This window comes from Nymphaea colorata, chromosome 12 (assembly GCF_008831285.2).
Source record: "Nymphaea colorata isolate Beijing-Zhang1983 chromosome 12, ASM883128v2, whole genome shotgun sequence".
Taxonomy (NCBI): Eukaryota; Viridiplantae; Streptophyta; class Magnoliopsida; order Nymphaeales; family Nymphaeaceae; genus Nymphaea; species Nymphaea colorata.
Genome location: NC_045149.1, coordinates 1774771 through 1846859, shown reverse-complemented (window position 1 = coordinate 1846859; position 72089 = coordinate 1774771). Strand labels below are relative to the sequence as shown.

The 72089-nt window shown below is 39.9% G+C and overlaps 2 protein-coding genes across 3 annotated transcripts; both read right to left on the bottom strand.

Annotated features, from left to right (window-relative positions):
* Positions 1 to 26734: 26734 nt before the first annotated feature.
* LOC116265620 (deoxyhypusine hydroxylase-B-like) lies at positions 26735 to 59786 on the bottom strand. 2 transcript variants are annotated; one of them, XM_031646355.2, is made up of 8 exons: positions 59452 to 59786; positions 58559 to 58692; positions 58207 to 58430; positions 57961 to 58099; positions 52234 to 52323; positions 28239 to 28365; positions 27183 to 27301; positions 26735 to 27105 (listed from the first exon to the last, which is right to left on the bottom strand). In XM_031646355.2, the coding sequence occupies exons 1-8, from the start codon at positions 59606 to 59608 to the stop codon at positions 27073 to 27075; spliced, it is 1023 nt and encodes a 340-aa protein (XP_031502215.1). In that variant the 5' UTR covers positions 59609 to 59786; the 3' UTR covers positions 26735 to 27072. The 2 variants fall into 2 exon arrangements, with proteins under 2 accessions (XP_031502215.1, XP_031502216.1); XM_031646356.2 differs by lacking the exon at positions 52234 to 52323 and having other exon boundaries at positions 59452 to 59785.
* LOC126410602 (uncharacterized) lies at positions 48242 to 50365 on the bottom strand. The gene is made up of 2 exons (XM_050080774.1): positions 48646 to 50365; positions 48242 to 48349 (listed from the first exon to the last, which is right to left on the bottom strand). The coding sequence occupies exons 1-2, from the start codon at positions 49649 to 49651 to the stop codon at positions 48312 to 48314; spliced, it is 1044 nt and encodes a 347-aa protein (XP_049936731.1). The 5' UTR covers positions 49652 to 50365; the 3' UTR covers positions 48242 to 48311.
* Positions 59787 to 72089: the final 12303 nt, after the last annotated feature.

Here is a 72089-nt window from a genome sequence, read left to right as displayed (position 1 = left end):
CACATCCCCCTATTTCGGCACCCAAAAGGTGAGTCCTTACCTCTCCTCGCGCCACTTGTCCCACTCACCCTCTTCCCTTCCATTTCGGACGACCAAGTTCCCCTCTCACCACCTCGCCACTCTCCACCTATTCCGAAACCCTAGCCTCCACACGCCACACCTCCTAACTTTTAAGACAAGCCGTCTGCCACCTGACCTTACACTATTTTGTAGGAAAGGAAACCCTAACTGCCACTCGCACCAAGCTTAGTCCGAGCTCACCTAGCCAAGTCAATCCCAGCCGACCTAGTCAACCCGAGCTCACCTCCATCGGTCCGAAGTGAACCTTGACCGAACTCATCTAACCTAGCCTAGGTCAAACCAACCCGAACCAAGCGTTGACCCACTTACCTAACCCAACCGAGCCTACCTCTTGATCCTTCGTACTGTGAAGAGATTGAGAACAAGAAGGCCAATAGGAACCCCATAGGCTGATTAATCCCCCTTGATTCTCATCCTACCCCGTAGCCGCTACCGAGCCCAACATCCGCATCTTCATCGCCGGCCGCAGTCCCGGCCAGCTCGCATCCTTCATTTGTCGTCTAAATTGGCTGTGGCCAGGAGGGCTGCATCAGCGGCAGTCGCCCGTCGCCATCATGTTCGGCCAGGAGGGCCGCGCGCATGCATCACCATCAACAGTCTTCCGCTCTCACCTCCAAAGTCCCATGCCTGCGGAGTCCGGCGTCGACGTCCCCAGCGGCCAGGGGGGCTGCAAGTGTCTTCTGCAGTCGTCTTCCACAAGCATCGTCGTTAGTCCTTGTCGTTCGGCTAGGAGGGCCGAGCCGCCTCATCCAGCGTCCACAGCATCCATTGCGGCCAAAAAGGCTGCTGTCGTCTGTCTCCTTCCGTCCGTGTCTGCTTGGCTAGGAGGGCCAAGCCGTCTTCAGTCTTCTGCCTAGACCACCACGGCCAGGAGGGCCGCACCTTCATCCTCACGCCCTTAGTTGCTGTAATACACCAAGGTCAGCTTAGCCGAAGGTCTTTCCCCCTGTGTTACCTTGCTGTCTAGGCCGAGTGTCCCTCGACTGGTAACACTCTCCTTCCCCCTTGTAGTCCCATGGGTGGTAGTTTATTGCATGTTTGCTTTTGTTATTTTCTTTTAAGCCTGGCTTAGGCCATTGCTACCCCACGTGGTCCCTCTAAGGCTCTCGGCCAAGGACACGATCACAGGACAGCCATACTTCCTAGGGTGGGCGTGGTTTGTCTGTTAGATGTGGTTTGCGTGTGATTATGTGGTTTGTTGAGTGAGTTGAGTATTTTATTGTAATCGTTGCGTGTTTGTAAGACCTTAACCCATTCTTTTGTAGTAGAGGTTGAGACCTCACGGGCGGGTATCTCCTAACTTGTATCTCTGTCCTAGGGCTTTTAAGCTGGGGTGTCTGTTCGCAGGATAGATAGATTGTAATTAATTTGTTTAGGTTTGGAAATTTTTGGGCCTCCTCGAGGAGATTCTGGTTTAGGACGGACTTGCGGCTGAGATTTGGTCTTAGTCAGGTGAGTGCCTAACAGAGACACCGAGAGAAACAGCAGAGCCGGTTAGGCAGATGAAGAATCTACAGAGCGACATATAGTAAGGATGCCGTCAAATAGAAGCAACGGGAGAAAGACACTTGCATTAGGCCACCGAGAGAGCACTAGCTAGAAAGGCAAGGACGATGGAGCAAGAACGATGGTGGAGTAGGCAGGGGACACCACAGAAGTTCAGAAACGAAGAATGAAAAAGGGAAGGGGGCCGTGAGCGGAAGCAGATAGGCGGAGCGTGGGATGCCGCCGCTGGAGAGAGGCAGGAACATAAGTCACCGCCAGGCATCTCTCATAAGTGACGGCTATCGGCAACAAAGAAAAAAGAGGGAGAGAGAGAGAGAGAGAGAGACGATAAAATGGAAATATATAACAAAATTTGGGGACAAGAGGTCCCCCAGGTACAAAAAAACAATCCGCAAAAAACAAACCGCAAAAACAGATACAGGAAGAAGAAATATACAATACAATGCACAGAAAAATAAGAGAGTCGGGGTGAGAGAGGAAAAATGGAGCGGCACAATCACCCAGCTGCAGACGGGCTGCGGCGCTTCAACCGAATGGCAAACTGGACATCCCCTTGCACAAGACGAGCCACAGAATCTGGCGAAGAGAAAGTGCCCCTGAAGACCCTGTTGTTGCGCTCCTCCCAAATGCGCCACCAAGTTGAAATGAGCCACGGCCTCCAGACATGACCCCAGGAAGCAGACAGGTGGGAGGAAGGACAAAAGAGGAAAAGAAGACGAATGGATGGTAGGTTTGGAAGACTACTAACAAGGGAAGGACAAGTAGAAGCAAAGACACTATAGAAGAAATAACAAGAAGTAAAAAGGTGGACCCGAGACTTAGTCGCGACAAGACATAGGGGACACTGGTTAGCCAAACTGATGCCAAGGCGCTGTAGGTGGTCAAAAGTATTTATATGGCCAGTAAAGAGAAGCCAGACAAAAGCAATGGCACGAGGAGAAGGGCTAGGAGACCAAAGGGAATGAGGTGGGAGCGACGCGACAGAAGGACCAAAGGAAGCCAGGTAGCAAGAAGAAAAAGTGAACTCACGGGTAGGTGAAAGAGGCCAGGATGGGGACGCGGATGATTGGAGGTCAACAAGGCGGAGGAAAAGAGGAAGGACAAAAAGTATGTCGCACCAAAAGTGATAGGGGGAGGTGTGAGAGATAGAACTATTCCAGACGCTAGGGGAACACATGTCAAATTTGGAACTAATGAATTGGCTGATGGGAGAATGCTCAGTTGCTAACCGCCACGACCAAGAACACAGAGAAGACTCGCAAGCCCGACTAAGGTTGGTAACCCCAGCACCCCCAAGAAGACGCGGAAAGACAACCACATCCCAATGCGCTAGGCGATCCGAAGGTCGATCACCATTCCAAATAAACTTATGAATGAGCTTATTAAACCTACTCAAAACAGCCACAGGAGGCCGAAAGATAGCCAGAGCATGGAGGGGGACAGACGCAAGGCAGTGCTTAGCTAGAGTAATACGACCTGGGAGAGAAAGTAGCTTTCCCTGCCAACACTGAAGGCGATCATTAAGCTTCTGCTCCATTCCATTTCAAAAGGAGGGTGCAGGAGGCGACAACGTAATCTGAAGCCCCAAGTATTCCATGGGCAGACTAGTAGCCTTACACCCAAAGCAAGCTTCCGCGAAAAGTACCATGGTCGGATCCGTGTGAATGAGGGAAAGATGACATTTGACGGAATCGATAGAAAGACCCGAGATGAGCTTAAAAACCCGAAGGATGAGCCACGTTCTCACAATCTGTTGGCGGGAAGCATTGCCGAACAGGAGAAAGTCGTTAGCATACTGAAGGGTGGAGAAGGTCTGTAAGTGGGAGAGCGAATGAGGTGTGAGGAAGCCAATGACCGTTGCGTGATGAAAAAGCGCAGAAAAGCTCTCAGCAACCAAGTTGAAAAGCAAGGGTGATAACGGGCAACATTGACGGAGGCCACGCCCGAGACAGAAGAAATCGCCACACTTCCCATTAAAGGAAACCACAAGCTGGGCCCCAGTGACAAGCGATAGGATCCACTGCCTAAACGATGGACCAAAAGCAAGACAGGTGAGGAGGTCAGAAAGAAACTCCCAACTAACTGAGTCAAAGGCTTTAGAGATGTCCAACTTAAGGATGAATGAAGGAAGCCGTAGACAGTAAAAGGAGTGAACAACCTCATTGGCCAGGATAACCGCGTCTTGCAGATGCCGACCCTTGACGAAAGCAACCTGGAAGGTGTTAATGATAGAAGGCATGATAGGCGCAAGCCGCAAAGAGAGCAACTTAGCAATAATCTTGTAAAGTGTCCCTAGGATGGAGATCAGGCGAAAGTGGGTGACATCCGTAGGGTTAGGGCGCTTAGGCACCAAGACGCAGGTAGCTTGATTGAATTCCTTCAGAAAAATGGAATTGGAGGCGAACTCATCACAAAACGCAAACACATCAGTGCTACAAACCTCTCAAAAGGTACGAAAAAATTCAACAGGAAAACCATCAATGCCAGGCGCCTTACCAGAGCCAAGGGCCCAGACTGCGTTCTTGATCTCTTGGTACAGGAAGGGCCGCTCAAGAGAGATTGCACGAGAGACAGAGAGAGAGGAGAGGTGAAAATCCGGTAGCGGGGCACGAAAGCCAAGAGGTTTAGAGTAGAAATCCCGGAAATGAGTGCTCAGAGTCGGGATGATGTCATCGCCAAGAAAAACCCTACCCCCGATAACCATGGACTGGAGCAACATCTGACGATGCCTTTGAGAGGCAGCCAAGTGGAAGAATCTAGAGTTCTGGTCCCCATGCGCAAGCCAACCCAGCCTAGAACGATGCTGCTAGTGGATGGACTCCCTAATCCGCCACTCCTGGGCAAGACACTGTAGACAAAGGAGACGAGAGAGAGAGAGAAAAGTTAACAAAATTTTGAGACAATAAATCCCCTAGATACAACGAGAGAGAGAGAGAGAGAGAGGCGCTTAGGTCGTTCTCTCTTGTTGTATAATGTAGCTTATGTGGTTTTTAATTTATTGACATTTAGTTTATTGCTTTAATCTCTATCGTTTATTCATTTTATTTTAGAATGTTTATTTTGTTTTTTTAATTTATTTCATCTTTAATGATTCAATGTACAAGTTTTGTTGAGTCAGAAATTTTTAATTAAGGGGCATTAACAATGTAACTTTTTAATCTTTTTTAATGTTAATTTAGGGCAGAGCTATACTCTTATGTCTTGAAGGTTCTGTTTTTCTTGAAGTTTAAGTGGACTTAGGATAGATTTTTTAATTTGAGTATCGCAATTACAAATTCAAATCTTGAATTCCTTGAGTAATTGTTGTTTTCCCACCCAATTTTTCCATACTCCTTAAAGCAATTTAAGAGGCACGCGTATGAAAACAAAAAAAAAAAAGAAAAAGAAAAAAAGGAAGATACAAATGTAGAAACAAAGCAACTATTATGAACTGGTGTGGGCTCCTACACGGTCCTTTTCACCTTAGACGCCAATTCATTTACTTTCAATTTAAATTTTAAATATTTAATTTTACCTCAGACGTGAGGAACCATTACAAGTTGATGGACTACCAAATTTTGTTCGGACTTGTCCAACTTGATGTAATCAGTAGAACCCCAGTGTCCATGCAAGGCCAGGATATTCTTTGAACAGTGTTCTGAAAAATATATTTCTTCCGCTTATCTCCCTATCGTTCTCAACCACTGTCAATAAATAGAGCTCAAAACATTGCTCCTCATCAGATACACGTAAACTCAATTCTAAAGGAAGGTGAGCAATATCTGTGTGTTTATAGCACTGCCATCAAAGTAAGGACGAATCAAAACCTGCTTTACCAATCCAGATCAATATTGATAGGATGTTGTTTTTTCAATTATTTTTTATTTGTTTTCTTTTTTATTTGTTATAAAAAATCTTAATTACATTGAATTTGTTACTCATTAAAAGACTATGGGCTTTCATTTTGACTTAGCCAAGCATCTTTCTGAAGCTGAATTTGATTGGGAAGTTCATCGAACAACATTGGCTTGTTTATTAATTTGGCAACATGGTGTGTTGTAAACAGAAATTTGATTCAAATTAGGGACCATGGAAAAAATCTAAAATAAAAAACCATGAAAAGGACATTTAAAAATAACAAAAAGAAAAAGAATGGCATGTGATGGTGTATTTTTGCCTCAAAAAATCTATTAAACTCTATTTTATTTTTAAGTGAGCAAGAAGAGTATTTCATCATGTCGCCCTTGAAAGTTGAAGCTTCCATTAGAGTTGGGCATGAGCCTGATAAAGAGTTGGGTTTAAACCAAGCCCGAAGGCACACCTATTTCCAAAGCAGAAGCCCAAGTAGAACTTGTAGAATCAAAGAAACAATTGTAGGAATTGATAGATAAAGGCTTCATTTGCCCTAGTGTTTCACTTGAAGGTATGGCGACGCTCTTGGCATGTCAATGGTTTTTATGAAAAAGGAATACATATATTGCGGTTATGTGTAGGTTATCAGATGCTCAGTCAAAGATTGGTGAAGAATAAATACCTCCTTCTCATAACTGAAGACCCACTTGACCAATTGAATGATGCTCAAATATCCAACAAAATTGAGAGATCAAGGTGTAACCAATTATGTATTGAAGAAAGATATATCTAAAGTGAAATTTCGTACATGATAAGACCATCTTGAATTCATGTATTGTCCTTAATGCCCCTGTTACATTTATGGATCCTATGAATAGGGCATAAGGAGTGGCTCCATTGGTTTGCAATTGTATTTGTCACACCTCGAATTTTGACTTATATGTTTTTTTTTTCCAACATAACACGTCGAGGTGCAACGACGCAACATTCAAAATGGAGCTATGCAAATCAAATAGCAGTGGGGCAACTAATTCATTTATGCATCAAAATTAGTTCATACAAAATGGCTTAATATTTATCAGTGACACCCATGACAAAATGCACCAAAAACAAAACATCGATGTCTAAACAAAATTCAGACATCGATAAAACAAGACATGCCCGTCAACATGACAATACACCCAAAATCTCTCTAGTAGGATGTGAGCTGAGTCATCCGATCAACCTGTTACCTTGAGTCCTTCAAAACATGAAAAAGATAAACAATAGAAGGCTGAGCCATCGCAGTATGACAACAACAACTGAAGACTGAGCAATCGCAGTATGACGACAAGCCAGATAAATCCATAACCCTCTAAGGTAAAAGCTCAAATCATAGTCCAACATACAAAGAAACATAATCACTATTATATCATGATGCATGTGTGCACTCACATAAACAGGCATTGTAGTCCCTTACATAATCTACAATATGTAGGGATGACTCAATAGCCAAAATCAATATATTTATTAGCAATACACAATTCATTCACATTTGTTTCATTCATATTCATTTTATTTATATTTGATTTAGTGAATTGACAACTCCTGTGGGTACAAAATACAGACACATGCACACTACGGGCTACCTATAGTTGTGGTTCAAAACAATACAGATATGTACACGATGCAGTGGTAGAGCAATCCACTAAGGATGTGTGAATTCCACAGGGAGTTACTCAACCTTCCATGAGATACTCAGGTTGGGAAGGCAGGAGCCCGACACTCCATGCACATCAGACATCATGATAAGATGTTCAGAAATGCACAATTGCGTACTTGACTCGATACCCCGCCTCATATGTCATAATTTTTAGCATGCATATTCCATCACATAATATTTTTAAGATGATTAATCAATACAATCAATCCATTTCATACATACATTCATATGTTAAGAAGCATGCAGATACACTCATCATTCAAACATAAACACATTTATGGAGCCAACGATCATAAAAACATGCACTTGTGCATGCTACACGTAATCCATATTTGGCCCCAGGTAAAGATTTGCCTAGAATGCCACATACCTGTCACGTGTCTCCATGAAACCCAAAATGGCCTTGAGTTTCGGATCCTGTTGCTTAGGGTCTGCTCGATGTACCGGTCTACCTACAAAAATTCACAACAATAAGTTTGCTATCACACTTTGCTCTAAATCTATTTAGGTAAGAAGTAAGACCATTGACTGGTTTGAACCGTAGAACCTTTGTTCAAGTTTTTCCCTTATTTATGAGGTCGTGACCAATCTATTTGAACTCCAAGACCTCACTTCAATGCATCAGTATGATGCTTCTAAACTTCCTTCTTATAGAGGCTTCATCTCAAAAATCATGTTTTTGCTTCATCAATTCGATGACAATAACACTAGCTCACTAGTAAGAGCATAAAATTAATCGAATCCACATAAAGTTATTATCACACTATAGTGTATGTCTGATCCCGAATAACTTACATGTTTCGTCATCCCATTCCAATCGTAATTTTGCATGCAAACCAACATATGTGCTCTCTTCCCACATGCATAACAAAAATTCAACAAAATATAACATAGATCAATGCACTTCCAAAACAGTTCTAAACATTCTCGAATGTAATAAAATCTCTATTGTTCACCCTAAGTCATTCAATATTGAATCTATCATGCTTAAATAATAATTATTCATGCACTTAAGGAAAATATTAAAAAAAAAAGCTCGATTATGCTTCGCTCACCCTTCTAATGGCACTCCAACTGATGAAGTCGTCCCCGATAATCACCTGAAATGCTATACCAGCCACCAATCGTTAGTAACACTTTGTCGTTGTCCCCATTTTCTCCTATTTACTGGAAAAGGGAAAATGTATTGCCCCAGCTACTAAATCCACAACAATCTCCAATGAATGTGAAAACAAATGAACGAGAGAAGGAGGGAGTGGAAGAGACTGGCACTTCAAATGAGAGAGAGAAAGTTCAGTAGAGGAGAAGAGCAAGCGAACAAATGCGTTTAGTCTGGAGAGAGAGTGGCAAGCGGGAGAGACTAGAGAGAGTGCATTTAGTTGAGAGGGAGAGGCCAAAACAGAGAGAGGGCTCGGCTAAGCACAGATAGAGTGTTCGAGAGTGAGGGACCAGGTGCCTGAGACCGAAAGAAACTGAGATAGAGAAAGGTGCATGTGTCTAAGAGAGGGAGATTGAGGACAAAAGAGAACAGAGATGAGACAGAGGGCGAGAATGATAGAGCAGATGGGAGAAACAGAGAGAAATGGGGAGAGAGGTTGGGTTACCTCAGGGCCACCGTCCTCTTCAGCCACCACCTCAACCTTAGTCTTTGCTTCTTGTTCCATAGCTTCGTCTGCCAATTGTTTTTGTCAAAGTCTGAACAACAAGAGAAGGAGAAAGACCCCCAGCATTAGGCTTTTCTCAGCCTGCGGGTGGGCCACACGGGTTTGGGTCCTTTACTCTAATACAGACCCACTGCTCACAAAAATGTTGAACATTACATCATATCCTGTTTAAATAAAATTTCGTCCTCACAATTTTAGAACATACCACAAATGTGACAACAAGTGCAGGTACTCCTTTCAGATGTCGGCCTCAAGCTCTCAGGTGCACTCCTTCAAACTATGGTGCAGACAACAGATTTACAAAGATACCACAAATTCAGTTGATAAAAATAGATTTATACCCTCAAGCCATGCCCACTATGATGATAACAGCGACAGTTACTGGACCCACTTGGCAACTTTGGATCACTTTCTTACTTTAACATGCGTAATCCATGTACGTGCATAGATGTGGAAAGTAAAAGGTTTGGTATTTTCAGCTTTTCTTACTAGTAAAAAAAAAAGGAATGATGTTTTTAGTGCTAGAGAGAATTGTAAAACACCGATCTGGACCCAATAGGCCTGATAAATATGCTGGATATTATGTAAGGTTTTAGTCGCACCATGCTTAACTGGCATTCGACTATATATCATTGTGCTTAGCGAAAGAGCATGACAGAGTTCATGGTCCCATAAACTTGGAGAACCTCTCTCTCTCTCTCTCTCTCACATAGTGTGTTTTGTGTGTGTGTGAGGTTTCAACATCATATAAAGGGTGATGATGCCTAGGACAACACCTGTGGTGGTGATTCAAGCTTTTCATGTCAATGCCCTTGTCAGGCGACTATCAAGGAACACAATCCACCTTAATTGGATGCTCTGAATTCTTATTGTGTACATTCCTTGTAAGAGAATTAGAAATTCTCACTTTCCTTATATATTCTAACATTCCCCTTTAACTTTACAACCTCTATATTGTAAAGTCTATAAATTTGTAATTCTTTCCCACTTGTTAATATAGAAAAGAGAAAAGGAAGTTATTTGTAGCTTTGTTATTCACCATTCTTGTTTTCATATGGGTTGCAAAGTTCACATGGTATCAAAACATTCGTGACAATTTGCATCCCTTTCTTCATGGCTAGCAATAGAGATAATGCCAAAGATGCTGGTGACGATTCCAGTGCAAATGGAATCGACTTGTCGCTGACTTCGCCATTTTGTTTACATCACTCGGATAATCCAGGTGCTATCTTAGTCACTACCCCTATTAATGGTGACAATTACTCTACTGGTGTTGTGCTATGAGAATGGCTTTGAATGCAAAAAAATAACTTCGGTTTCATTGATGGAACTATTGCCAAGCCACCACTCTCTTCCCCAGATTGCAAAGCTTGCCATTGTTGCAATGACATGATTTTATCATGGCTTCTGAATTCTATCACAAAGCCTATTGCTAACAGTGTTATCTATGCTGAAACTGCTCGTGAAGTATGGTTAGATTTAGAAGATCCTTTCTCACAAGAAAATTTTGCTCGTATTTTTCAATTGAAAAAGTTGATACCTAATTGTCGATAGGAACAAAGTTCCCTTTCTACATACTATACTGGTTTAACATCATTATGGTTTGAGTTTAATTCATACATAAATTCTGAGCTGTACTTGTGGGGCCTTAAAAGAACTAAATGCTTATCACCAACATGAAAAGATCTTTCAATTCCTCATTGGCTTGAATGATTCATATTCTACTGTAAGAAGTCAGATACTTGCTAATGAACCGGTGCCCACCATTAGCAAAGTTTATGCCCTGATTCAGCAAGAAGAAAATTGGCGAACACTACAAGTTATTGGGCCACCTCAAGGTGAGTCGGCAGCCATGGCAACTCGTTCAACTAATACCAATGGGCATGGACGTGGGCGCGGGCATGGGCGTCCTCAGTGTGAGCACTATGGTAAACTTGGACATGTTAAGGCCCGTTGTTATGCTCTGCATGGCCACCCACCACAAAACCAAGCCAATTGTACTGCTCAATGTCCACCGGACAACTCTAAGACTGCTGCTGTCCATCATTCTCAAACTCCAAAGGATGGCAAGAACTCAAGCTTTGTCAACTCAGCCTTATCATCTCTCACTGAGAAGCAAGTGAAGCAGCTCATATCATTGACCTCTTTGATCCTAAACCAGCTTCTGTTAACATGGCCGGTAACTCATTTACGCCATGGGTCATTGACACAGGGGCTTCGATCACATGACATCACAACACTCATTACTTAGGCAGGTTTATCTATTGCAATATCCTAAGTCTGTGCGCTTTAAATGGACAAAGTGTTACTGTTACACATGCTGACACCTACTGTTTTTCCAAAAATCTAACCATCTATGACGTCCTATATGTTCTCCATTTCCACTATAATCTTTTGTCAGCCACCAAGCTCTCTAATGCTTTCAATTGTGTTGCAATATTTTTTTTTTCATCCTTTTGTGTTTTTCGAGAGATTTCCTCGAAGAAGTTGATTGGAGTGAGTAAGATGCATGATGGCTTGTACTACTTTCATCATCCATCCTCTCATCCTATGCTTACTACGCTATATGACAACTTGCTTTGGCATAATCTCTTGGACACCTTTCTAATGAAAGATTTTCTCAATTATCTAAAGACCATAATTTCATATTTTATAATACCAATTGTGTTTGTGATGCATGTTATTTTGCCAAAATGACTCATTTACCCTTTTCAGACAATTCTGTTAAGAGTTTATTTCCTTTTGAATTTATTCATGTAGACATTTGGGGTGGTTATGTCACACCATCACTCACCAGTGCACATTATTTCCTTACCATTGTTGATGACTATTCACGATGCACATGGATTTATTTGATGATATTCAAATCTGAAACTTGTTATTTTCTTGTCAAATTTTGTAATTTTGACAAAAATCAGTTTCCAACCACCGTTTAGAAAGTTCACATAGACAATGATAGTGAATTCTTCTCTAACGCCACACAGCAATATTTTCATGATTGTGGATAGAGCTCCAACGCACTTGTTTGGGACCCCTCAACAAAATGGGAAGGTTGAGCATAAACATAGACACCTCCTAGAAGTTGCTCGAGCATTGCATTTCCAAGCGAATCTGCCCATCATTTTTTGGGGAGAATGTATTCTTACTGCTGTTCACCTCATCAATAAAATGCCAACCCCACTCCTTGATGATAGGAGTCCTTATGAGATGCTTTTCAACCACATACTAAGATACAAACATCTTAGAAGCTTCAGTTGTCTTTGTTATGCTCAGTTATGTTGGTCCACCTTATGACAAATTTATGCCTAGAGCTAGCTGCATGTTTGTTGGCTTATCCTTATGGTCAACATGGATATAAAGTCCATAATCTTGACACTAAGGAAACTTTCACTAGCCAAGATGTCAGGTTTCATGAAGATATTTTGTCATTTCAAAGTAACACTATGCCTATCTCAAAACCTCAACCAGTATTACCACATCCCATCATTTACGAGGCTACTCTACTATATAGTTCTCCAATTACCAATACCAACGTACCCAACAACCAAGAGTCTACAGAAGAAACACCATCAAATAGTCATGAAACCACCATCCACTAAACCCAAGACAACACTACAGTGCCCAGCCCCCACCTCTTCTTCGTTCCACCAGACCTCACCATCGCCCTAATTACCTATTGGATTTCTTGTGCAATGCTTCTAGCACTTAACTGACATCTCATGATACGACTCTATATCCTATTGATGAATATCTTCCATTGTCTAAGTTTTCTCACACTCACCATGCTTTTCTTAGTTCCCTATTAGGTGAAAAGGAACCTACAAGTTTCAATGATGCTTCTATAAATCCACATTGACAATCGGCCTGGCTGAAGAAATTCAGGCCCTAAAAGACAATGTGTAACGCTCATCTTTTGCAGGTGGGCCGGATCGGGTCCAGACCTGGACCGAAATCACCGGCATGAGAGTCTGACGCGAGGGCTCTTCTCCCTCACCTTCCTTAGTCACTCTCTCTTCCTCTTCATCTCTTCTTCTGCTACGACCGCAACTCAGAGAAGCAGGTGGAGGTGAAGGGCAGTGATGGAGGTGAAGGGCGGCGGTGACGGCGCTCAGGTGAGCCTCTCGACCTCTCTCTATCTCTTTCTTCTTCCCCTCCTCCCTCTCTCACTGTTTCTGCCCACTCCCCTCTCAATCTCTTCTGTCTTCTTCTTCTCCCTCTCACGTCTGTCCTCTCCCTCGCCATTCCCTACCCATCTCCCCGTCCGTTTCAAGCACACTCGATCCCCCTTTCCCGTAGGCTCTCACTCCATCTGCCCACGCTCTTTATGCTCAAACTCTCTACCCACTTCCCCCACTCGATTTCCTCTCTCTGTCCGTCTCCCCTCTCTATTGCCTTCTCTCTTTTCTGTGCGCTCTTCTCTCGCTCTCATCGTCCCTTTGTTGGCGCTCTCTCTCTCTTGCGCCAATCCCTTTCTCCCTTACCTGAACCCTTGGTTTCCCCTCTCTCACTGTCTCCCTCACGTGCGCTGTCTCTCTCCCACTCCCATCCTCTCGTGTCCTCTCTCTCTCACTTGACTTTAGCCTCCCTCATATCTGCCGAAGGCCCTATTCTAACGGCAGACCCTCCTCTTGAATTCTTTTTTTTTTTTGCTCTTTTTCACTATTTTTGGACCTGTTGGATTGGATTACAGCTTAGGGACACAGCGTTACCCTCATACCGACATGTTGAAAGCTTGAGAGGTGACAACAACAATTAATTTATGCCATTTGGGGATCAATCGAACATTTGAGGTGGCTGTCGGGAGCACTACAAGAGTTTAGACTCTAATATTGGGGTAAGCAAGGCCTAATCGAGCCTAAATTGTCGAATATTTTCTGTTAGCGCACGTATAATTATTGATTGAGCATGCTAGACTTAAGATTTGATGAATTAGAATACATGTTAGCGACGTTGCTATTTTGGGGAAGGTATAGGACTATTTAGGAGGGATGATGATCCACGTCTACAGTGAGCTTTTTAGCATGATAAGTTGAATTTCAAAGCGAGTTGGAAACATGATAGAGATTTTGATGATGTTGGGAAGGTTTAGAACTATTTTTAACAAGCTCGGGAAATATGCTTCTATTGATGTGCATTTACATCATATGTTGTGAATCTTAATCACAAGGTAGACGCCTCAACTAAGGAAGCAAGTGAGAAAGCGGATTAGTGATTGGTTCAAATCGAAAGCGCGGAGCTTAAACCATTTTGTGACAACCTTAAAGAGTTGGGAAGAGGCCTATTGGAGGGCTTTGTGGGTCGACACTACCCATCGACACCCTCTTGAGGCGATGACATGTCTCAATGATTATGTTTCATACTTGTATAAATTGTAAAGAGAAGCGAGTAGAGAACTTATCGTTTGATTGTGCACGCAGGTACACCGGGCACGTCCAGTAGACCTTGAATGACCAGATTCGAAGCTCGAGGCATTTTGGGGTATTTTGGTGACGTGTAACAGGCATTTTTGGGTATTTTGGTGACGTGCGACAGGTATAGCGGCATTTCAGGCAAATCCCTTCTTGGAGCCAACTTTTGGGATGTGTGTTTTTAGGATCGTTGGATCCTATGATTGTGATGTGATTGAATGGTTGTGATGTGAAGAAGTAAATGTATGCATGTGATTGATTTGTTGTGAGATAAGTTTTGTTGAAAATTTCTATAAGTCTTGTTTTGAAAATCACTACGCAATTGCATGTGCATGCTATAAATGGTAATTTCTTAAGACAGATGAGGTGGGGTTTCGAGTCGAGTATCTCCTCGACCTTAATTGTGCATTAGAAAACATCCTAGAATGATAACTGCATAGGACAGCTACGAGCCAATCATGGATCGAGACTACTCTCCATGGTTTGGTTGAAAGATGTGATTGATGTGTGTGATGAATGTGAATGTTGTGATATGTTGCACATGCATAGTCATGAGCATGAATGCAAATGAATAAAGTTGAAGGATAGTTGTACCCGTAATGTTATGATGACTAGCTAAGAATGTTAAAAATATGTGTAGCCCTCGTGTAGAGGCTTTTGGAGGTATGGGTGCACTCGTGGAGTGAACGAACTTTATAAGCTAGCTGGTCATTTTGTGAATGGGTTTCCATAATGATAAGTAAGAAAGAATAAGAGATGAGAGGCCAGTGGGTTGTGGCAATGTGTTATGTTGAATCAAATCACCATCAAGAATAAGTATCAACTTCCTAGAGTTGAAGACTTGTTTGATCAACTCAAGAATGCAAAGGTATTCTCCAATGGACCTCATGAATCAGGTTTTTTAAAACTACTTGGATCGGTTTGTTATTGTGTTTGTTAATGATAATTTGTTGTACTCAGATAGGGAGACAGAGCACAGAGATCACTTAAGGAGTGTGTTGGATGTTTTGCGCAAGCATAAGTTATATGCCAAGTACTCTAAATTTGAATTTTAGCTAGAGAATGTAAACTTTCTTGGGTATGTGATCTCAAAGGATAGAGTTTCTGTCGATCTGGCTAAGGTGTCGGCTGTACAGGACTGGAGGACGCCTTGCAGCATAACTGAGCTTAGAAGCTTTTTGGGATTGATAGAATACTATCGCAAGTTTATACAAGACTTTTTGAAAATAGCTACGCCCATGACTAAGCTATTGAGAAAATGAGTGAAGTTTGTTTGGAATGAAGAGTGCAAAAATAGTTTCCAAACCTTGAAGGACAAGCTTACTACCGCCCCTATTTTGACGCTTCCATCAGGTCATTCTAGATTTATGGTGTACACCGATGCATCGGGAATCGGGTATGGTTGTGTATTGATGCAACATGGTCGTGTAGTGACTTATGCATGAAGATAGTTGAAGACACATGAGAAACACTCTCCCACTCATGATTTCGAATTGGGAGCAGTAGTGTTCGCACTGAAGATATGGAGACACTATCTCTATGTAGCAATATTTGAGGTGTTTACAGACTACAAGTCATTGAAGTATATATTCTCCCAAAAGGATCTCAATCTGAGGCAAAGAAAATGGATTGAATACTTAAAAGATTATGATTTCACAATATCATATCATCCAGGCAAAGCGAATGTGGTGGTTGATGTTTTGAGCAGACATGCTTAAGGCAATGATATGCAATATGATAAATCACTCTTGGATGTTGTTGCAAAATGTGGTAGCATGGCAGCCTCACCTACGTGATGAGAACAAAGCAACAATGACTGCCTTGATACAACATCCTTTATTGGATGAGCTTATATTGAAGCAAAAGGAGGACCCTGATTTTGCTAAAATATGAAAGAAAGTAAGTAGACAGATTCTCTTTGGTATCAAGATGAAGATCCATCATTGTGGTTTTGACAAAGATTGTAAGTCTCTAAAGATGAAGGGGTAAAGGGTCAGTTACTTGATGAAGGTCACAAATCTAAGTTCTCCATACACCCTGGCAGTATAAAGATGTTTCAAGATATGAAATAAAATTTTGGTGGCCTGGAATGAAGCATGAAATTGCAGAATGTGTGGCAAAATGCTTAGTTTGTTAGCGGGTCAAAGCAGAGCATCAACGACCAGGAGGCTTGCTGCAACAGATAGATATTCCAGTGTGAAAATGGGAGGACATTACAATGAATTTTATGGTTGGTTTGCCTCACACCAGAAGATAGCATGATGCCATATAGGTGATTGTTGATCGACTTACGAAGTCCGTGCATTTTCTACCAATCAAAATCAGTCAATCATTGGAAAGTCTCGCAGAGTTATATATTGGCAAGATAGTGAGATTGCATGGAGTGCCAAAGTCTATTATTGCATATCGAGATTCACGTTTTACCTCTAGGTTTTTGGGGCAATTGCAAAAGACATTGGGTACCAAGTTTAAGCTGAGAGAACCATTCAAACCTTAGAGGACATGTTGTGTGCTTGTGTTTTGTACTGAAAAGGAGAATGAGATAAACATGTAAAATTAGTAGAATTCGCTTATCATAATAGTTACCACTCCAATATTGGGATGGCACCTTTTGAGGCATTGTATGGGAGGCCATGCAAATCGCCAACTTATTGGACTGAAATGGGTGATGGCAAGATCGAGAACCTTTTGGCATTGCAACAATACACCGACCAAATACAATTGATAAAGAAAAAGTTGTTGACTGCTCAGAGTAGACAGAAAAGTTATGTCGACAATCGACGCAGAGAGTTGACTTTTAAGGTTGGTGATCATGTATTCTAGAAAATTTATCCTACTGAAGGCGTTTTTCGATTTGGTATTAAGAAAAAGTTGAGTCAGAGGTTCATTGGTCCTTTTGAGATATTAGAGAAGATCAGAGAGGTGGCGTACATATTAACACTATACTACATAACTTGAGTCATATTCATGGCATTTTCCATGTTTCCATGCTTCGAAAGTATGTGCCTGATCCTACACACGTGATTGATTTTCAAGGTACTCAAATGCTTCGAAAGTATGTGTCTTATCCTACACACGTGATTGATTTTCAAGGTATTCAAGTGCAAGATGATTTGATAATAGAAGAAAAACCTATTAGAATTGTGGATCAAAGAGAGCAAGTACTTCGCACCAAGAGAATTCCTCTAGTAAGAGCGGAATGGCAACACCATGGGTTGAAGGAGAGCACATGAAAACTCGAGGAGGACATGCGAAAAAGTACCCACACCTATTCTTGCATTGACGTATGATCTCAATTTTCAGAACGAAATTTTATTTAAGGAGGATAGGATGTAACACTCGTCATTTGCAGGTGGGCTGGATCGGGTCCAAACCTGGACCCGAATCCATCAACATGAGAGCCCGACGTGACGGCTTTTCTCACTCGCCTTCCTCAGCGACTCTCTCTTCCTCTTCGTCTCTTCTTCTGCTGTGACCGCAACTAAGAGAAGGAAGTGGAGGTGAAGGGCGGCGATGGGCGCTCAGGTGAGCCTCTCAACCTCTCTTTGTCTATTTCTCCTTCCCCTTCTCCCTCTCCCATTGTTTCTGTCGTCTCCCCTCTCAGTCTCTTCTGTCTTTTAGCTGTTTGGGGATCAATCAAACATTTGATGTCTACAATGATCTTCTTAGCATCATAAGTTGATTTTCGAAACGATTTGGGAACATGATAGAGATTTTGACAATATTGAGAATGTTTAGAGTCGTTTTTAGCAGGTTTGGAAATATGCTTCCATTGATGTGCATATACGTCATATGTTGAGAATCTTAATTGTGAGGTAGATGCCTCAACTAAGGAAGCAAGTGAGAAAGCGGATTAGTGATTGGTTCAAATCGAAAGCGCAGAGCTTAAACCATTTGGTGACAACTCAAAGAGTTGGGAAGAGGCCTATTGGAGGGCTTTGTGGGTCGACACTACCCGTTGACACTCTCTTGAGACGATGACATGCCTCAATGACTATGTTTCATATTTGTATAAATTATAAAGCGAAGCGAGTGGAGAACTTATCGTTTGATTGTGTTTGCAGGTACACTGGGTGCATCCAGTAGACCTTGAGCTACCAGATTCGAAGCTCGAGCCACTTTTGGGTATTTTGGTGACGTGCAACAGGTATGGTGGCATTCCAAGCAAATCCCTGCCTAGGGCCAACTTTTGAGATGTGTGTTTTTAGGATCATTGTATCATGATTGTGATGTGATTGAATGGTTGTGATGTAATAGAGTGAATGTATGCTGCGATTGATTTGTTGTGAGATAAGTTTGGTTCAAAATTTTTATAAGTCTTGTTTTGAAAATTACTAGCAATTGCATGTGCATGTTAGAAATGATAATTGCTTGGGACAGATGAGGTGGAGTATCTAGTCGAGTATCTCATCGACCTCAGTTGTGCATTAGAAAATATCCTAGTATGACAACTGCATAAGATAGCTACGAGCTAATCACTGATCGAGACTACTCTCCATGGTTTGGCTAAGCTTTGAAAGATGTGATTGATGTGTGTGATGAATGTGAATGTTGTGATATTTTCGCATGCATAGTCATGGGCATGGATGCAAATGAATGAAGTTGAATAGTAGTTGTACCGGTAATGTTATGGCATCTAGCTAAGAATGTTAATGATATGTGTAGCTCTCGTATGGAGGCTTTTAGAGTTATGGGTGCACTCATGGAGTGAACCAACCTCATGAGTTAACCGGTCATTTTGTGAACGAGTTTCCATAATGATAAGTAAAAAAGAATAAGAAATTGAGAAGCCAGTGGGCAATGTGTTTGGGAGATGTCACACCTTTGCCACTGGTCTCTCCTCCTCGAAGTGAAGGCAGTGCAAGGCTCCATGGTGCAGTTGTGTGATGTGCTGGGAGCGTTGGGCTCCCGTTTTCCTAAACTGGGTGTCCTACGGAAGGCTAAGTATCTTTCCTTGAAATTCACACATCCATGGACGAGTATTCTTCTGCTGTTTGTACCTAGAGGAACTGTCAATTCACTAAAACTAATGAAAATGAAAAGAATGTGAATGAAGTGTATGTGAATAAAGTGAATATGCATGAAGTGAATGTGATTAGGAAATATGTTAATTGTGGCCAAGGAGTGGTCTTTACATGTCGTGGTATATGTGAGGGGCCTTCTTGACAAGTCATGTGACTATATGTCTTATCACGACATGATAGTGATTTGCTTTCATAATTGTTTTATCCTAGATTTGAGCTCATACCTAAGAGGGTTAGGCATTCATCTGGGGTGTTGCCATACTGCAAAGGCTAAGCCTTCTGTTGTTTTATTTTTCAGGTTTTGGTGGACCCGGGGCAGTAGGTTGATCAGATGGTTGAAGTAACATCCTACTGAGGAGGTTTTGGGTTTATTGTAATGTCGGCATGTCATGTTTTGGTCTTATTGATGTCTTGTTTTTGTTAGACATCAATGTTGTGGTTTGGGGCATTTTTGACATATGTATTATTGAGAAAATATGATGTGATTTCTATGGACTGAATTTATCATATAACGAAAAGTTACCCCATTGTCTTTGATGTGCATAGCTCATTTCCTTTTAAATCGTTGTGTCGGTGCACCTCAACTTTTTATGTTTTAACAAAAAAAAGGGTTATTTTAGGGTCAATGGGTTGGGGTGTGACACAATGGCACTTGGGAAATCATTGACTTGCCTCCCAACAAACATGCCATTGGTTGCAAATGAGTCTATAAAATCAAGTGATATCCTGACGGGAACCAATACAAAGCTCGACTCGTTGCAAAAAGATATACACAAATTGAGGGTTTGAATTATCATGGTACATTTGCCCCCATTGCCAAACTCATCACTATGCATAGTCTTCTTTCCTTGATACCACCTCTGGTTGAGAATTATATCAATTAGATGTTAGCAATGTCTTTATTCATGGTGAACTTGGCGAAGAAATTTAGATGGAATTTCCACCTGGAGTTCTTTGCAAAGGGGAGCATCACGTTTGTTTGTTAAAGAAATCACTATATGGGCTTAAACAATCATCAAGGAATTGGTTCAGTAAGTTGGCACAAGCTTTACAAACTGCAAGATATACCCTTTTGTTTAGTTATCGTGCTAAGTCAATTATTACAATTGTGTTAGTATATGTTGACGACATTATCTTGCAGGAAGTCATGGTGCACATATAGCATCAATAAAACAATTTTTAGAAACTCATTCCACATCAAAGATTTGGGCCGATTAAAATATTTTCTTGGAATTGAAGTTGCAAGGTTGCCCCAAGGGATATTTCTAATCCAAAGAAAACATACATTAGACATTCTCACAGATGTAGGTCTTCTTGGAGTTAGCCATGTGAATTTCCAGTGGGACCAAAAACTTTGCTTGACTACGGACAAAGGTGAACCTCTTAAAGATCCCTCAAAATATGGGAGATTAGTAGAGTGTATCATATACTTTATCGTTACTCGCCCTGACATTGTATACTCTGCAAAAACTTTAGGCCAGTTCATGCAAATGCCACAAAAAACTCATCATGATGCAGCAGTTCGTGTCTTAAGATATCTAAAGACCACAACAGTGTATCGTCAAAAAGTGAAATCCAACTTGAAGCTTATTGCGATTCAGATTGGGCAAGTTGCCCAAGGACACACAAGTCCACCTCTGGTTACCTTGTCATTATAGGGCAAAGTCCGGTTTCATGGAAAATAAAATGCAAAATGCAATGACACGTTCATCCGTAGAAGCTGAGTATAGATCTATGGCATCTATTACAGGCGAACTCATTTGGTTGAAGGCATTACTAGAAGAGCTTGGCTTTAAACATGGAAAGCCCATGCAATTACTGTGACAATCAAGCTGCACTTCACATCGCCTGAAATCTAATAATTTCATAAACGGCCCAAGCATATCAAGCTTTATTGTCATCTAATTTGAGAAAAAATACAAGCTAGGATCATCAAGACTGCACACGTTCCTACAAAGATGCAAATTGCCGACATATTTACAAAAGCATTAGGAAGGAACCAGTTCAAGTTTTTAGTGTCCAAGTTGGGTTTTATGGATCTCCACACGCATCAACTTGAATGGGAGTGTCAGGTGACTATTAAGGAGCATGATTCACCTCAATTGGATCCTCTCAATTCTTATTGTGTACATTCCTTTGTAAAAGAATTAGATATTCCCACTTTGCTTATATATTCTAACTTCCCCTTTAACTTTACAACGTCTATATTGTAAAGTCTATAAATTGTATTTCTTTTCCCACTTGTTAATATAGAAAAAAGAAAAGGAAGTTATTTGTAGCTTTCTTTTTCACCATTCTCCTTTTCATATGGGTTGCAAAGTTCACAGCCCATGACAACTCTACGCATGCCACCAGCTCTCCTACCTGACAAACATCAAAGAAAAATCAAAAGAACATTCGACAGCACCTCTGAACTGTACTCAAACCAGTAGTTGAATCTTGAGATATGAGGCAAGAAATCTTTAATGTTGTTGAGAATTCACATCTTGGACATTTAAGAGATCTAGCTAGTCACCTGCCACTTAATAATGTGATTTTCTATTATTGGATATCTAATGCCCTCACTATTAGTTGGTCAGACCAACTATTTGTGAAATTTCAACCAGAGTCATGGGTTGCCCGATCGGCTGTAGGTGTGGAGCTGCAACACCAAGTTGCTAAAATGAAGCGACAAGGAGATTTTATAGGCAAAGAGCTGAAGAATGTAACGTGTAGGGATGGAAGAAGATGGAAAAGGTCAATGCTCAGAATCGGACCAAAATAGACGATGGAGATTCTAGTTCCCTTTGAAAATGTGATTTGGCAGATTTTCTCGGTACCTACATGTGCGCGGGTAATCCTTTCGCTCATGCATGCACAGTTCACTGCATACTCTAGCGTCCTTATGTCATATCGAAGCTTCTAAACACACAGCAGACATTGTACGTAAGGCCGAGCATCAACTGCCTAAACTCAGCCAATGGGCTGAACATGAGGCCGCCTCATTAGGACTAAGAGAGCCGTATGTCCCGTTGTTTTCATAACTGAAACTTAGCTCCATTAACCCAGATGAGCTACATATTAATGAGCTATATTTATATATTCTCAAACATCTACTGCCCCGTTAATAATATCCTTTGATTTATCAAACTGATCAACGCCCAATTTACATTTGTTATAAAATTTATGTCATAGTCTAATAAATTGGTACAAGAAATCTGTTTTTGCTATTTTGAGATCAAATTGTATATATTTACAAGTCTCTCAGGGGGTTGGTGCAATAGATGGGGTAGAAGCTGGTAGGCAGCTACTCTTCATGTAGACGTCAACTTTCTATGCTGTAAAAGGGAAAGCACCACCAACACGTTAGTTGAAGCACAAAAAGCAGCACCCTGAAGCAACAAAACCAAACTTTCTACCTTGGGGGAAGAGGGTTGGATAGGAGCATTAGCCTTGCTCTTCCTGAAATTGTATTTATTTACAAAATATCACGATTGACTGAACCTCACTTGCAACCTCAAGCTCCATTCCTGCTTGAGTTCAAGCTCGGCATACATAACTGAGTTGTGAGACAAGCTCGACCATAGGTATACTTGTCAAATGACTCGGCGTTTCGGTCATGATGAACAAGGATGAGGCAAGTTTGACTACTTTCATGAATTTAATGAACTGAGATAGAAGATGTCTAGCTTGGTCAGTTCCATGGGTTCTAGTCACTATCCGATTTTCATTAGAACTATATGTGGGGCTAATTAATTAGCTAGAACTGGACAAAACCGGTGCATATGGTACATGAAATGTTTCAACTTCGAACGCGGAAGGCCGCATCGTGTGGCTGTGTGTGACAATAAATAGTGGACCCTACAAGATAAAGTACACAGCTGTATGTAAGAATTAAAAATTGCCTCGTGAAAAAGAAGTTTTGAAAGTGTAGCAGCATAGTACTGGCGCTGCAAGCGCAGCTGGCTTTAAATAATGATCTGAATCGAATTTGCCAATGTGTAAGCACAGTGTGGACCAATAGAGGGATTCTAGTAATAGCTTGAGTAGATAGAAGAATTTCTCATACCCAACACCACTTGACATTTAAATGGCTGCTAGGAGAACTAATTCTGAAGACTATCACTCAAAACATACGAGCGATTCTCGAAATTTTTTTTAAGGCAAATATAACAAAAAAAAGAGCTCGAATTAGATATTCTGGTATTCTTTGTATCAAAAGTATGGAGAGGATGTGGGGTCGAACACGGCTCCATAAGCAGATCATATATATATATATATATATATATATATATATATATAGAGAGAGAGAGAGAGAGAGAGAGAGAGATTGGTAGAAACCAATCCTATAGTTAGGAAAAAAAATCAGACCCTTTAAATATGATATTTAAAGTGTTTTTTTTTTTAATTTAACCTTACCAATTTGATCATAAGGATTGGTTTATGCAAAATATATTCAATTTTTTGGGTCTTAATAGTGTTTTTAGCAAAAAAGAATAGCTTTCATAACATCAACCTTTGGATGATAGAAAAATCAACATTTTTCATAAAAACAACTTGATTCAAAGCATGTTTTATATGAAAATAGTTTTTACAAATATATTAGCATGTTTGTATTTTATTTAAAATAACTTTTAGCAAAAATTAAAGGGTCTGATTTTACCTTCAATTTAAGTGTCTAAATTATACCATCTCTCTCTCTCTCTCTCTCTCTATCTATATATATATATATATATATATATATATATATATATATATGTGTGTGTGTGTGTGTGTGTGTGTGTGTGTGTGTGTGTGCGTGCGTGCGCGTGCGCGCTATGCTTCCCCTGACAGCTCAGAAGGGGTTGTCATGCATAACTGGCTTGTAGGCCCTAACCCGTAGGGCAGTGGGGCCATAATCCAGTGGGCATCATTCCCTTACACAAGCAGAAGTCCAGCATCAGTCGTAGACAGTGGGAGAGTCGGAAATTTGTGGTTGAGGAGCACTAACATAAAAAAAATCTTAAATTTGAGGGATATGAATAAGTAATAAATTAAATTATGTAGGGGAAGCAACATGTAAATAAAACAAACTACGTAGGTCCATGTGCACAGCTGCCCCATACAAGCCCACACCAATATAGGTTGGTCCGTGGGGTTGTAGCCTTGAGCTTTTAAACCTGGAGCTAAGCCATGCTTTTGTGCTTGTTTGTTCCACTCGGCAAATACATCCCTCGAAGTCTACCAACAGAACGGCTTAGTTTGAGGGGAAAGTATGTGAATCAAACGAGGAAAGTCTCACCGGATCGTTGAGGTTTTACCGGATAGCAAACAATGAAAAGAAAAAAAGTCAGGTGCCTAACCTGCTACAAAACATCAATTAATTATTCACAAAAATTGGTGTCAAAATTGGTTTCTGAAGGACTGGAAGCATTTGCAAAACCTTCCCCACCGATTTGAATTGGAAAAGTCATCGATTTGAGCAATTATAAGTATCTTTTCATCTCTGAAAATCTAAAAAATGTCAAATACGAAAATCTCAAAAAATCTGTCAAGGGAAGCGTTCAATCGAATTAATTGAAGAGTTCGCAGGATTCAATCTGTTGAATAGGATGTAAAACCTACCGCTAGCTTCTCATCAATTTGAGAAGCGAATTAGATAATGGTAACATGAATCAATAAATCTATTGCAGTGTCCTCTTATTAATTATGTTCAAATTAATAAGCGATTTTGACAACAACGGTTTTAATTAATCCTCTCACGCAAGGAAACATCCATTTGTTGGGAACTTCCAATTAATTGCTACAATCAAACATGCACTCAGCCTGGTATCTTGACAAATTTGAGCACAAAAACACTCGAGTCATTGGACTGATGGCTACTGAAGATCGCTACAAATAGTAGCTGCACTTGGTTGGCAATTCTATCCTTTGGGCACCCTCACTATAAAAAGGCGGTTAGATGCCAAACATAATGAGCTGCAGCATGTGTCAATTCCTGTCGTACTCTTCAACGCAGGTCACTAAGAAGATTCCAATTGAAGAGGAAAGAAGAAATAATAGTAAACTAAATTTCCCACCTTCCAAATTATCATGTGGGTAGCGTGAGATTTCTCATAAGAATCCAAACCTGGCTTGGGTACCTCACCAGATTACCCCCCACAATTGATTGGTTGCTGCCACCTTGACTATTAAGAACAAACAAAATAAAAGCTTCTCCTCACATCTAATTGCCAAAGTTCGGTATCTTTTGTCCACATTGTAGAAATTAAAGGGCCCAAGGTCCACGAAGAATTTCAACCAATTACATAGGCCAACGTGCCTCCGGTTCGGCCAAGCCAATTTAATGCATAATAAATATTTGGCAATGTGGACAGGAAGGGTCTGGATCAACTGCTAGGGTGCCAGAAAGACCACCTGTGATCTTTCTCACATTCTTCACTGGTCTATGAGCACGCAGCGACTTCTGAGGTTTTTCAACGTTTAGCAGAGGACGTACGCGCGTATTAATTTACTTACTACTATGCAAGTTGGTATATCATAATTGATCAATAATTACTTAAGGTACAGTGTTCCTTGATCTCTCTTTGAATTTAAACAGGAACAAACGGAATTAATTTGTTCATAAAGTTCAGAGGTGATGGCGGAGATCGTCTGTGCTCGTGTAAACATTGGGGAATCTGGCCCTTTTCGTGAGCATCCAAGGGACTTTTACGTGCTTAATTAATGAATGCTGGGGAGTTATGAAGCCGTTGAAAACCAAACATCTACTAGGCGTTCTTTTCAACTTCAAGGAACACGGGGAACCAATTTTTGGCCACGGTTATCTTCATAATTGTACCAATTTTGCTTAACCACCTGCAAGACTTTGGTGTGAAAGCTGACCCGGAGACGAGAGAAGCCCGTTGTTGTAAGCCGTGTTCGTTGTAACAAAGGGAGAACCGAATTAAATAAGAGCACTGCTTCAACCTGGCTCGAGCTGACTTCGACATTTTCATCTTTTGTTCTCTTCCTTTAAGAAAGCCTTTTGATATCCATTCAGTACGCTGTACTTTTTAATTAAAGCTGCAACCCATTGCTTGAGCGGCCCACTGTTGGAGGTAAATTTTCTCTTCAAATGTTTCACATGACCCAAAAAAGAAAAAAAATTGTGTCACCAGCCCAGGGGTCACACATGACGTGTACACCAATATATATATATATATATATATATATATATATATATATATATATATATATATATATATAAAGATAAAGAAAAAGAAAAAGAAAAGAAAATGTGAAAATGTTTTCTCCACCAGGCCAGAGGGTCACACATTTACTAGACACTGACTTCTAAACTAAAAGATCGAACCAGGGCACATACAAAGCCTTGAAGATAAAAAAATGTACCAAACTCCCAACTATCGTTGACGACCTGGCCTGGAGTTGCCAAACTTCCCTGTACAAGCAGCGCAAAAATACTAATTTTTGTCATCTCTCAATGACTTTGGAGAACCAATATGGCCACAAAAGGAACACATCTGCTGCCTTGCAAAATCAACACAATGGATGCATATGTAAGATGAAGATAACTTGAGCAGATGTATGTCACTATTATATCTCAATTTCATCAAATTAGTATATTGTACGTCCATTGAAGTATGAACCAGAACTCATCAACTATGAAAGTAAGAGATGATAAATGTAATCACAAAAACAAACTACCACATCAACAGTCAGGGTCCAAGTTGATTGGCTGGCTGATGCTTCAAGGAAAATTTGTAATTGAAAACTTCGAGACATATCTGGCCAGGAAACACATAAAACTTGGATGTTGGCAGATAAGGACAGATCTCATATGGTTGATATGGAGAAAATTGCAGAGAAGGATCCACAGACTGAGAGGCATCAGTTCATTAGTTCACTTCTGGTGCCTGCATGTAAAAGAACTGAAGGGAAGCACTTTGTTAGCATTTCTTTTTTCTCAAAACCTCGATAATCCAGAATTCAGAAATAGTAAGATTACCTCAAAGGGTTTGCCACATCTTTCAAATTCTAGTATGCTGAGTGCAACTTCACAGCTTTGAGAAACAATAGGTTCAGGATCCCTTATGAATGTCTCAAGAAGTGAAATGCTTTCACAATCTACAATCCAATGATGAACAAACAATTAATCAAACTTTTGTAGAACTTAACCAACACCATCGACGATGCACTCATTAAGGATAAGCAATGAATATGACACGACATGCAGAAGTTTTATAATAGAAAATCCTCCTAAAACCAAAGTCAGATGCTAACTATTTGGAAGCAAAAATGGTTCTCGTACTAAGTAAAAAGGGAAAACTTTGACTGGAAACATATGGTTACTACAAAGTACTAGCATCACGTTAAATAATGATATATGTAAAGAATGAAACCATGACGAACCCAACAGTTTCATATTGAAGAACATGCAGTATTTGCAAGACAGGTTAGAAAACTCATGTATCCTTTCCCCAAGAATGATTTTCCCGTGAAGCCTGAGAAGTACAACCACAAGAACATCCAACAGAGGGGATAGATTCTGTTCTTAAAAGCCAATAAACCTTCATTCCAGAGTGGTATTTAGCCTCAAATAACTACAGTGGAAATGTCATTTTCTACGTTGATGTCTGCATCTCGAAAAAAACGCTGAAAACAATTGGATGCTCGCTCATTTTTAATTCTAATTGGAACTTCAACAAAAAGTGGATCTATGATGGGAAAGGCTGGCAATACCTCTGGCCCTTCTTGGAAAGGCCAGTAACTGGATTTTAAAGATGAGACACACATTCTTTCAAATCTTTAAGGTCATAGAAGGGGATTCACATTACTGACTGCGGCATTTTAGATCTAGAGTTCCCTGCTAACGGGTTCTAGACTGGCATTTTGTGCATGTCTGAAGTATTGGAACTTTACGTTTCCAGTCCATTGCCAGATTGGCATAGGGAAAGTCTCTGCCATCTGTAGAATCTTAGACATCATAAATAGATTGAAGGGCCAAAATATCTCCCATATTCCAAAATATAACAAACAAAACTGCCTATTTCTCAAAGCATACCGGCAATTGAGCCAAGGGCTTCAGCAGCTTCATGTCTGACCATTGGATGCTCATCCTTTTTTTTAAGTATCTCCGCTAATGCAAGGGAAGCAGTTCTATCCTGTAGTTGCCCCAGGACAAATGCAACCTGGGATGTAATTTTGAAAACCACGAGATTAGAGAACCAGAACTTATTTCAAGTGAATAACCACAATAATAAACCACAACATGATTCAAAAACCTAATTCTCCGTGGTACCTTAGAAATTTATCCAGCGACATATTGCTATAACATGCATCATACAAGAACGGACGGAAACCAAGTTATTGAAACTAGGCTTCTATTAGAGTAGTAAATATAAGACCACAGTTTATAAAAACTTGCAGTGTTGCTTCTAATACGCATGGAGAGGAAAACAAGATAAAGCGGAGGACCAAAGAAAAAGGCAAGCCAAGATAAAGGATAAAGAGAAGAGTAAGGGACAGAAATGGCAAGACCCCAAAATCCAGATAAGTCAAACAGAAGACAACGTTAAAGAATTCATGATAATCAACCTACACAATATCCTTATTACCACATAACACAAATGAGAGGCTAAAAAGCACTGTTATTAGCAGTCTACTTCTAAAGACCAGAATGTACGTTATGTTGTATCATAATACCCAGGATTGTCAAAAATGGCCTGAATCATCCAATTAGAATCAAATTGGTGGCAAGTTGATTCAACCCACTGTCCGGTCCAAGTGTGCTACATGTCATACATTTTCATTTTTAAATATCTTAATTTTCAAGCTGCTTTTATTTTAAATTTTTTTAAGCTTTTTCCTTTTTATTTTTCTAAAAGCTGCACAGAATAATTTTTTTCAATTCATCACTGCTTCAGCTGAATCATTACCTGTCTGATTCAATTTGTTGAGAAAACATGCTGGTGTTGACGTTTTCTGTATTTTGAAACTTATTATTAGGAAGTTCTTTGAATTTTTAATTATTTACTGGACTCTTTATGTAAGGGGTTAGACATAACCCTAATTAGATCTTTTAATCTAGTCGAGGTGTAGCAGAAAGCTATGACTTCCTTTTCTCTCTCTTTCTCTCCTCTCTAGCTTCTCTTGCTTATCTCCTGTCCCATCTTCTTTCTTGCTCGTTTAACGTTAAGCACAACATGGTATCAAAGCAGACAGTCTTGGGACCCTACTGACGCTGTTTTAAGTTGCTGAGCCTTCTTAATTCTCTTATCCTTCATCAACACATGGGCGCTGATAATCTTTCTTTTGGCTGAAAAAGGTTCTTCTCAGCATGTTGAGGGTTATGGTACTATCAGAAATATGTCTACATCATCAGAAACCCTAACCCATTGTAACTAAGGTCGTTGGTGGAACTTCAAGCATATGTGGATAGTTGTTGATTGCTTGAAGATATGAATCTGAAGTAATCGCTGCCTGCAAATGTGCACCTGTCGTGGAGTTGCTGAGATAAAGAGCTAAAGTTTTGTTCACTGGGAGTTACTGGTCGATCAGAGTATCTATTGTCTTTCATTCAAGGGTAATTCATAATTACATAAGGATTTGTTCATAGACTTCCAGATTTTTCTTTCTTCGAGGTTTTATCTTGGCTGCCAATAAATTTCTACAAACTGAATCTGGAAATAAGCAAACTAATGCTGGTGCAGAGTACAAAGCTTTCTCAAATCCATTTTCTTTTGGATCTACTATCAAACTCGATGGATCTAACTATGATGTATGGGCTAGAACCTTCATGCTGTCAATTGTTGGACACGGGAAGAAATATATTCTGGAGGAAGATGAGCCAGTAAAGAAAATTGGCAAGTATGCACAGTGGGAGAAAGAAAAGAACATAATTAGTGTTTGGCTTATGAATAACACTCAGCCTCAAATTGCTACAGGGCTTTGCTATTGTAGTACAGTTAAAGCTATGTGGAATTCTCTCCGACAAACGTACTCCCAAGACAAGAACATCAACAAAATTCTACAAGTTCAACAAGAATTGTTACAAATGCAGCAAGGTGACATAGAATTTAACCGATTATTTTACAAAACTGAAGTTTGCTTATGAAAAGATGAATTTCTTAAAACCTCCCTACAAGCATTGTCTCAAGTCTCACATAGAGCAAATGATTGTTGTTGAATTTCTAGCTGGATTGTCATTAGATTACTCAGCAGCCACAGCTCAAATGCTTACACGATCAAATTTTCCCGATCTAGATAAGGCCTTCAACAAGCTAAATAGATTGGTTGTTACCCTTCCTCCATCTACAAATGATTCTTAGCCATCTGCACTTGCCTCATTTGGAGGAGGAGGACGAAGTGCACAATGTTAAGTTTGTACAATATGGATCGGGTCACCCAGACCCGACCCATTTGATCCACACGCCCAACACATCATGGGGGGTGGCATACTTGTAAATCTTAATGTTATTTTGTGTATTTTATGATGTACCCTAAATCGTGATTAGTATATAATGATAACAAGAGGCAGACGTCATTTGTTGATGCTCTCTTTCATCTCTCTCTTGCTTGGACGTGCAACCCACTTCTCTCTTCCTCCTCTTGCATCTAACTTCATCGGTGGTTTGGTATTAGATATCAAAATCTTACATGGTATCAGAGCTTCTTATCTCTAATTTCTGCCCTAATCTTTGTTTCTTTTCTGCCCTAATCCTCAAATCTCTATTTTCTGTCTTAATCTCTAAATTTTTGTCCTAACCTAATCCCCAAACTTTTTGCCCTAATCCTACCATCTGCCCTAATCTTATCGTCTTCCCTAATCTGCTCTAATCCTACTATCTGCCCTAACCCTTCCGTCTGCCCTCATCTGTCCTAATCTGCCCTACCGTCGGCCACCTAACCCTAGTCTCAAAATTTCTATTTTCCCTCTATTTTCTGATTATTGCATCTATTCCACCGCAATTCCAGCATCTTGTCGTCCAATTTCCTCTCTCAACTTATCTCACAAAAGCTAAATCATACCAATTATTTGACATGGAAACATCAAATAGTCTCGTTCATCAAAAGTCATAGTCTCTATGGACATCTCAATGGCACCACACCTATGCCACCTGAATGGATTATGCGAGAGGTGAAGAATGCTGCAGGGCAAGTTCAAGAGACCATTGCAGAAATCATTCCTGAATATGAGATGTGGATGGCTCATGATCAATCTCTCGTTGCTTATATCACCTCCACACTATCAGAGGAAGTTTTGGCGGGTGTTGATGATGATCTTTCAGCACTTGAGTTGTGGAATATTCTTGCTACTACGTATTCTCAAGTATCAGAAGCGAGATTTCTACAACTCAAGAGGCAATTTCAGGATATCAAGCAAGGCACACGATCAGTCTTGGAATATATGTATATATGAGATAAAAAACGTCGGCGATCAGCTTGCCATCATAGGGCATCCAGTTAGTGACAAGGACAAGGTACAACAGGCTTTGAGTGGATTGGAGCCAGAATTTGATGTTTTCTGCACTGTTTTAGAGGTATTGTCTGTTCTTCCCTCTTTGAAGACCTGAAAGCAAAATTGGTTTAGCATGATGCGAGTCGTGTACAGCGACATGAATTAGTTCATTCTGACAGTCACAATGTGTTGGTCACTAGGACCCATGCTTTGCAAGGAAGTCATCCAAGAGTTTGAAACTCACAGGCAGGGATGGGGAGAGGTATCCTTCCTACACCTAACACAAATGCACAGGCAAATGTACCATGAAAGATCCCTACTTGTTTTTATTGCAATAAGAGAGGTCATGTGAAGTCAGAATGTTGGCATAACCCTGAGAACAAGGGAAAACAGGTCAGGCGTGACAATAAGGCAGCAAGGTCATTTGTTTCTGTTGATGGATCTTGGTGTATGGGTTCGGGTCTGGACCCGATCCAGTATGTCCTAGTTTGGGCATACTTATATCATTGTAAACCCTAATCTTAAGAGTTGATGAAAATTTTAAGAGAGAGAGAGTCTGGTAGCTACTGGGCGCCAGTTCCTCCTCGTCTGTGGGTTTTTTCCTCTTGCTGAGGGTTTTTCCACGTTACATCATGTTCATCGTATTCCTTTGTTCTTGATCTTCGTGTTTCTACATGGTATCAGAGTCGTAAAGTTCCGGCGTGACTGATTCGCGTTTTGTTTTTGTTGTGGCCATGTGAGAGGAGGACTCGTGCCGGCACTGTTCATTGACCATCGCCCGACGGTTCCACTCACATACCGTTGCCGTTAGTGTTCGTTGCCCGACGTGGTCATCGTCCGACGCCATTGGTGTTCCGGCGTCTATTCCAGCGACTCACTCGACACCGTTGGAGTTCCGGCGTCTATTCCAGCGACTCACTCGACGCCGTTGGAATTCCGGCGACGCCTCGACGCCCTCTGGAGTTCTTTCCAGAGACTCTGTTTCTGCCCTGCTTGCCGCTGTGAAGTTCCGGTGGACCCTGACAAAGGCTGTTGTGCCACGGTGCATCTTCTGGCTGCATCGCCTGAGAACACTGTTGCTGTCGCCGCCAGCGTCACCAACTGTGTCGCCCGTCTTTACTCCATCGCCCGGTGGAGTCCCTGTGTCGCCCGTCGTCAACACTGTTTCTACTATGGTGGAGTCCCTGTTTTTGGCCCGATTATTCCTGTAAGTCGTCCAACGACATCGACTCCCTTGTCGCCCCCTGCTGGTCTCCCGTCGTTTTCCCCCTTCTCCGTCTGCTCTGCCCTGGCTGCCCGACCCTGCCTTCTCTGCTTTGGTGTCCTTCCGCTACTGGATTGCTGCCCTGCTGTCCAGAGTTGTCTGCCGTTGGTGCCTTTCCACTGCTCTCGCCGCTGCTCTCTCCACCGGCAGCATCCTCTTCGCCTTCTACCTCCACCGGCGGCATCCTCTCCGTCCGGCGTCCGCTGCTCTCTCTGCTGTTCTTTTTTTTTTTTTGCTCTCGGTGTAGGGCTGGTCTGTAATTATGGCAGCGTCTTCCTCGTCCACCGTCAACACTGATCAATCTGAAATCGGGGCTTATAGAACTGAGAATGTTCCCGTTCAAGTCACTACTATTCGTCTTACCAAGGAGAACTATCTCCCGTGGTCGGCCGCTATGACTATGGGGATTGCAGGCCGCGGTTGGATTGCCTATATCAATGGAAGGAAACCTGAACCGGCAGAGACAAGTGGTTTGTGGGACACTTGGTTTCTTGAGGATAATCAAGTAAAAACTTGGATTGTCAACTCTGTTTCCGTTGATATCCAACCCCTTATTCTTCGGAAGAAAACTGCTAGAGACATGTGGGTGGTTCTGGAGCAAATGTATGGCCAGAATAAAACAGCTATCCGGACTTACCAACTAATGAAGACTGTCTATGGAATTCATCAAGGGTGCTTATCTGTTGCAGATTATTATGGGGCTTTGAAGGCCAAGTGGGAGGATCTTGACTATTATTCTGATATTAATTGGCATTGTCCTCAAGATCAGGCACTTTATGTTGCTAAAGAGTGGGAAAATAGGGTGTTCCTCTTTTTAGCTGGTTTAAATGATGAGTTTGAAGGTGTTAGAAGCTAGATTCTGAATTCAGGAGAAGTGTCAGGTATTGAAGATGTGTATTCTCGTGTTGAAGCTGAAGAACAAAGGAGGCTGGTTACTTCTGGGGGAAAGAGAGATCTCATGTCATATAATGAGAGATCTGCTCTTGTTAGTCGGGGTCCTGGAGGCACTACTAGATCTCTTCGTAGATGTACTCACTGCAAGAAGAATGGTCATACTGTGGATTTCTGTTGGGATCTTCATCCAGAGAAAAAGGGTAACAAAGGGAAGTCGTCTAATGGGAAGCCGACTGTGAGACAAAATCTAGTGGAGGAAAGGTCTCCATTTCTCCTGATAAACTTCGGGAACTGAGGGCTTATTTGGGTCAGGTCAATGTCAATCAGGTTGAGGCATCAGATGAGATACAGGCTAATCATGCTCTTGCCATTGTAGGGGATAAAGGTAACTCTTGTGTGGGGGAATGGATTGTGGACAGTGGTACTACTCACCACATGACGGGTAACCCTAAATTGTTTCATGAGTATAAGTTGTCTTCTGGAAGGGAACGAGTATCTCTCGCAGATGGTTCCTCTACCTCTGTGGCCGGAGAAGGGAGTTTGTGAACTCATCTTTTCTGCAACTCGTTGTATTTTGCAGGACTTGGCGACAGGGAAGAGGATTGGGATTGGTTTGGCGTCTGATGGCTTATATCGTCTTCCCATACGCGTGGCCACGGCTCTTATGACAGCAATCAGCAAGACAGAAAAGCGAAGAGAAGATTGTCTTCAGTCATTCTTGTATTGGCATGAACGCCTTGGGCATTTACCTTTTGGGATTTTGAAACAGTTGTTTCCCGATTTATGTTCTACTCTGAATTTGTCGTTGATTTCTTGTGATGTATGTCAGTTTGCCAAACATGTGAGGGATTCGTACCCTATTTCTACTAGTTGTGTTAATGAAGCTTTTTCCTTGGTTCACTCGGATGTCTGGGGGCCTTCAAGAATTCATACCCATCAAGGTTTTCAATATTTTATGATCTTTATTGATGACTTCTCTCGGACCACCTTTGTGTACTTGTTAAAGGATCGCAGTGAGGTACCTCATATCATAGAGACCTTCATTCTACTTGTGCAAACTCAATATGGTGGAACTATTAAAACCTTTCGATCGGATAATGCCCGTGAGCATATGTGTCAGTCAGTTGAGGAGTTCCTTCGAAAAAGGGGGATTGTTCACGAGACGTCCTATAGTTATACTCCCCCACAAAACGGGGTGGCTGAGAGGAAGAATCACCAGCTCCTTAACGTTACCAGAGCCCTTTTGTTTCAGAGGCATCTTCCCAAGCACTATTGGGGTGATGCAGTTCTTACTAGTGCGTATCTCATCAACCACATGCCTAGTCGTGTGCTGAATGGTCGGACTCCCTATTCTTTACTTCCGGGAAGTCGTCAACCTTTTCTCCTCCCCCCTCGTGTTTTTGGCTGTGTGTGTTTTATTCATGATCACAGTCCCAATGTTAAGAAACTTGATCCCCGGTCTATTAAGGGCGTGTTTGTTGGGTATTTTCCTACTCAGAATGGCTATAGGTGTCTTGATCCTACCACTGGTCGAGTTTATGTTACAAGGGATGTTACCTTCTTGGAACATGCCGCTTACTTTTGTGAGAATTCTCTTCAGGGGGAGAAGTCTATGGTTAGGGAAGAGTATTCTCAGAGTCAGGAGATTCAATTTACAGATTTTTTGGACTATAAGAAAGAGAACCTCCCACAGCTGTTGATATGCCTGATAAGGAGGAAGGGTGTGACACTGGAACTGAGAAGGAAGGTCATCGTTTGTTTGGACAGGTCTACTCTAGACGAGGTGCTCGGACAGAGGAGGTGACTTGTGGTGCGAGATCTACTTCCAATCCCAATGTCATTCCTTCTCTAGATGAACCAAGTCCTACCTTGAAGACTCAAGATGCGGTTGAAAAAGAAAATGAAGATCTTCCCATTGCCCTGAAAAAGGGTGTCAGGTCATGTACTCAACACCTGATTGGTAATTTTGTATCTTATTTTAGACTTAGCAAGGATTACAAGTGTTTTGTATCATCTCTTTCTTTGGTTGTGATTCCCAGGACCGTTGCTGAAGCTCAAAGTGATTCCAAGTGGACTGATGCTATGAAAGAAGAAATGGAAGCCTTGAGAAGAAACATGACATGGGAAGTTGTGGAGATTCCTGAGGCGGCTCACTTGGTTGGATCCAAGTGGGTGTATACCATTAAGTACAAACCCGATGGAACTGTTGAAAGATACAAAGCTCGCCTTATGGCTAAGGGGTTTAGTCAAAAATATGGAATTGATTATTTAGAGACTTTTGCTCCAGTTGCGAAAATGAAGACAGTTAGAGTTGTTATGTCCCTAGCTGTGATGAAGGAGTGGAGGATGTACCAACTCGATGTTAAGAACGTTTTTCTAAATGGTGATCTCGAAGAAGAAGTGCATATGCGTATGCCCCCAAGATATGAAGAACCAGAGAAATGCTGTAAGTTGAAAAAGACTTTATATGGCCTCAAGCAGTCGCCTAGAGCATGGTTCGAACGACTCAGACGAGTGATGCGACATCATGGGTACAATCAAGGGAATGGAGACCACACTCTATTTGTGAAGAAAAAAGAAGGAGAGTCACTCTTTTACTTGTATATGTGGATGACATGATTGTCACAGGTGCTGATGAGGAGGAGATCTTCAAGTTAAAAGTGTTACTGGCTGCTGAATTTGATCTCAAGGATCTTGGCAAACTGAAGTATTTTCTTGGTATTGAGATTGCTAGATCTAGTACTGGCCTTGTGCTAAACCAAAGAAATATACATTAGATCTGTTGAAAGAGACTGGTAAACTGGGGTGTAGACTCGCTTCTACCCCACTTGATACTGGACACAAGCTAAGTCTTAGAGATGGAGAGTTGCTCTGTGAAGAAACTAAGGGAAGATATCAACGTCTGGTTGAAAAGTTGATTTATCTTACCCTTACAAGACCAGATATCACGTTTGTGGTGAATGTACTGAGTCAGTTCATGCATGCACCCACTGATACACACCTGAAGGCTGTGGACAGAATATTATGCTACTTGAAGAGAAATCCTGGCAATGGCCTCTTATATGTGAAACAAGAGACTGTAGAGATTGAGTGGTACTCCGATGCAGACTGGGCAGGTTGTGTTGATACTATATGATCTACCACGGGGTATTGTATCTACTTGGGAGGAAATCTTATTGTGAGACAGGATGTGTGTTCTCGATCTAGTGCAAAGGCAGAGTATAGAGCTATTGCTATGAGAGTGTCAGAGTTACTATGGCTGAAAATATTGCTGACTGATATCGGAATAGAGGTTGAAGGACCAATGAAGATGTTGTGACAACAAGTCTGCAATCAACTTAGCCAACAACCCTGTTCTACACGACAAAACAAAGCATGTTGAGATTGATTGTCACTTCATTCGTGAAAGGATTGATGTTAAATAGTTAATCTTACCTTACATGAAGTCTGAAGACCAAACCGCTGATGCCCTGACGAAAGTTCTATCTTCAACTTCATTCGAGAGAAATGTATCCAAGTTGGGCATGTTTGATATGTATGCCAACTTGAGGGGGAGTGTTGATGGATCTTGGTGTATGGGTCCGGGTCTGGACCTGATCCAATATGTCCTAGTTTGGGCATACTTATATCATTGTAAACCCTAATCTTAAGAGTTAATGAAAATCTTAAGAGAGAGAGAGTCTGGTAGCTAGTGGGCGCCAGTTCCTCCTCGTCCGTGGTTTTTTTCCTCTTGCCGAGGGTTTTTCCACGTTACATCATGTTCATCGTATTCCTTTGTTCTTGATCTTCGTGTTTCTACAGTTTCGAACACGACTGCGGCATCGAACATTTCCCCTGATGTGCAGCAGATTCTAATGACAGCGTTGTCTAAAGTCAATCTCAAGCAAAATGAGGAAGGACAATGGTATGTGGACTCTGGTGCTGCAGCTCATGTAACTGGTGACGTAGGTAAGCTTCCTAGTGCTCTCCCTTATTTAGCTAAAGGCTCAGTCGTCACAGGAGATGGTTCCGATCACAAAATATCATATATTGGAAATGCACACTTATCCATGGCTCATTCCTCAATACCCTTAAGGAATGTTTTTGTTGTTCCAAATGTCAAGAAAAATATCATTTTTGTGTCAAAGCTTATTGATGATACTCATTCCTCTGTTGAGTTTACTCCTTCTTCTGTTTATGTTAAGGATGCTCGAACTAAGAAAACATTCACTGAGGGTGTTCGCAAATGAGACATGTACGTCATTGAAGAAGCTCTGAAAGTGTCTAAGTCTTGTGTTTCAGATTCACCCTTTCCCAGTCATAGTGAAGTCAATATCACAAAGTATGATATGTCATCTCTTTGGCACAGTCGTTTAGCACATTGTAGTCAGTCTTTCATTCAAAGTTTTGTTGCAGACGGACTATTACAAAAGTCCAGTCTAAGTCCTGTCAGTGAGTCTAGCATGTGCTAAAGTTGTCATATTTGTAAGAGTCATGCTCTTCCTTTTCAATCAATAAATAAGCGAGCTTCGAAGTTATTTGACACAATTTATTCTGATGTTTGGGGGCCTGCTCCTATTTCTTCTTCTTCTGGGAGTAAATATTATGTTGTTTGCATTGATTCTTATTCTAGTTACACTTGGATTCACTTCATGAAAAGCAAATCAGAAGTTTTCCGTTTGTTCACCCAATTTCACGCCTTGGTCCAAAACAAATACTCTAGTAATATCGTGCATTTCTAATGTGATGGTGATGGTGAGTTCATTTCAAATAAATTTACTGAGTACTTACTAAATCATGAGATCACTAGACAGATTTTCTGTCCACACACACCACAACAGAATGGTATTGCTGAAAGAAAACATAGGCACATAGTTGAAAGTGCTCTCAGTATGATGCATAACACTAATGTGCCTATGACTTTGTGGACTGAAGCCTTCCATACTGATGTTCATGTTATTAATCGACTACCACTATCCATGCTTGAAGGAAAAACTCCATTCTTTATTGTACATCAAGAACAACCAAATTATGATGAGATGCGTGTTTTTGAATGCATTTGTTATATTCATGTTGATGTTTCTTTGAGAAATAAGTTTCAAGATCGAGTTGTCATGTGTAGATTTGTGGGTTACGCAGAAAATTATAAAGGCTATCGCTGCTACAATCCAAAGACTGGACGTGTGCATATTTCACGACATGTTGTTTTTGATGAGCTCAGGTTGAAGGATTTAAAGGAGCCACATGCAACACTTAATGTTAGAAATAGTATATATGGCTCATGATTGAATGCTGAAATATTAGACCAAGGAGCTGATACACACCACGCACAAAGTGGCAGAACTATTAATGGGCTCGAGACAGTCACAAACACTTGGACAGCATACCTTCATCTACTCAGACCAACAGCATGAGCATGACTTCACCTAATCGATTTTCAGGAGTGGTGTACAATCGACGATCAGTTCCAGGCTTCCAACTGATCCAGAAATTGCCACTACTTGTCTACGTAGATCAGAACGTGTGAGGCACCCTATTGATAGATGGGTAAGTTATGATAATTTCTCTTTGCATTTTCAGCTCTTCATGACAGAATTGAACAAAAAGGTGGAGCTAAAATGCTATGAGCAAGTGTGCAAAAACAAACATTGGATCGAGGCCATGAATGAAGAAATGGTTGCCTTAAATGAATGTCAAACATGGGAGATTGTTCCTCGTCTAGATGGTAAGAATGTAGTGGACTCAAAATGGGTTTACAAACTCAAGTATAAACCTGATGGAAGCACTGCTAGAGATATAAGACTCGACTCGTGGCTAGAGGCTTCACTCAGCAGTACGGGGAAGATTATGATGAGACTTTCGGTCCAGTGATCAAGATAGGAACGATCCGGGTTATCATCTCTCTTGCCATCTCATATGGTTGGAATTTATATAAGTTAGATATTAAAAATGTTTTTCTTCATAGCTTTCTAAAGGAAGAAGTTTACATGGAACAACCTCCAGGATATGCTACCAATGATCCAACCAAATGAGTGTGCAAATTACAAAAATCGCTGTATGGGCTTAAGCAAGCATCTCGTTCATGGCTCGATAGATTTTCCCTCCATATACAGCAGGTTGGTTTCCTTAGAAGTTCAATTGATCATTTCTTATTCATCTATCATTCAGGTGAAGTTACCACTTGGCTACTCATATATGTAGATGACATAGTTCTTACTGGAAACTCTTCATGTCATATATCTCATGTTAAAGAGGTATTGCAACAAGGATTCAAAATGAAGGATCTCGGCGAACTACGATATTTTTTGGGTGTTGAGCTTGATAGAAAAGGTGACACATTAACTCTTACACAGCATAAATACACTCTTGATATTTTGGATAGGGCGGGTATGACAAATTGCAAGCCCATAAATACACCTAGTGTTCTCAACACAAAATTAAATGCCTCTGATGGGAGTGATGCCTACCCAAATCCTAGTTTCTATCGGAGTATAGTTGGCATGTTGCAATATCTCACTTTTACATGCCCAGACATAGTATATGTTGTGAATCAAGTCTCTCAGTTTTTGCATTATCTTAAGGCTACTCTTGGGGATGGACTCATCTACACAAGTCAGTCAACTGTTTTGCATGACCACAACATTTCTGCTTATACTGATGCAGATTGGGCGGGTGATCCAGACGAAAGACGATCAGTTTCCAGTTATTGCCTATTCATTGATTCCAATGTTATTTGTTGGAGTAGCAGGAAACAGCGTGCAGTTGCCAGATCTAGTACTGAGGCAGAATATAGGGCAATGGCTGCAGGCACAGTTGAAGCTTCATAGTTACGTCATCTGCTTGGAGAACTCTCTCTTTCCATTGCTCAGTTATTTCTATTTTGTGACAACCATAAGCAAATAGAAATTGATCAACACTTCATTCGTCAAAAGGTTGCGGAAGACGAGATTGTTCCCACTTATATATCCACGTCTGAACAAGTGGCTGATTTTTTTTACCAAAGGACTCACAGGGCACCATTTCTGGGAATTGAAGAACAAGTTGTGCATGATCAAACCCCATGCACAACTTGAGGGGGGCCGTTAAGTTTGTACAATATGGATCGGGTCACACAGTTGATCCACACGCCCAACACATCATGGGTGGTGGCATACTTGTAAATCTTAATGTTATTTTGTGTATTTTATGATGTACCCTAATTGTGATTAGTATATAATGATAACAAGAGGCAAACGTCATTTGTTGCTGCTCTCATTCATCTCTCTCTTGCTTGGACGTGCAGCCCACTTCTCTCTTCCTCCTCTTGCATCTAACTTCATTCGGTGGTTTGGTATTAGATATCAAAATCTTACGCACAACACTCTTGAAAGATCCCAATGCACATATTGTGGTCGACTTGGCCACTTAGAGGATAGGTGTTGGAACAAAGTGGGTAAACCTAACACATCTCTGTATCCTCGACTATGATATCCTCGTCTATTTTAGCTCCAAACATAATGTCTTTATGGCTCTTAAGGTGAATTCCACTGCTGCTTCTGTAGATGCTACATCTCTCAATTTAAATTCGTTGAACTTGAACTAATTATGGAGCATCGATCAAATATCGCACCTTCTACCTCATCGGTTTCCACTGCTATCACAAATTCAACATATTCTACAGGTAGAACTCCCTACAATGGTTGTTGGATAACTAATTGTGGAGCATCTAAACACTTTTGTGAAGATGTTAGTATTTCAAATTTGTAGAAATTTAATCCCCCACGGCATGTTCGATTGGCTGATAGAAGGCTCTCTCGAATAAAAGGACATGGAGATGTTCGTCTATCTCCATCTTTACATGTTCATGAAGTGCTATTTACTCCTGAATTCTCAAATAATTTGCTTATTTGTAAGCAAATTAACTAAAAAGATAAATTACCGAGTTATTTTTTACCTGGGTACTTTTGTATTTCCAAACCTATCGACTGCAAGGAAGATTGGTGTAGTCCATGAGAGAGATAGAATCTACTTCTTGGATACATCCGTTGAAGAGGGGCCATTCTTAATTTATTCACCTTCAAATGCATTCCAATGGTATCTCAGATTTAGTCATCTATTTTTCCCTAAACTTCGGTAGTTATGTCCCCATATTTCTTCTACAACCTCCATCTAGTGTAAAGCCTGTCAACTGCGCAAACATAGTTGTACGTCTTTTTCACCGAGTCAAAGTCAGTTTAGTCAAAGTCAGTCAAGCCAAAATCTATTTGATTTAGTTCATGTTGATGTATGGGGACCTAATCGGGTCTCAAGTCGGTTGTCATCTCGTTACTATCTGTCTATTGTTGATGATTTTTCTCGAGTCATTTGGGTTTTTTTGATGAAAGATAGATCTGAAGCTCCTTGTATCTTGAAATCTTTCATATTGGAAATAAAAACTCAATTTAATTCTTGTGTCAAGGTTGTTCACACTGACAATGCTCTCGAGTTTAAACTTATTTCTATGTTTGAATTCTATAAATCCCATGGTATTGTATCACAATTTACATGTCCTCACACATATCAACAAAATGGTGTGGTTGAAAGAAAACACCACCATTTGTTGGATGTAGAGTAGACCACACTATCATGTTTTATTCTTATACGCCTTCCAAATTTTGGAAAGATGCAATCTTAACCGCATGTTACCTGATAAACAGAATGTCAACCTCTTCCATAAATAACAAGATACCAATTCAAATTTGTTATCAAAGTAGGGCTTTGTTCTCTTTACTTCCACGTGTATTTGGATGCACATGTTTTGTACATCGACTTGAACCTAATTGAGATAATCTAGCTGTGCAAGCAACTACATGTGTATTTGTGGAATACTCTCGAAATCAGAATAGGTACTGATGCTTAGATCCTATATCTAATCGAGAGTTTGTCAGTGCCGATGTAAGCTTTTTTGAGTCTTCTCCATTCCTTCCTACAAGTCCTTCATATCCACCCTTCTATTCTACTTTCAATTCCACCTATTCCACTTGAGTCACTTCCTTTTACATCATCCCCCACTTGTCCCAATTCCTCCATTGCGGTCTAAAACCCCCTCTCATATATTCAAGAAAAAATCTGTCATCTAATGACCCTACACCGTCTTGCTCTTGGGAGGTATGGAGTTATGAACTACATGACATGCCTAAGTGTTCCATTGATGCTTCTCATCCTGATGAATTGTCTATTACAATACGTAAAGGGACTAGACAATGCACAATTCATCCTCTTTCTAAATTTGTTAGTCCATCTGCATCTCATTTGGGAGATCATATGTGCAAGTTTATTGATGCATTGTCAGCTACTTCAGTCTCTATCTCGCATGAACAAGTTATTTTAGACTCTAAGTGGCACCAAGCAATAAAGGAGGAGATGGACTCTCTACTATCTCGCCACACTTGGGATCTTGTTGATCCTCCATCTGGGGCATATATTGTCGGCTCAAAATGGGTATTTACTATCAAGTATAACTCTGACGGTACGGTTGAGCGATACAAGGGACGGTTGGTAGCAAAAGGGTACACACAAACGTATGGTATTAATTTCTTTGAAACTTTCTCTCATGTGGCATGTTTGGGTACTATACGACTAATTATATATGTTGCATTTCATTATAGATAGAATATGTACCAATTAGATGTCAAAAATGCATTTCTGCATGGAGATTTATTTGAAATAGTTTATACTTTATATGACAGATGCAATTGCTTCTATAGGCCCCAGATTCAAAATTTTATCATATCATCAGTTGAGGGGCAAAATTCTTGAAGCTACGGTGAAAGAAGTAATGGAACATTGCGATCAGTTGAATTAAGCTAGAAGGAAACAGGTTGCTCCATTATGTTAGATGGATGGACTGATACATGGTCAAGAACACTTGTGAATTTTCTTGTTTATTACCCTAAAGATACAATGTTCTTGAAATCTCTTGATTTGTCTAATGTTCCTAAGACTGCTGAGATTTTGATCAATGTTTTTGATAATGTGGTACAAAAGGTTGGACATGCAAAAATTATACAGTTTATTACAGAAAATGCTGCAAATTATAGAGCTGCAGGGGATATGTTAGTGAGATGTATAATATGAAATCAGTTGTTGACAAATGCCAAGATATTACAAAATTTATCTATAATCATGCATATGTATTGAGTTTTATGAAAAAATTTATAAAGGGAGTTGAATTAATACAACCAGCACAAACTAGATTTGCTACAAATGTATTAAATATGCAGAGTATAGTGAAACAAAGAACTCCGTTGAGGCAGATGTTCTTTAATGAAGAATGGGCTGCATATCCACATGCTCATAAAAGAAAATCTTCTTTAGTTGTGGATATTATATTTAATAAAGAATTTTGGGAATCATGTGTCAACCTACTGATGGATTGTGTTTCATTAGTTAAAGTCCTCAGGTTACCCGACGCCGATGATAGGCCTTCCATAGGGTACTTATATGATGCTATGGATAAAGCAAAAGAGGCAATTCGAGACAACTTGAAAGAGAAGAAAAAGTTATATATGCCCATATGGAAGATATAAAAGGTAGACTAGACAGCTTCATCAACCTCTTCATGCAGCAGCTTACTATCTAAATCCTGCAATTAGATTTTCTACTATATTTAAAAAGGAAAGAGAAGTCATGCATGGTTTGTTAAATTGTGTTGAAGTGTTAGTGACAAATTCTAGAGCACAAAGATGTTGTGCACAATGAGTTGGATCTATATGATAATTGTATAGGAGGCATGGGAATAAGCACAACCATCCGAGCCAGGACAACCATGCGTCCAGGTAAATACATAAAATTTTTTAATTTACTTTGCATTTGTTACCTTTGATTCTTTTTGTCGTTTTACATGAGATGAGATTTGTTTTATTTTTGTTTAGATTTGTGATGAAATGATTTGGGAATGATTGTCCAAATCTAAAACTTTTTGCAATTAAAATCCTCAACTAGACATGCAGTGCTAGTGGATGCGAAAGGAATTGAAGTATCTTCCAACATATCTACGGCAAGAAAAGGAATAGGCTTGAACATAAAAGGTTGAATGACATTGTCTTTGTTCGATATAAAAATATAAAAAATTCGAAAAATTCATAAAAAATCAGTAGAAATCAAGAATAATATGTTCTTTATAAAAAACATGTTTTATAGAATAATAGACTTATTATTTCTATAAGGTTACGCGTTCATCATTCATAAACATCAAAATTCATAACAATATCAATCTAGAAAGCACAACAAGTCAACAATTACATAATGAAATTGTGAAAATGTTCAATGCCAATACACATAAAATGAAAGCACTCTCGACTCTCATTTATAATCTTCATCATCTTCATTCTCATATTCATCTTCATCTTCTTCTTCTTCTTCATCTTCATGAATTTGAAGATCCTCACCAACATATCTAGCAAGCTCTCCTTCATCAACAAATTCTTCTATTGCTTCAGCTTCAAGGTTGAAGCATTGAAAATCTTCATCATCAAATATTATTGATAAGATTAGAAAGAATAATGTTTGATTAACCTCGAAATCTGCCCTAACTCCTCTTTATATAGACTAGAGGAGAGAGAGAAGTTACAAGAGAACCATCTAAAGGAAAAGTTATTACAAAAGTACCCTCTTAAAACTAAAACTGAATATAAACACATCTTAACACTCCCCCTCAAGTTGGAGCGTATATGTCAAATAGGCTCAACTTGGAACAGCAGCTTTGGAATGGTCCCCTTGCAAGAGCCTTAGTAAAGATATCAGCCGTTTGCCCTGTAGTTGAAATGTGTGAGGTACTTACAAACCCCTTTTGAATCATGTCTCTAGTATAGTGACAATCTACTTCAACATGCTTGGTTCTTTCATGAAAAGCCGGATTATTAGCAATAAACAGTGCAGCTTTGTTATCACATAACAGTTGCATAGGAAGAGGCACTTCGACAGTAAGATCCAACATCAGGGATCTAACCCACATAACTTCAGCAGTACCCTGAGCCATAGCTCTATACTCAGATTCTGCACTTGATCTGGCAACCACAGTTTGCTTCTTACTCTTCCATGTAACCAAGTTGGATCCAATAAACACACAAAATCCAGTAGTGGATTTTCTGTCCGAGGGGCATCCTGCATAGTCGGCATCAACATACACAGATATAGTGAGTGAGGTACCATTCTGAAAGAAGAGTCCCATTCCTGGTGAATTCTTTAGATACCTAAGAATCATCATAGCAGCATCCCAATGAACTTTCTTGGGCTTATCCATAAATTGACTCACTCTGCTAACAGCATAGGCAATGTCAGGTCGAGTAACAGTGATGTATAGGAGCTTCCCAACAATCCCTCTATACTGTCTCGCATCAACATCTTCAGTATCATCATCATACAAGCGGGTATTGATATCCATAGGCGTGGATGCAGGTCGACACCCCAGCATCCCTGTCTCTTGCAAAACATCAGTAACGTATTTCCTCTGGCACATGATAAGGCCCTTTTGATTTCTGGCAAACTCAATACCAAGGAAATAACGTAGTTCACCAAGGTCCTTGGTGACAAAGTGTTGTCCAAGGACATCCTTGATGTTGGAAATCCCCTGATCATCATCCCCTGTAACAATGATATCATCAACATAGACAAGAACTATCACCGTACCTATAGAAGTCTTCTTGACAAAGAGGGAATGGTCGGCCGAAGAACGTCTGAAGCCCTCATGCTCAATATTCTCTGACAATTTCTGAAACCAAGCTCGAGGACTCTGTTTCAGACCATAAATCGCCTTTCGCAATCTGCACACTTTCTGACACTCCCCCTCAGCAACAAACCCTGGTGGTTGCTGCATATACACTTCTTCATGTAAGTCACCATAGAGAAAGGCATTTTTGACATCAAGCTGTGAGAGGGACCAATTCTTGCTGATAGCCACAGCAAGGAGAATCCGTAAAGAAGCATGTCGTGCCACAGGAGAGAAGGTATCATAATAATCAACCCCATAAGTTTGGGTATAGCCTTTTGCAACCAGACGAGCCTTATATCTGTCAATACTGCCATCCGCTCTGTATTTGATAGTAAAGACCCATCTGCAACCAACAATGGCTGCATCAGCTGAAGGAGTAACAAGTGTCCAGGTGCCTCTAGACTGAAGAGCATCCATCTCTTCTTGCATAGCTGCGGCCCATTTGGGATCAGAGAGAGCATCCATGGGATTCTGTGGAAGAGCAATAGCCGACAGCCCCTTGACAAACTGTCGGTACATAGGGGTGAGTCTATCCATGGATAAATGACCAGAGATAGGATGCAAAGTACAACTGCGTTTGCCTTTCCTTTGAGCAATGGGCATATCAAGTTCATTAGGAGCATGAACATGCTCGTGACATTCTCCTATGTCATCATTACATAAAAAATTGTCAGTTGAGTTTGTGTCAGGAATTACCTTGGGCAGGCTGGGTGAAGGCACAGGTGCACATTGAACAGGCGCAACAGGTTTAGTACGACGTTGGTAGACAGCCCCAAAACGTGGATCAACTGGTTTTGGACAACTCATGAGAGGTAGAGGAAATTGGACTTCATCATTTAATTCAGGCGCCCTTAATTGAGTTCCATTTGGGGAGAAGAAAGAGGTTGATTCAAAAAATGTAACATCAGCACTCACATAATACCGACGAGTAGAAGGATCATAACATCGATATCCCTTTTGAGTGCGGGAATAACCAACAAAGATCGTTTTGATGGCCCGAGGAGATAGCTTATCTCGCCCAGGACCAAGCAACTGAACAAAGGCAACACATCCAAAAACACGAGGTGGAACAGAAAACAAGTCTCTGTCAGGAAAGAGGACAGAGATAGGAATAAGGTCTCCCAACACAGATGACGGCATACGATTAATAAGATAGCATGCTGTGAGAACAGCATCTCCCCAGTAAGAATGGGGAACATGGCTATGTATGATAATGGTTCTGGCAACATCAAGAATATGACGGTGTTTCCGTTCAGCAACCCCATTTTGTTGGGAGGTATAGGCACAAGAGGTTTGGTGGATGATACCCTTATCCCTGAAAAATTGTTCCAAAGAGGAAGCACAGAACTCAAGAGCATTGTCAGAGCGCACAATTTTGACACAAGTATCAAACTGAGTCAGAATTTCATTGATAAAATTTTTGATTACATGACCCACTTCAGATTTATGCTTCATAAGAAAAACCCAACTAACACGACTATGGTCATCGACAGCAACAAGATAATATCGATGACCTTGAAGATCAGGTGTACGACTCGGACCCCAAACATCAAAATGAAGTAACTCAAACACAGAATGGCTACTTCGACTGGGCCGCGGAGGAAAGGATGACCGATGGTGTTTGCCCAACTGACAAGACTCGCATTGAAAAGAAGACTTAGGAGACAGCTGAGGAAGAACATGCAGCAGTTTCTGAAACGGTAGATGTCCAAAACGTAAATGCCAAGTATAAGCCGAGGATGAGGATGACCCTGCAGAGGTAGACCCAGCAAAGGGAAAGGGATGCACTAGCCTGTAAAGACCTCCCTGTTCACGGCCACTGCCAATCACCCTGCCCGTCAGTATATCCTGAAACACAAGAGAAGAGGAGTCAAATATCGCACGACAGTTTAAATCTCTGGTAATCTGACTGATAGATAGTAGGCTATGTGGGAATTCTGGTGCATGAAGAACATGTTGCAATGGTAATGATGAAGTAAGTTGGACCTCTCCAAGTCCAACAACTGGAGAATATTTGCCATCTGCTAGAATAACCGAGCGACCAGGTGGAGTAGGGACATAAGAAGTAAACTGTGCCTTGTCTCCACAGAGATGTGTCGATGCACCCGAATCAATGAGCCAATCTGTAGTGTCAGAATACATACCAGATGAAGATGCACTGGCAGCAGTAGTGATAGTAGAGGTGGTCGGATCAGGAGCTTGTTGAGGTCTATCTCCAATCAAGTGTCTCAACTGAGAGATAATATCATCTGCACGTAACTCACTGGAGGAAACAGTATGCTGAGTCTTAGGCTGCTCTGGAGAATCAGTAAATACAGTCTGATTGACAACAGCTGGACGACCATGTTTCTGCCAACACTTATCCACAGTGTGACCAATGCGATGACAAAACTGACATACTGGGCGCGAAGGGGTATTGCCACGGCCACGGTATCCTCGTCCTCTGGCAAAGAGGGACCCACCTCTGCCACGAGTAGCAAGCATAGCAGAAGTGGTATCAAGAACAGTCGATGAAGGAATTGGAATTCTGCTTAGCCTACTATAAGCTTCATCAATAGGAGGAATCGAGGGACTAGTGAGCATCTGATTCTTTGCTGATTCATAAACAGAGTCTAATCCAGACAGAAATACTCCGACCATAAGCATATCTCTGTATGCCTTCTGTTGTTCACACTTACATGCAGGAAAGTAGCTGTTTAGTCTCTCAAACATGGACTTGAGACTAGAATAATAAGTATGTAGAGGGCGACCATCTTGGCGCATCTGATGAATATCATGATGAAGCTGCATAATTCTTGTTTCATTCCTTGCTTGTGAACAGGTGGCTGCAAGGGAATCCCACATATCCTTTGCACTTTCCTTATGCAGGACTTCATTGGCAATGTCTTGAGTAAAAGTACCAACAATCCATACCATAACCAACGAATTATCTTTAAACCAAGTAGTATATTTTCCTACCTTCTGTACGGGCTCGGGCTCCAATATAAGATGTTCCTTCTCATGAGCGATCAAGGTTCTTTTTACTTGCATGGCCCACATCTCGTAATTACCCCCATCCATTTTGGTGATAAAGCTGGAAAATGGGGAACTCTTCATCTCTCCCGACGACACAAAGGAAGAGGTATTAGCGCCGCTGCTAATTTCAGACATCGCTCAACACAATGGAGGAAACCGAGCCACGAAATAGGAAGTGCAGGCAAAAAGAAGACAATCACATATCGAAAGACAACATGCTGATCATGAAGCAGTTAACGCAGGCAGCAATCCATAAGTCTGATCGGCTGGAAGAGGCAACAACAGAACTGAACGAAGAGAGATACCAGAGACGACAGCAAAGACGCTGAGAGGAAAATCAGCGTGCAGAGCAGCGGCGGAGCAGAGGAGAGTGGTGGAGACAGCAGAGGCGATGTGCAGCGGCGATTCAGCAGCAGCGGAGAAGTAACAGCGACGGACGGCGGCGGCGGGCGGAAATGATAGCCACGGCGGGCAGCGGCGAAGATGACTGCAACGGCTGACGGAGGCGTCGGGCGGAGAAGACAGCGACGGGCGGAGGCGTCGGGCGGAGAGGTCAGGACAGCGACTGGCGGAGGCGTTGGGTGGAGAGGTCAGCGACGGGCGGAGATAGGTGGACACGAGCGGGCGGAGGAAGCGCAGCGATGGGCGCGGTCAGGCGGCGGGCGGCGCCGCTCAATCGGCGCGCCAAGGAGGAGGAGACGGCTGCTGCTCTGATACCATGATAAGATTAGAAAGAATAATGTTTGATTAACCTCGAAATCTGCCCTAACTCCTCTTTATATAGACTAGAGGAGAGAGAGAAGTTACAAGAGAACCATCTAAAGGAAAAGTTATTACAAAAGTACCCTCTTAAACCTAAAACTGAATATAAACACATCTTAACAATTATAGTTGGTTCTAATTCTTCAAAATTTTCTAAGCTGATAGGATCAAACTGCGATGTGTGCTTCCTTGCTGATGCTTTTTGTAATTGTCTATGTTAAATAAGAGAAAACTTGTTAATATATAATTATATATAAATATATTGTAAAACAAATGTAAATATTAAGCAATATTACCTTTGTTTCAACATCATATTATATCGAACAAAGACAAGGTCATTCAACCTTTTATGTTCGAGCCTATTCCTTTTTTTGTTGTGGATATGTTGGAAGACACTCCAATTCCTTTCACATACACTAGCACTGCATGTCCAGCTGAGGACTTTAATTGCAAAAAGACTTAGGTTTGGACAATCATGCCCAAACCTATTCCACCACAATTCTAAACAAAAATAAAACAAATCTCATGTAAAAGTTAAAACAACAAAAAAGAATCAAATGTAACAAATGCAAAGTAAATTAAAAATTTCTATGTATTTACCTGGACGCATGGTTGTCCTGGCTCGAACATGCGGCGTGTATTCCCATGTCTCCAAAGCAACTATCATATAGAACCAACTCACTGTGCACATCTTGTACTCTATAATTTGTCACTAACACTGAAATACAATAACAAACCATACACGACTTCTCTGTCCTTATTAAGGGTGCGTTTGATGCACAGGGAAGAATTTAACGTGGTGAATTTACCATGGTAAATTTTTCTGAAAAAAATACAGGATGAAATTTAACCCTCTTCCGATTTGAGGTCATGTTTGATGCACAGGAAGAATTTAACCAGGTAAATTTAACCTTATTTGATGCACAAGGAAGAATTTAACCTGGTAAATTTAACCATGTTTGATGCACATGGTAGTAAAGACATGTTAGACATAACCTAATAGTAATATCTCTATAACGTACCTCAATGTAGTCATTCCATACTTTTGGGTCGACGTCAATACACTTGTTAATTGGGTCATACCCAAACCCGCTTGTATTCAAAATTTCTTTCATGACTGTCATGTTTGGTTTTGAGTACTTCAATTTGTTTTTTATTTTCTCTTTAGTGAATGATGGACCAAATTTGTCTATCATGCCTTTTTCAATTGTTGTATATGCTTTGGACTTCAATCCTCCATCAGATTTCATTCTAGGGATGCGTGATTGCTCCACAAGAAGCTGGACTAAATAGTCCATTTGCGCTTCAGTCCACGTAAGATTCTCCCTCGATGGACCGCTGTCTTCCATGGTGATAATAACTTGGACAACATTTCTTGACAACTAGATATTTGAGGTCGAAGAATCTTGCGTAACACAAATGAATGATCAACAAAAAAAATAGCATAATAATAATGTTGTGTTGTACTATAGCAACGTGGGAACTAGATGTTCTAGTGATGAATCAGCACATCGAAGAACAAATTTAATAACAGTAAATACATGTCTTCAAACGAAGTTTGTCTAACAAAAGGTTGTCTTGTAAAGAAGGCTATGAATACGGCAGTCTGAGGCAACAAAACTTATTCAAAACCAACAAAAGAGAGCTTCACAAGGTTAGAAGTTATGACAGACAAACACAGAAAGCAAAAGAGAAAAAAGGAAAGTTAACTAAATCACAAAAGCAACTTGCTACTCCAAGATACTAATCTTAATCCAATGAAGTTATAACAGCAGGAAATTGAACGGGAGGAAGAGAACCCAGCGACAGCTGAGTTCTCTGTTGTTCTGAACCAATCATGTAAAAACTATGCTCATTCAATCCAAAGGAAGAACAAAAGGGGATTTAAGACTCTGTCGAAAGGAAGAACCTTCTATGCTATGCTAAAATCGCAAGAAAGGAGATTTGAGAAATACCAGAAGTTGAGAATACAAGGGCAAAAGCAACAGCGACGGCGGATCGGAGGAGCGGCAACCGTGGGGTTGGCGGCTACAACCCTGTCTTCCCTGCCGGTGAGATGCCAGAAAAAAATATATTAGGGCAACAGAGAAAGGGAGAAAAGGAGGGCATCAGAGAGCAAGAGAGAATGGGAGAAAGAGAGGAAGGGAGATGCCATACAACCTACGAGCGACAAGCCGTTTGCTGTGTGACGGTGATTAGGCCACTGATTAGGGCACTGATTTGGGAGAAGATGAGGGCATCAAAGAGCAAGAGAGAAAGGGGGAAAGATCACCAGCAGAGACGCGGAGCGGTGACCGTCAGTGCGGCGACGGTGGGAGCGGCCAAAGACGGTGAGCGAGGAGGAGCTGCGGGCAGAGGGAGGAAATGAGGGGGAAAGTCGAGCGGGGGGGGATCCATCGAGCGGGTCTCGAGCGCGGGCGGGGGGAAATCCATCGAGCAGGTGGAATTCCACCCGCTCACGTTACGCGTTAAACGGGGTGAATTTCACCCCGTTTGACGCATGTTTAGGTCGGGCGGGTGAAATTTCACCCGCCCGTACGGTTTTTTCCAAAAAATCGGAATTCACTCGGGCAATCAAACGCCCCCTAAATGTAATAGAAAATCTAATTGCATGATTTAGATGGTAAGCTGTTGCATGGAGAGGTTAATGAAGTTGTCCAGTCCACCTTTTATCTATAATCTTTCATATGGGCATATATAATTTTTTCTTCTCTTTCAAGTTGTCTCGAATTGCCTCTTTTGCTTTATCCATAGTCTCATATAAATACCCTATGGAAGGTCTATCCTCGCTAACCTGAGGACTTCAACTAATGGAACACAAATCTTCAATAGTTTCACACATGATTCCCAAAATTCGTTATTAAATATAATGTCCACAACTAAAGAAGAATTTCTTTTATGAGCATAAGGACATGCAGCCCATTGTTGACTAGAGAACATCTGCCCCAACGGAGTTCTTTGTTTCACTATACTCTGCACAGTCAATAGATTTGTGGCAAATCAAGTTTGTGCAGGTAGTATCAATTCAACTCCTTTTGTAAATTTTCTCATTAAACTTAATACATATGCATGATTATAGATAAATTTTGTAATCTCTTGGCACTGGTCAACAGTTGATTTCATATCACGCATCTCACTAGGATCTTGAAGCATTAGATTAACAAAATGAGAAGCAGATGGACTCCAATAAAATGTTCTATACTTTTGAAATAACATATCTCCTGCAACTCTATAATTTGCAGCATTATCTGTAATAAACTGTACAAGGTTTGTAGGTCCAACCTTTTGTACGACATTATCAAAAACATTGAACAAAATCTCAGCAGTCTTAGAAACATCAGACAAATCAAGAGATTTCAAGAACATTGTACTTTTGGGACAATAAACAAGAAAATTCACAAGTGTTTTTTACCGTGTATCAGTCCATCAATCTGACATAATGGAGCAACCTGTTTCCTTCCAGCATAATTTCAACTGATCGCAATGTTCTAATACTTCTTTTACCGTAGCTTCAAGGAATTTGCCCCTCAACTGATGATATAATGGCATTTTGAATTCGGGGCCTATAGAAGCAATTGCATCTGTCATGGCTTGGAACCGAAAGGAATTAGCTGCATTAAAGGGAATACATGCATCACAAAACCATTTACATACCCCCAGTTGTACCTGATGTAGCATATCTTTAGATGTCATAGCAGCACGAATCTAGGGCTGACAACTTGGGCCAGTATATGAAGGGAAAAAGTTCCTAATAGAACCAACACTAGACCTACCACTAGGTCAATGACCACGCCTAATACCTGGTGTACCTCTTCTCTTTCTTCCAGATAGGCCAGATCGACCTCCTCCATACATGATTCATTTCCCTCTACCTCTTGAGCTCTCTACTTCTGTTCTTAGATTGCTATCATATTCATCATGTTCAACAATTTCATAAGTTTCTTGTTCTTCTTCATCTTCCCAAGGCTTATTATAGCCTTCATCTGCCTCTTCCATTTGTTTTTGTATCTTCTTTTGATGTAATGCATTAAACATATCTAAACATTGCTGAGGCACAAATGGAGACAACGGTTTGTTTGGTTTTCCAACGCATGGAGCTACATCTTTGGATGTCCCTGCCAAATAGAGTTTTATTCTAATAATCCCTCCTGAAAATATATTCTCACAAAAGCTACATTTGATTTTTAACTGGTCATTCTCCTTCACCCTTTCACACCATTGCCATGTGGAATCAGACGATGCCATATCTTCAAAAAACCGAAAACCTAAGGTAAACTTAACAAAAAAAACAATTGAAATCTTTCAATCTACGGTAAAAATATATGAATATATGGTAAAAACAAGAGATTTCATACCTTATAGAGAAAAAATGAAAAAAAAACTCTTTTCTCCCAAAGAAAATCAGCTACCCACGCACAAATTGAGGGTTGAATCGATTATTTCACGGTAAAAATCACTGATTTCACGGTGGAAATGGATGATTTCCATCCAAGGTGGCACAATCTCTAAGTTAGAAATGAAAAAGGGGCAAATTTTTATAAAAGAAACTCGAAAAAGAAGGGTTTGGGCCCCTGTTTTCCGAAATCAGCCTGTATCGTACGATACAGGGCGTGTCGCACGATACACCCCTATTTACGATACAGGGGGTGTATTGTATCGTATATTACAAACGATACAGGAGGTGTATTGTATCGTATATTACAAACGATACAATACGTATCGTACAATACGTACAACACTGAAATAGACTAAATTTTTGTCCACCCATGGACGATAGCGGTCCATGAATAAGGTTGGGCACCGGGCCGGGCCGCCACCGGGTACCCAGTACCTGGCCCGACTAGGGCCTGGGCCGGGGAAAAAGGGACCCGGGCCGGCCCGGGTGGATCCAATAAGCCTGATTCGGGCCCAGTAATTTTTTTAATTTTTTATTTAATATATATATATATGTATATTATAATTAATTATATTTATATATTATTTTATATTAAAAAATATATTTTTAAATTTAATCGGGTTGGGCCTGGGCTCGGGCTCTGGTTTTTCGAGTTGGGCCAGGCCCAGGCTGATAATGAGTCGGGCCCGACATCCAAAAACTGGGCCCGGGCCCGGCAAGCTTATCTATGGGCCCTAGGCGGCAGTTTACATTGGATTTCAAAATGGATGATAAGCATGTGAGTTCATCATTGTGCAGTTTTATGTAAATGCTAAGCCGAATCCAGACATGATTTGCTCTTCTATGATTTTTTAATCAGATAGAGAAGAGGATAACCATGAGTAGGCACCTTTAGAAGATTCTAAGATAGGTGAACTCACTCAGCAGTTTAAACTGGATTTCATGATGGATGACAACCTTGTGGGTTCATCATCTGCAGTTTATATAAACTCTAAGCTCTAGATGAACCCAGACATGATTTGCATTTTAAGAATTCTAAAGAGATAGGGATGAGGATAACTATGAGCAAGAACCCTTTAGAAGGAGTTCCAAGATAGGTGAACCCAAAAAAATGGCAGCAGTGAAGTCTTTAATTGATAAAATATGAGATCTCCATTGGTCAGCCAATTCAATATACATCAAGCTTAACCATAATGTCAGCTAAAATATCCTGGCTCTGTATTAAGAATGTATTAAACTTACATTTTTACTGCCCACAATGATACTATGTTGTCCAATTTTTTCTTTTTCAGTTTTTGGAAACAAAAAAGTGGTGACAGACAATAAGCAGCACCATTCAAGGAAGCCTTTTGCATTTCAGTGTTCAAAATGTGTTGCCTTTAAGTTTTACGTTCCACTAATTTTTGACAGCAAAAAAGTGATGACAGACAACAAGCAGCAAATTCAATAAAGCGTTTTGCAACCACTTGAGTATGCTGGCCAGACCACCAAGGTGTGCTTGCATGTCTGGCCAAGGAAGCATGCCTGGAAAAAGTGGATCAGCCCATTAGTTGAAAGATCAGGCCTAGCAGACGAGTATGACGTGTACTTTTGAGTGCGTACAAGTGATAGAGTACAATATTAGGTAATAAGGGGTGCTATATATATAGCTGCTTTCCAGACCCTATGTGGCATCTGGGAACCTCAATTGTGCAGCGTTTAGAGAGAAAGGAGAAAAACCTTGCTTTCCAGACCCTATCTTTGGGTCTTGCCTTACCCATTGGCTGAACTACTTGTTCAAGTACACCTGCAATTCTTTAGTCACTCCAGCTCATTTAATAACTGCTTTGAATAATTATCAATGTCTTCCATGAAAAAATAGTGAAAACTCAAATTTTCACAATTTTTGTATTAGTTTTACGGTTTTAGATTTTTTTAAATTCTTGTGATTTTCGTGAGAAAAACCTTGCCAATGAAACCTGAAAACGATATTTCTGATAATGGCCCTAGTAATATAAATAGGGTGGACTGCCCCATCTTAGCTGTGAGAGAGAGAGAGAGAGAGAGAGAACAGGTTTGCTCATGCCAAGTAAAACAACACATGATGCGCAAATCAAACCAGAAAAATAAGAAGAAAAGATAAATATTTTTATAGAAGCCCTTGTCCTTGTCAGCAAAAAGCTATTCTTAGAAAATTCCATTTTCTTTTCAAATTTTGGAGGCATGTTCTTCAGCAGTTTTCTGGCTCTCTCTAACTAAATTACGTGGACCACATTGCCAGCAAATCTACATAGGGGTGTCAGTTTGCCTCTATAAGCCAAAATTGTTAAAAGTTGTAAAAAAAATTGCATTTTAGAGTAGAGTGTAAGACTCTAGTGTGCCCATAACATGTCGCAACCTTGACACCATGTGTCTATGCCTTTAGGATGTGTGACAAAGAGACATGGGCATCTAATTTTTGAGATGCGTTTGTTGTTAAAAGTTCTGTGCCCCAAGCATGTTGACATGTGTCAATGTCCAAAAGTGTTTCACTCAGACACTTTTCCCTGTAATATAAGATACAAACCTCACTTTTGCTGAAAACTGACAAATAGGAGCCCTAGGTTAAACCATGCCATTTTGGAGCAACACAAAAACAGTGAAACTTTACATGTTCCAGCAATGCCAATTTGAGTTAAGAATTTTTTTTTCTTTCTTATGAGACAAATGATAATATTACAGTTATTTCATTCAGCTTTACTGATTTTAACAATTTAATTAAAGTTATGGGACAATGGCAAAAAATAGTCCATTATTTGATAACGTCAGCAAAAGAGGCCTGTAGAACTCTTTAGCAAACAACAGATAAATGTCTGATTTCATTCTTACAAGAAGCTCAATTTTCCTTCTACGATGAGACTAAGAATATTCTCATGTCAAAAGAGCAGACACATTTTTGCATCTATATCTATAATCCTTGGTAGATGCACAAGTGCCATTTTCTAAAATAAGAGAGAAGGTGCTCAAATGAATAAAAACACACTCTGAAGCATCCTATTTACGTAATATAAGCAACCTTTAGCAATCATACATATGTAAAAAATAAATAGAAATATTATGCAGAACATTTATACAATCAACAGAAATTAATAACTAGATGACCAGCATCGGATGCACAAAGACCATATCAGTTCCTTATCTTGTTAGAAAATTAAGCAACTATAAAGTATGCTGCTATTATCCACTGGAGACACAAGATACATAATATAGGTTCAAAAATGTTAATCAAGCTCATCTGAGATGATCAATAGACCAGTGTAAAACAAACCTCATGGCGCAGAAGAGCACTTTTAGCACCTAAAGAAGCAATAATAGCATCAACAGCCCCTCTCCCTCCATTGTTCCGAAGAGCAAATAAAGCAGCATATCGTTCATACATTGTTTCTTCTTCATTCAAAAGAACTTTTCTAAGATTAAAAAAAAAAAAAAAACTAAATAATCATTAGAAAAGTGGACAAACTTATACATCAGGGTTATGATATCCACTTGCTTCAATAATCTTTTACAGTTTTACCTTAGTTGGTCTACAGAAGCGTTATGAGATGATGGTAAAGCAGGATCAACTGACAGGAAGGGTGAAGCAGAGGACTCAGAACTAGTTCTTTTTGAATGTTCCTCTATTCGTCTTAGAGCAAGTTCGCATGTTTCACGAACTTCTACTGCAGGATCTGATATTAAACTTTGTCTCAAAATTGGGATGTTACTCTCCAGACCAATTGCTCCAAGAGCTTCAGCTGCCTACACAAATTAAAGTCATTAAAGAAGCCAAATATTCTTCTCAAGCATAAACATGAGAGAAGCCTTCAACTGTTCAGCTGTCGAGAACAAGAAAACTCCACCCTGTACATATAAAATTAGAAATTTACCTCATGCCTCACAATAGGGTGCAGGGAGAGATCACTGAGGACATTCTCTAAAGCAGGAACAGCTTCCACATCTTGCATCTGACCCAAAGCAAATGCAGACTCATGTGCTAGAAGATTCGATGGATCCCTTGTTGCTGTTGACCAAACAGAATTTGACAAGTTTAAGAAGTCTAGGAAAGGTTAAGTTTATAATTCCAAAAGACCAAACATGAAACTGTTGGGATGTAAGGGAGGTTTGTTTTGCCCTGTGATTCCTAAATTCACGCATAATTGTGTGATTTCTCATCATACGCACAAATAATGGTGAGACAAAGAACAAAGAAAAATAGCTAATATTGTAGTGCCTAACAATACTCTATGGAAGTTGAGACTCTTTAAACCTGTGATTACTGGAAGAATTATGGCCTTAAGACTAATCAACACAGGTTGACGAAGACGCTAAGATTAAAGGATCAGTTCACTTTAATATACTACAATACACTGACAGTCATAAATGCCCTGGATCATTGTGCAGTTAACTTTTTCTCCTGGTAGGTATATTACAGAATTTGCTAGCATTTGTTGTGACATTCATCCTTGCAAGCTTGGTAATAACTTTAGTTATAACCTTGAATTGGCACTGTTTGCACACCAAATTTTGGTTTAATTGCAGCCTGCAAACAATCACTTTTTGCGAAGCAAAAGGTAACACATTAAGAAGCAAGAAGTCCATGAAGCGAAACAAAACCGTGGTCCTTAATCATTGCATTCTTTTGAAGGAAATAAAAGGACAAAAATAATGAGTCACCAAGCCGAGACAGTTAGCAACCAAGTTCAAGGCAACAAAATTCATAAGATTCGCGAAGCACAAAGAATTAACATGAGCTTAGTTAAACGAAGGACAATCCCCGCACCCTTGATGAGGGCGTCGCGAACGATGGAGCCGCTTAAGTTGCGAATTGAGAAAAGAGCCCTAAATCTGTCAGCGATGGGCAGACTCCGATCAAGCAACTTGTCGCAGAGGAGTCTCTCCGTCTCCGGCGCAACTCCGAACTCGCTCCGAGAGTCCATCACGGAAAGGAAGAATCAGTAAGAGCTAACCGCACGCCGCTCTGCAGCTAAGGGTTCTCGAGGCACCACGAATAAAGGAGATGACTCAGAGAGAGTCAGAGTCCGCGTGATCGTCACGCGGAATTCGCGCCCGGCGATGGAGAGGAGGCGCGCGCTCAGAAGAGAGAGAGAGAGAGGGGTTGATGCGTCGGTATAAAGTTCGGATCCAGTTCGGTTCAGTCACCAGTGTTTCCATGAATCCATACTATTCACACTTTGAGGTGTAGTGATAGTTGTTACTTTAATTCGCCATTTGGATGGAGGGAAAGGATGGGAAAAACAAATCTTTTATTTGGTTGATTAATTAAAAAAATAAAAAATAAAAAGCATCAACAAAATGTTTTGTTGATTAATTAAAAAAATAAAAAAAATAAAAAATAAAAAGTGCCTTTTGGTTGGAAAAGGAGAGTAAAAAAAAAAAGCTCTAATGTACCTTTTCCACCTTTTTGGATAAGAGACATTAATCGACCTTACATATCTCTTTCTCTTCCTTTTTACCACTGGTCAAGACTCCGACAAACACCGGATACTCTCTATCCCTTCCGGCCAGTGCTCGAGACTTAGATGGTATTTCACAACGTCTTGTTTACCATAATCAAGTTTTTGTCATTTTTATGCAATCCAATTAATGCACCTTAAATGGTGTTTTGTTTGATTGATATATTTTTATCATATTTATTACTATAGAATGAAACATCGACTGTAAGTGTGGTTCCTCTTTTATTGAATCAGAAAATTAAATTAAAAAATTTTTTATTTAAATGATAAATTTTTGAATATTAAGAATATTATAATAAAATAATATAAATTTTATTTCTTTTTATGTAACCAAACAAGCATAATTTTAGCAATTATTTCTTTTTTATTCAAATAAGCTTTATAATCACTTCTTTCCTTTTCTTTTTTTTCTTTTTTTTTTCATTTTCTTTTCCTCCCTTTCTTTTCCTTTTCTTTTCTTTTAATCCCTCCCTTTCTTTCCATTTCCCTCCATCCAAATAAAACTGAACTTTAATTTCATTAAACTATATATATATATATATATATATATATATATCCTAAATGTGATCCTCCGATCAACGCCATCGGACAGCCAAAGATTGATCTCTTAAAAAAAAAAGGCGCAAAAGATTTGTGCATCCACTGCTCCTTGTGAGCCCTTCCCTCTCCCTCTCTCGCTCTCCTTGTGTCTGTTACCCCTTCTTCCCTTGATTTCTCTAACCCTCAAGAAGGTAATGCTGCCAGATCCATCAATGACCGACCTGCTCAGATAATCGATGCCAATTTTTTTCTAGTGTCTTCTTTCTCGCTCTTAGTCTTTCATCTTTTCTTCATAATAATATATATATATAATTCACTTTCAATTGTTTTTTCATTAAGTTTTTTTTTAACTTATATGTTTTCTTGATTTGATCATGAATGTGACACTACACCCTCTCAAGGATGATGCATCACCTCACAATAGGCAACATGCCTTGTTTATCCTCAAAGCCTTTAACAACGTCAATACTAATATGCTAGTGCTAACAATATTTAGTTAACAAGGGAAAGTCAGTGCATGTTGTAGGATGCAACTGGAAGAATTAGTTACATGTCCAGCATTAACAAGGGAAATTAAGTGCATTTAAGTGATTGACCATCCATGTGTTGGTTTCTTGGTTTAGTTTGGTTTAGAACGGAGTAGTCAAAGGTCTACATTGATGGTCATGCTATTGGCTGTCTTTGGCAGCTAAGAATACATGTGATAGGTCAGTGATATTACAAATGCATTATCACGAGTACTTTAGTTTCAATGAATCCCTAGCAAGTATTTTTTGAATCGAGGTTGTGCCAAAAATTGAAATGAAGTTTTGATAGCGATGTCAAACCTTATCATTCTTATAATTTTTGTGCAAGGCAAGGTGATTTTTGTGCCAAAATTCACTTGTAATTAAGGCAACAAAATTAGCTGGTAAAGAAAAAGTTCACAATTCACATGTTCCAATCAGCATAAGCAACAAATACAAGTTTTTCTTATGTGCACCTAATAACATTTTTAAACAAGCAAAACATTGTAAACCACTAATGATTGACATTCATATGTACAATATTATTAATGTTCAGCTGACTCATGCCTTCAATCAAGTCCTTGTAACTTTACCAAGCATGTTTAGCTTTATCTTCATGTACTCGATCATGCACCACTCTTCGAGAATCGTTATCGCCGATAAAAAAGCTTTCATTCTCTTCTTTAACAATATATGAATCATTTTGTTTATGACATTCACTGAAAATATTTCAAAACTTCATCGTACCTTAACATAATGACAAAAATACATGATTAGATAACATCAATATCTTACTTTTAAAGACAATTAACAGGAGTGCATGGAAGTCACATAATTCTTACACTCATAGAAGAGTACTTCTGAATTTGGTCCATGTTTTACAACTACAACTCTGATTAGTGCTGCGTGTCCACATTTACATTGATGCAATTAGTAGATAGAAGAACTTGCCATTGCACTTGTGATGTGAGAACATTTGTATCCATAATTCCTTGAAAAAGAAAAAAGTTTACAATAAAATTGAAGATTTCATATGAGAACAACCTGCCATGCATCAATTAGTAAAGCCATTTACTTTCATGCAAAAATTGATCATCCACGGATGAAATGGGCCTCACATCAGCATCTTCCTCCTCAAAAGCACAAGACTATGCTCACTAGCAATATGTAAGAACCATAATCAACCATCCCACCAGGCAAGTTTGTTCTTCAAATTGTAGAATAATTGAGATGACTAAATAACAAAAATGATAATTGAGGTCTTATGAAAAAAGCACAACTACAATACCAAAATTAATTAGTAGAACAAGCAGAATACCCGATACCTAGTATATTCTTAGATCTTATGGAAAAAAGGCATATGAGACACAACAATTTCTATACATGCATAGAGACATGTATTTCAGTTTCTCATTTAGTATTTATAAAGAAAACAAAAAAATAAGAATTGAAAGCAACATCGGCATTGATAAATGCTTTACCTTGTTTGGCATTCCAAAAAATCATGTCAAAGATCAGCATGATGTAATTCAATTTAAGAATAATCAGATAAAAGCCTAAATGTAAAATAGAGCCCAAAGAATAATCAAGAGCATACCTACTTATGGAGGGTTCTTCAACTTTTTTAATGATTCATGATCTCCCTATGGAATGCAGGTAACAACATTATTTTTGCAGAAGCCCTGATTTATCCATTTCGAATGAAATGCATTGAGTGGTTAGGGGAAATCATGGGAAGAAGGTGCAGGAGACAAAGAGGGAGAGAAAGGAGGCACTGGAAAATTTTTGGCGACGATGACCTGAGTAGGTCAGCTAATTGATGGATTGACAACATATTTTCTTGGAAGTTCAGAGAAATCAGGGGAAGAAGGGGTGAGAGAGAGAGAGAGGGGTTCTTATAAATCAGTTCTCCAAACCCAGACTAGATCAAGGAAAGACGTCGAAGAGGGCTGTGTTTTCAGTGTGAGGAGAGATGGTCACGGGGCATGTGTGCAAAAAGTTGCACATGTATCTGATAGATGAAGCAGATGTAGAGGAGGAGGCAATGTTGCAGGAAGAAGAAGAAAATACAGAACAAGGAGAGGAGGACCCTGTTCCTGAAATATCACTCCACGCATTGGCGGAGACAACGTACCTCAGGTGATGAGAGTGCAGGGATGACTGAAAGGATGAAGAGTTAATATCTTAGTGGACACTAGATCCGCTCACAATTTCCTTTGTGAGAAAATTGCCCGGTCTTGTGGTTGTCACATTGAAGAACAACCTGAATTCAAGGTTGTAGTGAAGATGAAAATTTCTTACTATGCAGAGGACACTACCCCAAGGAAACAGTTGATTTACAAGGGCATAAGTTTGAGTTGGAATTGTACCCTTTTGCTATGGGAGGCACCGATCTCGTATTAGGTATCCAATGGCTGAGGTAGTTGGGGAAGGTTGAATGAGATTTCAGAGAGATGAAGATGACTTTCCAAGGGAGAGAGGAGGAACGTAGTATCCTAACAGGCCTAAGTGATAGTGAGCACAGAGCTTAAATCAGGGAAGATGGAAGGTCAGGGAGAAACCGGGTACTTTGCACTTGCTGTTTCTATCTCATGTTCTGAAATCAAATCCAGAATCAAACTTCGTGCAACGACAACCTCAACGACAACCTGAATATCTACAAGCAATCCTTAGAGAAAACAGGCAGGTTTTCAACAAAATAGCTAGTTTACCTCCTGCTCAAAATTCTGACAATCTGATTGAGTTAGAGCCCAACGCCTCTTTTGATGTCTGAGCATTGGCAATGCATATAAATATTGATTTTGCAACTACTTGTTATATTATGAGCAATTTCTTTGCATCCTTCTTTTACATTTCTTTCACTTTTGCTTCCTTTGAACTATTTTCTTTAGAAGTTTCTCCTTTATAATATCTATTCTCCACCAAATCCCACAAGTCATGTGAGATGAAAAGCATATGCATTTTGATACTTCAAAAACTGTAATTGTTTCCATTGAAGCTAGGAACCAATGATTGTGAGATATTAAGCATGGTTTGATTCATTGTCATGCTTAACTATATTGCATGCCTCCCAATACCTCTTGCTTATAGAAAGGTTAGCTTCACCAAAGGGGATCAAACTTGAAGCTCTGATACCGACAATGTTGCAATTTCTCACCATGAAAAGGCAGGGAGAGAGAGAGAGATGCAATGTAAGGCAACGAGATGAGAGACCAAAAAGGACCCAAATAATTCCTTCATTCATCCTACAACAGCCTTTATGGGATTACGTATTTATAAGAAAAGGAAAGAGTTACAAACCATCTCATTACTAAATTTATTCCCATTTATGCCAAAGCATTAAAGGCCATAACACCCTTAAGTTACCAAAATATTAAAAAAACATAACTCGCTTAATTCCCTAAAATATTAAAAATTGTACCTCACATAACCTTAACTATTTATTCCTATGATGCCATGATGCACTATACATTGAGCATCATCCTACACTCCACATATATGTAAAGCATGGATATCGTCCCTCAAACAGTATCAAGGCCTTCAAATGTTATTCATCTTCTGCTATGGAGTGCATCTATGGTTCTCCCTAAAAGCAATATGGGGTTTTAGGCCTCCACCTCCAGCTTGGTTCCTCACACCTTTAATTTACATGTAGGGTGCAAACACATGACAACTTGAAATAATATGGCCTTCAAATGCCTATCAGATGCCTCTACAAATAAGTGAGTAATCAACAAGACACTTGTTTCAGACCTGCTTGCCTACCAAAACCAATGTACCGCCATGTGTATCACTCAATTTTCTTTTTTATGAAAAGTGGCAACCATCTACAATTCTCTATAAAATAAAATTTGAGTGATGGATTTGACAAGTACCATTTTTGTAGATACCAATTTATTTTCATATATGTGTAGGTATGTGTGTGTGCATGTGAGTGCATTATGTGTGTGTGCACTATGAGTATCCCTAGAGATTTTCGTTTAGCTATCTAATACTTGTTACTATGTCTTGTATGATTCTGAATACAAGAGTCATGTGATTCCCAAAACAATCATTTAAACAAGACAAATCAAGAGAGAACATTATATAACATTATATTTGGCACCTTATTCAATTTGGCAAGAAATTGGTCATATTCTCTTCCTTTCTAATTTCACATAAATCATTATCAAATGTAACTGAACATCCCTTTCATATTAATTGTCTCGTGCTAAGCAAAAGTCAATCCATGAACATAATAAACATCATAAATTTATTATTTCATAATTATTCTTTTTCATTTAAACCTTTACTTGGTTGTTGTCCCCAAGCCATACATGTGGCTTTGATGACACGTCAATGGTGTAAAAGAGATCTTTGTCTCTTATCATATGGTCACAAATACCACTTCAATAACCCAAATGCTATTCTTATTAGTATCACAACTAACACAAATTAGAAAAAATTAGTTTCCAACAAAATTAACCTTCTGCTTAAATATTTCAAACGAAATTTGCCTCTAGTGTCCAAACTTTTTACAAAATATCAATTATTTCCCTTAAAAAAATTGGTTTACAATTACCATTTTCAGCATCTTAAAAAATTTTTGTAATTTGAACCACCTCTTCCCTGGCCTTTACCATGACCATGATAACTATATTGATCGCCTCCACGAGCTCAACCTCTACCTCTGGTTCTTTGATCAAAGGGTCCTTCATCACTTGTCTTCTTGCCTGTAATTTCCATTGTAGACTGAAATGCTTGCATAGGTGTCATTTCTATGGACCTGTTCAACCTTTCTTCATATCCTGAGAGTGCACTCATTAGTTCACTAATAGCATATGTAGAAAGATCCTTATACTCTTAAATGGCAGTGACAACATGATCAAATTTAGTAAGCATACTTAACATTTTTTCTACTACCTTATGGAATGAAGTTCCCGTATTTGGAAAGTCTATCTACTACTATAAGTATGACATATTTCCCTTTTGATTTCGGCAAGGCCTGGAGTCTAGAGAGATGTCATCCCAAACTTGTGCTGGAATTGGTAAGGGCTGCAACGGTCCAACTGTTCAAAGTGTTTCGTACTTCTGTTGTTGACAAACATCACATGCTTGGACATAATTGCGAGTTTGTTTTCCCATCCCTGGCCATATGAATAAATGCTTAAGCCATAGGTAAGTCCCTTCTACCCCTGGGTGGCCTGCATCTAAGGCATCATGGTGGAGTCGCAGCAGGTCCTTGATCATGTTGGAATCTGTTGGGATAAATATTCGCTTGTGGAGGTACAGGAAGGGGTCAGACCAGCTGTAACGTTTGGCCTTAGGGTAGCCCTGCAATATCTGCTATTTCAGTTGTTGAATAACAACTGAGTCCTTATGTATTGCTTCTAGTTGAGCCCATAAATCGTCCACTGGTTGGGTCAATGTGTGGAGTTGAGCAACTGGGGCATCTTCCACGTTTTCAAACTTGTGAGGTAGGCCATCCGCCACTAGATTTTGGGCCCCTTTCTTATAATGTATGTCAAAAATCGTACCTGACTAATTTCATTATCCATTTCTATTGTACTTCAGTATGAATCTTCTACTGCATACAAAATTTGAGGTTGTGATGGTTGATGGTCAGTGAACACATGAAAATTCTTTCCAATCAAATAATAGTGCCATTTTTTGGATTGCCAAGACTATAGTGATTGATTCCCTTACATATGTAGGTTTGCCCTTAAAGTTCTTGCCCATAGCCTTGCTGAAGTAGGCAAGGGGTTGATGTTTTCGGCTGAGAACTCCGCCTATTCCCACCTCTGATGCATCAGTTTCTACTGAAAATGGGTGGGAGAAATCTGGCATGGATAATATGGGGGTTGTAGTCACTGCTTCTTTTAGATGACAAAAGGTTGTCCTCCCTTCTTCTTCCCAATTGAATCGTCCCTTGTTGAGCATGGCTGTTAAGGGGGCTGCAATGGTCCCAAAATTCCTTACAAAGCGGCGGTAATACCCTGCCAACCCCAAGAATCCTTGTAGCTCCTTTTCAGTTCTCCCTAGCTCCCATTCTTCTATAGCTGACACCTTGTCCTCCTCCATTTGCACCCCTTGCTTAGAAATCATGTGGCCTAAATAGGTCACTTGGGTACTACCAAACAAACATTTTGAAGCCTTGGCGTATAGCTGATGTGCTGCTAGCTTTTTGAGTACCATCGTTAGATGTTCCACATGATGTGTTGGATCAAAGCTGTATACTAAAATGTCATAAAAAAACAAGAACAAACCTTCTGAGGTAAGGCTTGAAAATCTCATTCATAACAGCTTGGAAGGTGGCTGGCGCATTGGTTAAGCTGAAGTCATGAAAGAGGAGGAAGATGTATATGAAGATAGGGAGGTAGAATTAAAGCTAATTGTATGATGAATTCATGATTTTTTTTTATATCTTCATTAATTTTAATGTGTTTTTTGCTTAATCATGTAAACAATATATTACCAATTAAAATCCGGCGTGCTTTTATTTTAAAGACTCTCTAGATACACACACACATACATATATGACCAGGTTGCCGTTATTAAAAATGATTGAACAAGCATTAGAACCGCAATGTAACTATTCCTGTATACATGTTCAAATGTGATTAGAATTTGAACTTTCTAGGATACATATTGAAGACCATTCCTTATGAGTCATCATTAGGAATGACCATGACCATTTTTAAAATTATTTATGAACACCACTTCTAGAAACACCTTATGAATGGTCCTCTAACCGTTCATAATTGTTTTCATTTATAGCTGCCAATACTTTTAAGAATGGTTTCTAGTCATTAGTAAATTTATAATTTGTTGTTCTATATGAGCTGGCATCCTCTAATGAGACTGCAGCAACAAAACACACCTAAACATTATGTAATTAAATTCTAAATAGAATCCTAAATGCAATTTAATCCTAGGTAACATGTGCTATCTAATATGAAGATACCAACCATAATGCAGAGGGCATCTATCATGCCTGCCCAATTGAATGAATTCCACAACAAGCCGTTGGCAAGAGATCTAATTAATAGTTGTTTTTCCTTCTTGGCAAAGGCGACACCTTTCTTCTTTTCGAGGGACTGCAAGTAAGACCTACTCCTCAAAGTGTCCGGTTGCCTCCTTTTGTGATATCATATTATAACAAATATTGTTTCCTTTGAATTATTTAGATTCTGTAGGTTTTGAATTTCATTAATAAACTTGTGTTCCTTTAGAACCTTTCTTTTTCTTTTTTCTAAGAAGCAGATGAAGTTGGTTTTAAGCTTTTGATCATTTCATATTTGTTTAATGGTAGTGACTCTATGTCTTTTATGTTCTGGAGCCTAGCATGCCACTGAGTTCATCCAAAGATGGAGAGTCTTTCTTTTCCAAAGAGGTGCATATGTTGTTTGTTGCTTTGACATTCACAGGCTACCAAACACTTGGCACATACTTGCATGTGTGGCTCAACTGCGAGGCTGTGAAGCTATACAAATTTTAAGGCTCAACATTTTGCTTGTCTTGATCGCTTACTTACATTGCTGGTAGTATCCATTTCTTATTATTTATCAAGAAACTGGCAGCTTACTATCTGAAGTACAATACAAGGCTGAATCTTGTTCGGCAATAGGTATTCAATAAACTAATTATCGGGTAGAGTCATGAGGATGCTGGAAGAAGAAATTAATTTTGTTGAACTCTACCTCAATGAAGTTCACTCTTAAAGAAGGTTGTGGTTCTGTTAATTAGATGATGCTTTATTTGTATTTGTAAGCTTTTGTGTGGTTCTTACATGTAATATGTATTTGGTTTTCATTAGGTCTTTTTTTCTTCACACTACAAGAGCAGAAAGAGCAGAAAGAGCAGTGGATGAATCTGTTTGCCAGCTCGGCGAATGTCTTCATAGAGCCGGGCTCCAACGAGTTCACTAACAATGTGGATGAATGACCCCGCATCTGACCCCCATATATTTGTCTGAGTATTTGACTACTTAGCTTTAACAATGAATATGAATATTCACTAATGCGATGGGTGTCAATTACCAAAAACGACTCGACCTCTAACGCTGTCCCATGGGAAAAATCCAAGGTTCAATAGTTGAAAAGAATGAGTCTTTATTGGCAATGCTCAGGAACAAAAAAAAAAACAAAAAGAACGGAACCGGCACTAACTTTTTATTTGACTTGAGGGCGGGAGTTTCTCATCTACCGGATCGTTGTACATATCCATTTTAGTTAGGGATTCATTCCTTGTAGCAACCATTGGAATATTACATAACGAACTAAAGAGGGTCATAGCTTATTCAATTTGTAGTCAATCAGTCTGGAGTGGCAACAAAAACGGGCTGCTGGGTTTAGATTCTAGGCAGTCGTGGCTGGCTGCTTTTTTTTTTTTTTTTTTCATAGTCAAGGCTCTCTTCTAATTCATTCTCTGATCAAGAATCTCTTTATAGTGAAGTGAGTGGTCAATGTTGATGGACGAGATCTTTCTCCTGTTTATCTTCAAATTCTTCTCCTTAGTCCTTTTCGCTTGATGGCTATTCAAGAAAAGTACAATCATTTTTCATCAAACTTGGTAAGGGTGAGCACTTTATAGGATTTGTCTGACCTGAATCAGTGTCCTTCAGTATCAAGAACTATGAAAGGGCAAAGAAATTGCTCTAAAAAAGGGCAAGGTTAGATCATCATAGTGTTGTTCGGAGATGTGGGTAGCCAGAGTATCTAACCCTTTCTGACTAATGAAAAGTAGAGTTAATGCACGTACATGCTATGTATAGTCCATTAAACTATTGCAATATGCTAAATGATAATTAACAATGTACTGTCTCAACTAAGGATATTTGAGAAATTATCAATTTGTATCCACTCCTTGTCGTTCGATCATTTTTTCTTTCACCCTACAAGATCACCACATCCACATGGCCTAATTTATGGGTTTGCTCCTTGAGAGGAGATGGGCAGCCTTCCAGCTGCTACTAGTGCATGGATACATTTTCAAGCCTGCCAAAAGATATTGCATGTTTAACATGTTCCAGCCTGTTGCGTACCATTTTGACAACGCAAATGCTTAAATACATAGTGCTGACATGATTCAGAGTGGCAAATGTGTCATCCAATTATTTCTTATTCACAATATTTTTTTATTCTTGACATACGCCTGCATTAGAGAAAGCTCTTTCCCTATGTCAGATGGGTGCGGGTACAATATGGGTACGGACACGGCAATTTTCAAATTTTTTGGATACGTGGATATAACAAATTTTATATTCTAAAAAAAAAATGAAAAAAAAAACATTAAATTAATAGTTCACTCTTACAATCTCAATGTCATAAGAAAGTCTCAAACAAAACACTGTTTATCATTATTCTAGTCATTGTCAATGCCCAAATTGTTCTCCTCTTCTTCCATAATAGAAGATGTTGATGGACTAGAAGGTTCTTCGAATCTTGAATTAACAACTTCAAGTTCATTGTCTTCTTCTAAGTTAAAGTCCTCAACATTATAAGTGCATAAGGAAGCATAACAAATTAACAATTAACAACTTATAATATTTGCAAAGCTGATATAAATGTGAAACCAGCATATACGTTGTGTCATTCCAAGAGTGAAAACAACATTGAAAAGCCAAAGCAGAAAAATCATAAAGAGCTGATAAACAGCTGTTCTTCTTATCCAAATAATCGTAAAGAGCTGAGAAACAGCTGTTCTTCTCATCCAAATAATCATAAAGAGCTGATAAACAACTGTTCTTCTTCTACTGTTTTCTGTAAGAGGAGAACTAATACAACAGGAAAAATCATACAAAGCTACAACCGGAAAAATCATGCAATAGGAAATCATACAAATTCAAACGAACACATACAGCCATACACACTCAAAGAGAACATCCCCAAATCGGCAAATCCAAAAAAAAAAAAAACGTCCATAGCATTGAAGAAGAGTTAAGGATCAAGATCGATGGATTAACCGTCCAATCTTCAAACAAAAACATCCTCAAATCGGCAAATCAAAAAAAAAAAAAGCCCAAATCAAGAACATGAAACCCTAATTTTTAATATCGAAAAAGAAAAAAAAACCACTTACCTGTCTGTCGCCAGCTGCCACCGGACACCATTGGACGTCGCCGTGGGTCGCCAGACGTCATCGCCATCGCCCGCCATAGCTGTCGAACTTCTTTGCTGCAAAATCGTCGTCGGTGAAATGGGAGAGCTCGTCGATTTTGCGACATAAAATTGGGTTCATTTTTTGGTTCGGATCGGGTTTGACCCAGACCTAATCCAAACTATATCCACCCGTATCCATATTCCGTGTCAGCATATACGTGGGCTAAACCCACGTATCCGTGTGTCGTAGCTCTTTCCTTTCCACAGTCTTGACAAATCTAATTGTGTTGCCATTTTTTATCACCAGCAAATTTTAGTGCTTAAGCGTCTAACCAGGCAAAGATGGTTTATATGTGTTTGCCATCTGTATGCCTACAGTATGGATAGCTTGGTTAGGCTGCAAGGCATTGGGTCATTCTTATGGAGAGCCTGCTTTGTTAGTCCATGGAGTCATTCGTATACAAGTTTGTTTTCTTGTTTGAAGATATTTTAATTTCTTTGAAGCAAGAATTGGGGCACCATGGTTGCTGTTGCTCATGTTATGGCTGCCAGTTTTGAAAATGTTAAACATCTCTAGATGAGCAATTCCAACGTCTCAAGTCTGAGATGCTGAAGGTTGGAGTTGCTGATGATGTGAAGATGCTTTTGGAAAAAAATGTGTCCAAAAATTGATGTATAAATAGGAAAAGAAACATATTCAAAAGTTGATCTATCTATAATGAAGCAAATCGGCACTCTTTGCTTACTGTTCACCATTTCAAGAATCGGTGTAGCCTTCTTGAGTACCAAATCATGAACATCATTGTTTCGAAGTGTCAA

What these genes read in the sequence shown, in the direction of transcription:
- LOC126410602 (XM_050080774.1), bottom strand. Translation starts at nt 49,651, where the DNA reads ATGTCTGAAATTAGCAGCGGCGCTAATACCTCTTCCTTTGTGTCGTCG. An exon ending in TGCCAGTGCATCTTCATCTG is followed by an intron (nt 48,350 to 48,645) that starts GTATGTATTCTG and finishes CTTGTGTTTCAG; the next exon opens with GATATACTGACGGGCAGGGT.
- LOC116265620 (XM_031646355.2), bottom strand. Translation starts at nt 59,608, where the DNA reads ATGGACTCTCGGAGCGAGTTCGGAGTTGCGCCGGAGACGGAGAGACTC. An exon ending in CCTTGTATTCTCAACTTCTG is followed by an intron (nt 28,366 to 52,233) that starts GTATTTCTCAAA and finishes ATTACATCCCAG; the next exon opens with GTTGCATTTGTCCTGGGGCA. An exon ending in GATGTGGCAAACCCTTTGAG is followed by an intron (nt 27,106 to 27,182) that starts GTAATCTTACTA and finishes GCTTCCCTTCAG; the next exon opens with TTCTTTTACATGCAGGCACC.